Source organism: Calonectris borealis, chromosome Z (assembly GCF_964195595.1).
Source record: "Calonectris borealis chromosome Z, bCalBor7.hap1.2, whole genome shotgun sequence".
In the NCBI taxonomy this organism is placed as follows: Eukaryota; Metazoa; Chordata; class Aves; order Procellariiformes; family Procellariidae; genus Calonectris; species Calonectris borealis.
Genome location: NC_134352.1, coordinates 37,163,779 through 37,235,867, shown reverse-complemented (window position 1 = coordinate 37,235,867; position 72,089 = coordinate 37,163,779). Strand labels below are relative to the sequence as shown.

The 72,089-nt window shown below is 39.0% G+C and overlaps 1 protein-coding gene across 3 annotated transcripts; it reads right to left on the bottom strand.

The window, feature by feature from the left end:
* Positions 1-15,956: 15,956 nt before the first annotated feature.
* On the bottom strand, positions 15,957-55,826 carry SPTLC1 (serine palmitoyltransferase long chain base subunit 1). Of its 3 annotated transcripts, XM_075137899.1 has the most exons (15): positions 55,694-55,826; positions 53,577-53,684; positions 45,551-45,645; positions 41,027-41,120; positions 40,481-40,553; positions 35,762-35,894; positions 33,897-34,026; positions 31,969-32,058; positions 31,117-31,224; positions 29,600-29,695; positions 29,219-29,315; positions 27,880-27,934; positions 21,211-21,328; positions 20,251-20,324; positions 15,957-19,766 (listed from the first exon to the last, which is right to left on the bottom strand). In XM_075137899.1, the coding sequence occupies exons 1-15, from the start codon at positions 55,757-55,759 to the stop codon at positions 19,673-19,675; spliced, it is 1,431 nt and encodes a 476-aa protein (XP_074994000.1). In that variant the 5' UTR covers positions 55,760-55,826; the 3' UTR covers positions 15,957-19,672. The 3 variants fall into 3 exon arrangements, with proteins under 3 accessions (XP_074994000.1, XP_074994001.1, XP_074994002.1); XM_075137900.1 differs by lacking the exon at positions 29,600-29,695 and having other exon boundaries at positions 55,694-55,819; XM_075137901.1 differs by lacking the exons at positions 15,957-19,766; positions 20,251-20,324; positions 21,211-21,328; ... (1 more) ...; positions 29,219-29,315; positions 29,600-29,695 and adding an exon at positions 30,414-30,531 and having other exon boundaries at positions 55,694-55,819.
* Positions 55,827-72,089: the final 16,263 nt, after the last annotated feature.

Sequence of the window (72,089 nt, the reverse complement as noted above, 5' to 3'; positions counted from 1 at the left end):
CATACACACATAAGGGAGCAAGAGCGACCATAGGAAGAACTTCGAAGACAACACACAAATAGTAATAGGAACATGCATACAATTCGGTGCTGCTGTCTTCTGTGGCATGGAGCAGATGAGGGTTGTTGGCTCCCTTTGGCCTACGACGCTGAGGAAGATGGTCTGCGAGATCTTTCCCTTCTCTCACTCACAGTCTGTACTTTAAGCCTTCTGAAGAGAAAATTCAGCATATTGATGAGTATTGAAATATTCAGGATACCACAAGCTAATAACGTATTCTACAGCATTCGCAGACCATTGTGCTTGAAGAATGGGAACCTGAGAGAGCCACATGGACTCGAATAGATGTACAAGCGTGAATAAAACTGCTTAACACACACAGAGAAAACTAGTCAACAGTATAGATAACAGAGACTTCACACTGGAGTACGCTAAAGAAGATGTGATTACATTGGATTCTACTTTTGAAATATTTTAAAGACTGCATAAAACCTTTTCTCCCCAGAGAGATTTGCAAAGCCAATCAGCTGGAAAGAAAACAACAACTGGGTCCCCAACTCTCACATGGATCATTGAAGTTCTCTTCTATTAAAAGCAGCATAGTGCTAGCAAGTAGAACTATTTTAAAACACACTTTTTTGTTATATACAATTACAAGTTTGCGCTGTGGCTGAATCGGCTATCAAATGGTTCTGATCTTGCAATGCTACTGCCTGTTATATAGTATTTTTGCCTTCTTTTTTTCACCTTCTCTTTGTCTGTGCACCAGTCCCATAAATACATACATTACAAAAAATACAAAAAGTGAAATACTTCAGTTAAAGATGCTCTCTACGTCTTCTCATTCCCTTTACTGGAGTTGGGACAATCTGAACAGTTATTCGCTACACAAATACAAAAAGGAGTCTGCGTCTTTTTGCTCCCTCTTCTAGAACTTCTTTGGTTTTATTAAATTGGATTTTAAAATATCTAATTATCCCATTTCTTCTGTGCAGTTATGTTCTTTAAATTCTACAAGCAGAAAAATCTTATCTAAGTATATTTTTCCCTTCAAGATTTTATTATCATCCCTTTTACATTCTATGTCTTTCATTTTCAAAAGAGACACAAGAAGACTGGAGACTAGCAATAATTAGAAAAATGATTCATGTTTTGTCTTAGGTTTAAATTGCAAGCTCAGTCTGATCTGAGATGGAAGATGGATAATTGCCTCAACCTAGGGGCAGATTAGATAACTCTCCTGAATGAAAGGTCTTACCTCCATACACAACACAGGGAGAAGAAAAGGGACTGGAGGCAAGTAAGTTGTTTCACCTTTTATTAGGGAATCAACGTTTTTGCACGTGGTCAGCTACTTTGGTGGAATATACTTCGTGAATATGTCTATGCCATTGAATTTCTGCCTAATCTGAGGCTCTGCTTACAGGGATCAGTACCCCTCGTCAGGCATCAGTCAGCATTCCCCGCTTTGAGCAAACAGGCAAGGATGGATTATCAGGTCAGTCACTACTGTTGTCCCCTGACAGCTGTAATTAGACCAAGATCAAACAGGAGAGAAAACTTACTTTGGTTCCTATGTTGTTCAGAAATGGCTGAGCCACAGGTTTTGATGGAGGTTTATCTCATTTGCGTAACATCAGCTGCTGCGCTATACAAGCGTCTACCTGCCTTAAGTGAAAGGCTTTTAAATGAACACTTCTTGGTATCTTTCTTTCCCAACCGACTATAGCAGCAGCAGCAGTCAACTTCTTACAACAAATCTCTAATTAAATTAAATAGCACAGTTAAATTAGACTCAGATGCTCTGAGCTATTGCATAGATTTGATGATATCTCTGAGACACCAGTGTCATTTCTGTGGAGAATAGTTCATCTAAAAGGCCCCAGCATGTGCCCGTTGCTGCCTTGTGCAACAGCTAACCTTGCGCAATGCTGGCCCCGCAAAACTCCGACCCTGAGCACAACTCTCCTCTGTCAGGTTCTCAGCCACTACCGAGCAGCATGGGAATCGACCCAGCTAAGAAAAATAGGAAGTGGAGAACCGGCACAGCTCGTTTCCAACTCCGAGCTGACCCTCTGGGAACGTCAGGGATAAATGGGGAAAGTCCAAACAGCACTTTTTCTCTTGCCTGTAAGTTGTGGATAATAGGGAAAGCAAAGACAATGGAAGATAATATTCTTTCTCTGTGCGGTTGGTTCTGAAGTACTCAATCTTTAATAGCAGTTAAGTCAAACAAAAAGGCATAGACTGATTTGGCAGAAAAGCTGCTGTTTAGTCTGTAACATAAAACATACGAAGGTGGTCTAGTCAAACTTTGCATTTCTACACTGGCATAGCTTTTAATTTAACAGGAAGGGGGAAAAGACAGCATAGATAATTGTACTTTTGAAAGGGTAGGAAAGGAATCAGGAGACTTTTGTTGTATAGTGACTTACAGTGTGCAGGGCTGCTCGCACTGAAATGCATCTGAATGCAGCAGACTGTTTCTGAGCCACACATGGCACTAGAAATAAAAACAACTAAATAAATACATCTGGGTGGAAGGAACCAGGAGAAATCTTTTTTTCCACTGTAAAATGGAGGGAAAAACTGGAATATTTTTTAGCAGAACTGTTGCCAGTGGGGCTGAATGTGAAACCTACAGCTTGCCAGGCATGCTAACCTCATTGAGGAAGTTTCTCTGTGAACAAGAGCTTCAGTTCATAGAACATGGAGATTGTATACTGGGTATACGCATATTTTATTAATGATGTACCACAGACATGGTTTTATACTGATGTGTGTATATTATTGAAAGAAAGAACCTTACAAGATCTTCTAATGCAACGAACCACCAGTATCCCAAAGCCACAATTTTTTTCCTTTTTGTTTAAATCCTTTGGAAACAATGCCATTAAAGTAAAATGAAGACAACAGAATTAACAGTGCAATAAGGAGAAGATAGCTTAAAACAGAGATCTGCATGTATTCATTCTACTTCCAGTTTCTGTTTACATTTGCAATTTCATAAAATTACCTGTTATTGTATTCTCAGGCAATAAAATTCCAACAAAAATTTAGCCAGAACAGAAATATATTCCTCACATACAACTGAGTTAATGCTAATGCTACTCTGGGAAATTTAACTTTTGCTGTTTATTTTTAGTTTACACCTTCAACCTTTTAAATAGCAGAAAAGAAGCAACTGTTGCTAAGAATTCCAGGCCAAAGCCTAATAAAAAAACATCTTGTCTTTAGCATTGATGATAAAGCTGAACGACTGTGATGTTTAAGAGCTTAAAGTTAGCCTTCCTATTACCTACAATAAACTCCACAGGGTTCATTTTGTTTATTTAGTGGCATATAAGGTTGAGGTGACTTCTAGGACTACTTGAAGCCATAGCTTTTTCAACTTTCATTAGCATTAGTGGGAATCACATACATGCATTCAGTGGCAGGATAAACTCTAAGAGAATCCATTTTTAAATCAAAAAGCAGATTTAAAGACAGATTTCTATCAGTGCATTTTACGTAACTATGCAAGGATTTTGATTTGATCCACACTCAGCAGGGGTGCCTGTTATTCAAACCATGTGGTATCCGCTTGGTATGCGGGGTATAATACTGCTGCTGTCAGCATTTGCTTTAAAATCTGATGCAATATATTACAAAGAAGATTTGAACAATCATAACTAAAATTTGTTGGGAAGACTTGAAACAAAGGATTGAATGAAGTTGAAAACTTATGGAAACAATAAAATCTGAAATGTTATAAAAAGAAACTTAGTATCCACATGGGAACTATTCTACAACCTTCTTGGCAAATTTTAATCAGACATGCTTAACAAAAGTAATATAACTAACTTCTATATAAACAAAAACATGCATACCTTCCAACAAAGGGATTAAACATTACAGTTAACGTTTTTTAGGACTACCATATATAGGAATACTTGGTGCAATCTGATGGCACTGAACTTAGAGAAAAATGCATAGCCAATTAGCAAAATAATTTCCAATACATATCTGTTTATCAGGTCATCTTTCGCTATTTTCCACTGTGAAGAGTATATTTACATGAACATTTATACAAGGTAATTCTACCAAGTTGTATTCCATCTAGCTTTATTTGGTCTTATTAAACCTTAGGAGAGACTTTTCTGTCCAAAACACATACTGATAGCCATAACCTTCACAACCTGCTATATTTAAACTTATTTAAAGTTTTACTATCAATATTGCTATAATTTGTTATTTAGACAGGTCTGTCAGAAGTTATGAAGGAGTTCAGATTGAACAGTTGTTTCCCAAAGAGATTTAAAGCTTTATTGTAAATTACACAGCACAGAGGTGGAAGAGACAAGACTTGAAAATAGAGATTTGCCTCATAGTAAATACTTCGTACTACACAACTTACTGGTTCAAAGCTTTTGAAAGTCTTATGGAAACACGAATATATGCAACCCACAGTTAAAGAAACTGTGTTAACAACTTTTTAGAGGTGAAGAAACTAAAACCATGAGGAGATTCACCAAAATTTTTTAGAAATAGTGACAGTATGAGAAATAAAACCTGTATTTCTGATCAGGATATGAAAACTCACACCACTCTGACTTTCAGTCTGTGCTTCATAAGACTGGCCTTCATCTACACAAAAAAATCCTTCCTTCTTTACTCAAGCAGTGAAGTCTTCTCTGCCAAACTTTACTTGCATTACTTCTAACATCTTGAGGTCTAAAAAGTGACGTGGAAGCATAAAAGCACACCTTAACATACAACATACAATGTTTCCAAACATGGAAAGAACTACAAGAAGGATATTTCAGATAGTAAAATGTATTTTGCATTATTTATAGTGACATGAAGTAAAGGAAATGAGACCAGTACTACAGGATTTGACTATTAAACCTGTGTGGTGTTGTGTCCTTTTGCACGCTTAAGATCATCAAGATCTTAAGAAACAGAAAGAATACTCTTAACTGAGGTAAAGCTGTCTTTCTTACAGGTGTTCTCTAGTCTGCTGTCAACAGCAATCTGATAACAAGTTCCTGGGCAGACAGACCTTGATCCAGTACGGTTAGTCCTTTATTAACTGTGTTCAGTGGAAGTTTTCTAGTATCAGCAAGAATAGACTCTACCACCAGCTATTGGTACGTACTTGATTCTGCTTCAGAACACATTACAGGGTCTTTTGAGATCCTTTACAAGGTAATTTTTTTAAAAACAGCAAGATGGGTATTATTAATACATAAAGTATTAAGAAAAAACCTGTGACCGTAATGAAATGTTAAATTCTACCGCAACAGACAAATATTTTTCACTGATATGAACAAACACTGAAGTATCCAAATTTGTTTATGAAGATGAATACAACAAAGTTGACACTGAACTGAGGACTTCGAAAATACAGACATAATTTTTTGCTGTTGTAAGTTATACTCAGTATTATTTTTCAGAGTATAGATTCTATCACAAATCATGAAAATCACTTTTTTTAAGGAACATGTTAGTATTAACCAAGGATAAAGGTTTTGGTGACAGTATGCTCAATTGTTCTGCCGGCAGAAGAAAAATGTATCTGAATTGTGCTTTTGTTACTTTATCTATCTTACTGATTGGCATGCACTTATTTATTTCTTCTCTTTGGCTTCAACATAGCCACTTGTACTTGCCAAGTCTGTGGTATAACCCTATGGAGATGTACACAAAAGGAATACATCAAAATAAAAAAGTCAAATATTTTCTTCAGTTTAACCAATGACAAAGATTCTACAGAAACTTTTCAATTTCAGTTTTCAACTCTTTCCCTTCCATTTGTATGGATTATTTATTGTTTTTAAGAAAGAAAAAGATGGTTTATTAAAAAGTAATGATGGAGCAACAATAAGAAAACAACAATATATTAACAGTAAACTCAGCTGTGCTTTATTCAATGCTTCCTTTTCAGCTTAGGAAGCCAGCTTCCAAAGCATAAAAGGACGAGCAAGATGTCGGGCTTTTGGACTTTCTCTTAAGAAATATTTCCTCCACCCACTTATATCTAGACCACTTATGTAATATAGCAGACATTCATTTTTGTGTTAGACAGATAAATGGCAATACTAGAGCACAAGGTTTCTTAAAAACCAATGTTGTAGGGACTTTATTGATCACGAAGCACAGAACCAACCATCAGATACAGTACCAGAATGCATCGATCACACGTGTTTCTGGCAGTGGCTTTCTAGTCTTTTTAACTACTGATCGACACACCACCATATGGTAAGAAAGGTGTCCAAACTCTTCTTGCTGTAAGACAGTATGTGCAAAAGCAGTCACTGAATTAAATGAAATTGCCCTCTATAGGCAGCCATTACTATCTAGAACTACAATCCAGTCAAACACTACAGACAAAGAAAATTTTTATTCTATAAAGAGAATATTCCTAAAAGAATGTAAAACTTGTCTCAAGTCAGTTATCCATTCTGCACCGGTACCACACTTTCTCTCATTTCCTTGCTTTGATGGACCTATGCCATCAGTTTTATCCCTAATACACGACACCTCGTATTTCAGTACATCATTCCTTATATCCCAGCCCTCAGTATTCCATTGTCATTTCCCATGACCACAATAAATCACCTAGGCATAACTGTTGTGCCCATAGGAGGACAAAATTTGAGATCCAATTTCAAAGTCTATTAAGTATTTCAGAACACCAGTTTGATGAGCCTGAGCAGGGAGTTCAGACAGGAGAGACCTATATCCAGAAGGATTCTGAGGGTACATGCAGTGGACTGGTTGAATCTCCAGCTTAACAATACTCTACACTCAGATAGGTACTGTACATTCCCAAACACTACCATCAAACACAAATCCCTAAATAAGTGTAAAAGTTAGTATTAGGCACACAATGTCTACTAATGTGATCTATGTATACCTCAACGCTGCCATAATTTCGTTTTTACCATTACAGATCTTCTTTCAATTCAGGACTCTCAGAAGCTGGGGTGGTGGTAGAAGTAGTTCTTTAGGTTTTTTTAAATCATAAGCACTGGGAAAAAACTACAATTGAAGCCATAGTTTGGGTATAAATAATGACTCAGACAACTGTTTTTTATTTTCATTTTTGTTTTCACTGACTGAGAATGTAAATTGAACTTTAGTGCTATTGTGCTTTGTTCTCCCTCTCTGTGAAAATGTGTTCTGCATTAAATTGCATGGATAAACTAGAACAGCTCCAAATATTACCCTTCAGCTTTTGTATAACACAAGAGCCAAGAAAAGATAGAGAATGTGGTTTTATGACCAACAGATGGTGTAATTGGTATCATAGATGTTTTTATGTCAGGGGGTCGTAGGTTCAGCCTCCATCTGGAGTCTTCTCAGATCTGCTGTGTAGCTAAATGATTAAAGAAGCTATATTGGGTCAAAAACACAACCACCTGCCTGAGGGTAAAAGTATTGCTTTCTTGATCTAGCTGTTACACCACAGTTGCCTCCCATATTACAGTTCTCAAGTCAACCAGTGCAGCACTTAATACCAACAGGCTTCAACAAAATATTCAACACAAATTTGCTCATATCCTTCAAGATTCTCAGTAACTTTTGACGAATGTCATAAAAGTAAGTCTAGTTTTGCTTACTTGAGTGAAAAGCTTTCTAACTCAGACTGATAAATAATTGCAACAGGTCAAAACCCAAGGAAAAGGAAACAAGTATGCTGGGTAGACCTTTAGAGATTCAGCATTGGTCAGCTGGCCAAGATGTCTCACATCTCCCAATCAGAATTAGACACATTTGTAGTCTGATGTTAAAAAGCAACGTTAATACTCAACACAATTGGTCTTAGCTACAGTTTCTGGATTAGGATCAGAATATCAACAAAAATGCTCTAACCCTACAGTATTAGGGTTATATATGGTTTACCTGGCTGAAAGGGTGTACAGACAGATCAAAACCAATAATCTATGCATACAAGGACACCAGTTTACTTCCCTCATGGGGCAAGTATTAGCAGTAACAAATGCACAAAGTCAGTGAAACCATGACTTCAGTGGAAGCCAATAGTCTCAATTCCATGAGGTAGGAATGCTACATACTCTTAGTATTATCATTATGTGGTGCACCAAACTTGCCTGAGATACCTCATGATTTAAGTGCTCTTTATAGTACTGATGTCAGAGAGCTTACCTGGCTAACACTGGAAACAAGTAAAATATTTCCGTCTAATAAAAAAAAAACATGCAAATTACCACAGTTTCATGCAGTTCTGCCACAAAGCATCCTATTACTCTTCACAAACTCTGTATAGCAGTACTCCTATGCCAGACAGAAACAGCGGTCCAGAACCTGAATTTTAAAGATAACGACACAGGTATGAGTGAAATGCTTTCCAGTATCGCATTTCATGTGCTCGTACATAGAAGAAGAGCAAAGTCAAACTCTCTTTCAAAATGTCAAAACGCTCCCTTATATTGTGTTTTAAGGATTCTCCCATGCTAATGCAAAACTTGGTATTTATCAGTACTTTAAAATAAGCTTTAACACAAATGAAAAGCTAATGTTAAATAGACTAGTTTATTTTCAAAATTTAAACACAAACCCTACAATTTAAAGTGAACACAAATACGAAGAAAACAACATGTGATCTCATTACTAGCTTTAAAAGTTTCTCTTTCCCTATATGAGTGAACTGACAGCCTGCTAGATCTCTGCAATCACTTGCGGAAGACTTCTCTGGCAAACCTACATACCTGAGGCCGAGCTTCAAAATCAGAAATTTCAGCTGCTGATAACATGCAAGATTATGTACTTCTTTTTGCAGATCCCTAAACAAAATACATGTCTTCAGAAAGCAGTTGCTTATTAATGGCAGGTGAAGTTTTAACTGCACTTTCTTCAACGTTAAACATGTTTTTGCATAGGGGCTCATTCAAATTATATCAACTTTCCGGACGCCTGCTGGAAATACCACACGGCAGAGAGGAAACAGTCGAGGAGGTTCCTGGAGTGTGTGGAGGATAACTTCCTGATGCAGCTGGTAAGCGAGCCCACTAGGGGAGGTGCCTCGCTTGACCTGCTGTTCACAAACAGAGAAGGACTGGTGGGAGATGTGGTGGTCACAGGCCGGCTTGGGCTTAGCGACCATGAAATGATAAAATTCTTGATACTTGGTGAAGTAAGGAGGGGGGCCAGCAAAACTGCTGCCATGGACTTCCAGAGGGCGGACTTTGGCCTGCTCAGGACACTGGTCGAGAGGGTCCCTTGGGAGACAGTCCTGAAGGGCAAAGGGTCCAGGAAGGCTGGACGTTCTTCAAGAAGGAAGTCTTAAAGGTGCAGGAGCGGGCTGTCCCCATGTGCCGTAAGAAGAACGGGCGGGGAAGACGTCCGGCCTGGCTGAACAGGGAGCTCTGGTTGGGTCTCAGGGAAAAAAGGAGAGTTTATCACCTTTGGAAGAAGGGGCAGGCAAATCAAGAAGAGTACAGGGATCTCGTTAGGTCGTGCAGAGAGGAAATTAGAAAGGCAAAAGCCCGGCTAGAACTCAACCTGGCCACTGTCGTGAGAGACAACAAAAAATGCTTTTACAAGTATGTTAATGACAAAAGGAGAGCCAAGGAGAATCTCCATCCTCTATTGGATGCAGGGGGGAACATTGCCACCAAGGACAAGGATAAGGCTGAGGTACTTAACGTCTTCTTTGCCTCAGTCTTTAATAGTCAGAGTGGTTATCCTCAGGGTACTCAGCCCCCTGAGCTGGAAGACAAGGACGGTGAGCAGGATAAACCCCCCATAATCCAAGAGGAAGAAGTTAATCATAGAATCATAGAATCATTAAGGTTGGAAAAGACCTCTAAGATCACCGAGTCCAACCGTCAACCCAACACCACCATACCCGCTACACCATGTCCCTAAGCGCCTCATCTACACGTCTTTTAAATACTTCCAGGGATGGTGACTCCACCACTTCCCTGGGCAGCCTGTTCCAAGGCCTGACCACTCTTTCAGTAAGGAAATTTCTCCTAATGTCCAGCTTAAACCTCCCTTGGCGCAACTTGAGGCCATTTCCTCTCGTCCTATCGCTTGTTACTTGGCAGAAGAGACCAACACCCACCTCACTACAACCTCCTTTCAGGTAGTTGTAGAGCGCGATGAGGTCTCCCCTCAGCCTCCTCTTCTCCACACTAAACAACCCCAGTTCCCTCAGCCGCTCCTCATAAGACTTGTGCTCCAGGCCCTTCACCAGCTTCGTTGCCCTTCTCTGGACACGCTCCAGCACCTCCATGTCCTTCTTGTAGTGAGGGGCCCAAAACTGAACACAGGATTCGAGGTGCGGCCTCACCAGTGCCAAGTACAGGGGCACGATCACCTCCCTACTCCTGCTGGCCACACTATTTCTGATACAGGCCAGGATGCCGTTGGCCTTCTTGGCCACCTGAGCACCCTGCTGGCTCATGTTCAGAGCCGGCTGTCAGTCAGCACCCCCAGGTCCTTTTCCTCTGGGCAGCTTTCCAGCCACTCTTCCCCAAGCCTGTAGCGTTGCCTGGGGTTGTTGTGGCCAAAGTGCAGGACCCGGCACTTGGCCTTGTTGAACCTCACACAGTTGGCCTCAGCCCATCGATCCAGCCTGTCCCAGTCCCTCTGCAGAGCCTTCCTACCCTCCAGCAGATCAACACTCCCACCCAGCTTGGTGTTGTCTGCAAACTTACTGAGGGAGCACTCGATCCCCTCGTCCAGATCGTTGATAAAGATATTGAACAGGACCGGCCCCAGTACTGAGCCCTGGGGAACACCGCTCGTGACCGGCCGCCAACTGGATTTAACTCCATTCACCACAACTCTCTGGGCTCGGCCATCCAGCCATTTTTTTACCCAGCGAAGAGTGCACCTGTCTAGGCCGTGAGCCGCCAGCTTCTCTAGGAGAATGCTGTGGGAGAGAGTGTCAAAGGCTTTACTGAAGTCCAGGTAGACCACATCCACAGCCTTTCCCTCATCCACGAGGCGGGTCACCTGCTCATAGAAGGAGATCAGGTTGGTCAAGCAGGACCTGCCTTCCATGAACCCGTGCTGGCTGGGCCTGATCCCCTGGTTGTCCCGGACATGGCTCGTGAGCGCCCTCAAAAAAAGGTCTTTTCCAACCTTAATGATTCTATGATTCTATGATTCTATATGTGTTTACTGGTATAAGAAAAACCTGAGATACAACTGAGGGAAAAAAAGGCGTATTTTTTCTCTCATATACACAAAAATACACATTTTTATTTATTTTTGCTTACTAGAAGCAGTGAAATATTTTCCTTTAACAAAGGAAACATATTCTCTCTGCTGCAAAGCACTTTTCCTAGTTACCTGTATGATGGGAAGGACAACAAACACCACATCAATGTAATAACATATATTTCCATTCCCGTCATCTCTGAGTAGTTAAGACATTGGAAGCAGAGGCAGGATTTATGAAAATGAGTAATTTTAGCTGACCACACCAAAATATTTATACTAGCTGCTGAGCATATTGCCTAGATATTTCAGTGTTATAAGTGGGAAACGTCATCAACGTAATTATTCAGCAGTCAAGAAAACAAGTTAATTTAAGTACTTCTATGTGAATTCATGTAGCCTGTCTTCATGGGTATATTATGTCCCTTGATTACTGCTCAGGAACATCCCACAGTTTCATGTAGTTCTTGGAAAAAATCCATATGGAAAACACTTTATAAAAATAAATAGGCAGAGAACTGCAAGTAATAAGGAGGTCACACATCCTGAGACTGTTGTGAAACACAGCATGATGCTCCTACGCTATCTCAGAAACCTAGCTTGCTCTTGCATGAACTTCAGGAATTGTTTCATAATGCCGAAGCAGTGGATAATTTCACAGGAAAAGTGATAATGAGAAGACAGGATCCACACCTGGATCTTCCAAGAAAACCTGAAAATTAACCCCCTTTCACCTCTAGGTTTTTTGGATAAACACATGAGCACTTAAAGTTATCCATTGGTCTAGAAGTTGCTGTTCCAGTGTCATCTGTAACACAGATGTTTCAAACCTCTCTCTTTGCCATTAATGCCTGGCAAAAGCAAAAAGTGATGTCTGTAAGAGTAAGAGAGCACGATTAATCAGTGGCCTTTTGGGCTATGTCCTACTGAATAGAGACACAGCAGCTAGAACAGTGTCTGCTTCCACAGCGAGATGCTCTTCCTCTACTTGCCTCCTCAAATCCATCAATACTACCTTAAGGAATGATAAACAAACACACAGAAGTGGGTACTAGCAGCCTAAGACTCTTGCGAGGCTACTCTTGTTTTCTGGAAGTAAAGGGCTGTGTCAGTCCCTTCAGTCACCAATAAGTCACTCAAATGCTAAACATTGGGCATTGTGCAAGTTCCATGCTGCTCATCAAAAATTCCACAGTAAACTACCCCAAAGGGAAACGTTGCTGCCATTTTTCCACCTGTGACAAGAACAACTCCTTCACCCGTGAGTTAGCTTACTACACTTCTCTTCTGCCCTGCTGGCTGCACAAAGAATCACTGTGGCTAAAGCAGTACACATATGCTGCACTGTTTTTTTTTTTTTAATTTTAAGGGTTGAAGTAGCCAAAACTTCTTCAAACCTTGCCATTTGATACCATCTCTTAGCTTTGCTCAAAACTCTTATTTTTTTTCCACCTAGCTGTTTTCAACTCCTTCAACATCTTTCAACTCCTTAACGAATGTATTTATAGAAAGATGTGTGGATACATAATAAATTCCCTTTGTTATCACACATCAAACCCCTCCCCCAGGTTGCAAAAGGTATATATAACTTCATTCATTTGCTAGTTTCTATATGATTTCGCAGTTGCATCTAATTTTGCTGTGACGTGAGTCACTATCACTATTTTTTCTTGCAAACACAGTTTCTCATACGCAACAATTTCCAGTACTCAGAACCAAGCTCACCATTCTCCAATGTGCATTGTTACTCCTTAGACTTGGGTGGACCAACAATGGGTGAGCAACAATTCTGGTGACAATTAACTTCTGTAACCTAGTCTCATTACTAATGATAGGTAGGATCCTGCTGTCCATTTTCTCCATTGCAGCTCCACTGCAGCGCTGTGCATTCTTGTATCTTATTACTCTTAACCAGCACTTACTGAGCACTTTATGTTTCATGTTCAAGCTGAGGGCCCCTCAAATACTACCAAATTCCACCTTTGTAAAGAACACCACGATCTTGCTGTCTTCACCTCATAGCATTCAAAAAATGTTTCCATTTTTGACCTGTAGCTCCAGCATGTCTGATACTGCAGCTGTGATATCTTACCCACACTTCATTCTATGGTTTCAAATAGTAAAAAGTTACTAAAATGGCAAAACTGGCCTTCTGTACTTAGAGGTGATGATTGACACTTGAGTCATTATGCATCTCTACAGGTTTCAATTTACGCTTCAAACCTCAAATATGCGTGTATTGTAGATTGCACAGCATTCACCAGCACTATGCACCAAGGAACAGATGAATGCTGGAACTAGACTGAAACTGAGTCATTACATTTTCACTGGCATCATCACCTAATAAATACAATTCATTTGTACCATCATATTAAACCCCCAATTTAATGCAACTTTCTGCACATCCCTTGCCTCCCACCAGTCAGACAACAGCAACATGCCTCTGCATTTAATGATCACTAAAAAAAGGTCTACTGTATCCCAAACACTTTCACTGCTTAAGTAATTTTTAAGCAACTAACAATGCATTTATTTTTGGTGGCTAGCCTGGAAAATGAAGAAAAAAAAGCAGGAAGATGAGTGGAAAACAAAGGTGCAGGAAATAGCAAAAGCTTCAAGAAACAAGAGAGCAACTTATTTAAAAGTTCTGATTTTTTAAGATCCTTAAACATTTTAAAATTCTTATTCTCCAGATAGCAATTTACATATCAGCAATTAAAGTATTTAAAATTTGCTTATTAATAAAGTTTGAAAATCAGCACATTTCAGTAAAATAATCTGCATACGATCATGCCTATGGCTTAACTTCTTCCATGTAGTTCTTGTATCCATGAAAAAATCAGGAAATATATTATTGCAAATGCTGATTACTGTTTGCTAGCAATTCTTTGTGCATAGCTTGACCATGGGAATCTAAGGATGGATCAAAATTAGATCTATAGTCTTTCACCAATAAAATAGTCTATCTGAACAGTCATAAATAGGAATTTTTTTACCATCAAGTATTCCATAATATCAGCTGCTTTAAAGGCCACTTAAATACTCCCAGATTTTAAACCTAAAGGCTGCATACAAAGGTAAGGGGTATCATAGTCTGTTTACATTCTGTAACTAAAGTTCACATTCACCATTGACACCAAGGCAAAACCTTACTCAGTACAAACATGATAAGCACAACTGAAGCTAGCTTATAAAAAATTATCCTGGACAAAGTTAAAACAAAAAAGTTAGTATTTGCTCTTTCAGCAATTAACTGCAGCCATTTCATTATCCTGTTATGTGAAAGAACAGAAAAAGTCCAAACCATGAAAAATGATGATAGGAGATTCAGATTCATGAAATGCTGGTGTTACATCCCCTTTTTTATCCTCTCTCTTTAGCGTCAGTCGAACGTGTACTTATTGTAATGCACTGAGTTTAAATTCTTTCTCTTGTATTCCCCACAACACCTACTGTGACATTCTTTGGTAATCAACAAAGAGCTTGCTCCAATTTTGAATAGTGCAAGTGTCAAAAATTTTTGCCACTTCCTGTCTCGAGTTATAATAGTACTACAGAATCACAAAACAGCCCATGTTGGAAGGGACCTCGAAAGATCGTCTGGTCCAACCTTTTGTGGGTAAGGGAGCCTAGATGAGATTACCCAGCACCCTGTCCAGTCGCATCTTGAAAACCTCCTGTGATAGAGACTCCACCACATCCATGGGGAGGTTGTTTTCCAATGATTGACTGTTCTTCTCACTGTAAAAAATTTCTTTATGTCAAGAACCTTCCCGGTGCGACTTGTACCTATTGCCCCTTCTCTTCTCCTTGTGCCTCCTTGTGAAGGGAGAGCCTCTGCCCTCTTTGTAGATGCCCCTTAGGTATGGAAAACTGTGATGAGGTCCCACCCAAGCCTTCTTTGCTCTGGGGAGAAGAGACCTGAATCCTTCAGTCTTTCCTCACAGGGCACGTTCTCCAGCCCTTTGGTCATCTTCATGGCCCTCTTTTGGACCTTCTCCAGTCTGTTCTTGTCTTTCTTGAATTGTGAGGACAAGAATCGGACACAGTACTCCAAGCACAGTCTGAAAAGTGCCAAGTAGAGTGGGATAATCACGTCTCTATCTCTGTTAGTAATGCCCCAAAATGTTCTCATTCTTGGCCTGCATCAAATATAAGTTAACCAGTGGATTATACAATTCCAATTCTACTTAAGTTTCTCCTCTGACTCCAATACTTACTGGTTTTTGCCAACACTGGATCCCCTGTTGGAAAACGCAGCTCAGTTATCCAAAGAGCATGCAAAGCCAGGTGGTAACACCTTTAATAGCAGGGGTAAATAGAGAAATCCTATCCATATAACATGGTAGGCAAAACTGCAGTATTTTCTTCTGTAAAGGTCCTTCAAAGCTGGGGCATATTTCATCTGGACTCAACAGTTTGTTGATACATTAGAAATTCTAAGTAGTACTGAGTCACAGCACAACTGTATCTGGCCCAGTGTCTTGTTTCCAACAGCAAGAAACAGACTTATTTCTTTTTCTTGTTTTCCGTAAGTATCTGCTGCCTAAGTATTAGAAATTGGTCATGTAGGGAACTGTCCTTCCCTGATAGATACTCCCAGCAATCTGCAGCTCAGCTGATTTATTAGTTTATGTGACTTTTATTATGCATGTTTTGCAATGACCTAGCACACACTGGACAGGAAACGAAAATCTGAAAAATCCATCAATAGCAAGATAGAGTAAGTCCATTATCTTATTAGCACGAAAACTGCCAAAGAACATAAAAACACAAGAAGATATGTTATCCAGACACTTTGTTTTATTAGGACACTGAAACAGTTTAATGTACAAATGCTTTGTGTTAGTTGTAAATATTTCCTCTGTTTAAGCAGCATTTACAGCTCATGTATATTTCTTGAGTCATCTTAAGATGCAAGACACTTTTGCGGTAGCAACTTCATAGATCAGTGAATGCCAACACTCCACAACCCTGTTTAAAATAATAAAGTCCAGATGGAGTGACAGAAAGGAGACAGTACACCATTCTGTGCACTGACTGGGATCGTATTTCAAAAGTGGGTGGGGAAAAAAAAAATCAAAGTTATTCAGCCATACCTCTCTTTCTTTCTTAATACTCTCCTTATGCATTTCACCTCCTATCCAAAAACCATGATTACTATAATAAACAGAAAAGGCATCTGTAGGTTTTCCTATAAAAACAATGAACCTACACAAATAACAATCAATTATTTTTAAATATTAAAGGAAAACAGATCTCTTCGTTTAAAAAAAGAATATATATATATCATGTAGACATGTTTCTTCAAGCCAAAATACCTTCAAAGTATAAATTCTTTCCAGTCCATCCCAGTCCCCACATATTGAAAATAACTGCTTTCATCAGAACAATTTCAATAAATGGCCACCTTATTACAGTTAAAATGCATTCCTTATCAACTACCAGATACTAATCTTCAGTAAAAAAAAAAAATCAACAGCATTTATTTTTGACCACTATTTATTATCCTGATGCTTCCACCTAGCTGAAACTCTGTTCCAAATACTTGGCAGGGCAAAATACACAAATAAGTTGAATTAAAATTAATAATCCAGATATTTATTTTCAATAGAAACTTTGACGTTCAGGATAAGGCCCTTACATGTTTGATTCACCTCACAGTATCCTGCTGAATAACTTTCCATTTATTTACTAAGAGCTCAGCCTTGCTCCCACATCTGAAGAAATGGATGAAAAAGTCCCGCTTCAAACAAGCATAACCACAAAGCAACTAAACCAGGCTTGTTCATATATTTATCAGCCTAGAGCACTGAGAATTTAAGCACCTTAACAGGCTTCTGATTTTTTAATGTCAAAAGTTTAACCACAGTCACCTGCTGTCTCCCTAACCCCAACCAACTTTTGTCCCCAGAGCCATCCTTCCCTTCATCTGCTTGCCATGTCAGAGACGTTTATTAAAAAAGCCAAAATGAAGAGGGCCAGACATGCTTAAGGAGACCAGGGCTCTCTCCCTCCACCAGCTACATCTCATAAGCATCTTAATTCCTCACAGAGACCACGTATATAACCTGTCAGTAAAACACACATTACAACAGTACTTCAACTGCCATCAACCATAAGGTGTTCACTTCAGTGTGATCTAAATGCTTCTTTTCTCTACACTTGTAAACAACAAAAATGGACAAAGGCAGTTTTACCAGTGTTTTAATGCTGGATATGTTTCTGCCAAATGAATCAGATGATAGTATGTCTTAGCAACATACCTGAACTTTTGTTTCATCAGAACCACTTAGTCACAGCTTTGAAATTGTCAGAAATTCTACTCTGCTTCCTGCCAATTTAGGTGTTACCACTTCATTTTAAAGCAAAAACCAAAACCAAAACCAACAAACCCCCCCATGTATCTAAAGGTTGTTGCTAGTTCTCAAAAGTGCAACAAAAAAATCCCCCCATGTGCAGACAACCTAAAACAAAATGCAAGAAGTGAAAATAGATTCTGCAACCTAGTATTTCAATGCTAATAGGTGATTTGCTTACCTTCACAGGTTTACCTTGAACTCCAAACCCATTTATTATGCTGCGTTGGAATCCAAGTACCTCATTTGTTCCCAGCTTATACATCAAAAACCTGAATATTCAGGTTTAAGTTATCAAACCAAAAATGGCTTACAAGCTTAAAGTATAGTGATAAGTTTTAATTTTCATTTCTCGCAATCTCTGAGGGTCTTAAGAAGGTTGATTGTTCTGCACTTTGGTTCCACTCTATAAAATGGGAATCAGCTTCCTTCCCCACATTTTGCTCTTTTAAATTGTTGGCTTCGCACAGGCTTTTACTCACAGTTAACAGAGGAAAACATAAATGTCAATGAAATAGGAGTACTCTTTCATATCAGATGAAAGTTTCTCTACATTGCACAGATAATGATTTGACTATTTCAAATAGTCAAGCAACAATCACAGAAGTGCCCCAACACAACTTTAGCTGGTTTATCTGAATGTATGCACGTGAAGTTTTGAAAGCCAGTGCAGAGACAGTCACTATGAACTGAAGGAGGCAACAGACTATGCTTATCTGATGCAGAATATTCATCAAAATATGGTTGATGATGCTACAAAATCTAATTACATCATAAGTAAAAATCTGAATCAAACATGATTAGCTTTTTATTTAAACAATGATGTCTCTCAAAAATAGTCCTGTAGTCCTTGTAGCAGCAACCAAAAAGGCACGTAAGTACAAAACAACCCAGAATATAGATCAGGCAGAATATAAAACTTTTAAATCGGCATTCTTAAAGCAAAATCCTGAAATACACAGCTATAGGGTTTTTTTTTTATAAAAAGGTACAGCTTACTGTAATCCTTCCTTACCAGTTTCCTCTGATTGGTGTAATGTGTCCATCCATGCTCCCTGAAAATCCTGACAGCATAACCTCCAAATATTACTATCCAATTATGTGGGGATTTTATGTGCATGTATTGAGTTGTATTTCAGTAGTGTTTGTACCATCTAAACTCTTATTAGCTATCTGTGAGTCTTCCCCTCTGAAGTATACCTGTTTAGAGATACAACTTAGCACACACCATTTTAGTGCTTCAAAGCGGTTTGAATAAGCTAGTATTTAGTTGCTGTTTCAAAACCTTGGTTCATTCTTCATGTTGCTTATGACTCCTCTTCAAGACTGATGCAAAGCCTTCCTGACTGAACATACTATAATGGAATTACACCAGTTTCACAATTAGAGGTTTCAGTTTAGATGTTTTAAAGTTAATAATATGAAAAACCTCACCCATTATACCAAACATGCATATAATTACATATGAAATGCAGGAAGCAAATAGTATTTAATATGAATTTACCATTTAGATAATGGAATTCTCTGGCCAGGCATTTCTTAAAAACTGGTTTCCAAAAATGGTTAAAGATATAACAAAAAAGAATTGGAGTTCCTCCTATAACTCAATAATAAATGACATAATATAGCACAAAATTATCTCTTAATGTGTTATTTTCTTGCTTTTGGCAATATTAGGAACAGCCTATCTTCATCTGGGAGGGGCGGAATAATTCCTTGAAATTTATTTGAAGTTCCTATATTCTGAGAATATGCAGAGAAAATGATACATTTTAAATGTTTCTGGGGAAAACAATGTTTATATACATTTTTGAAAATGTTTAAGGGTTTGAAGAAATAAATTTGAAACTTTTCAAGATGCAACTTATGAAAGAGTCCTATATGCAACAGTGATATCCCATTTTAAGGAGTGCTAGTAAATGGTAGCGTTTGAATTGCAAGTACACTGTGTCATTCACCCGTTCCAAAATTCAGTATTCTTCCCCTCACTGCATTTGTACCATTCTGGAACAATCTTGTTACTCAGTCAGGTTTCAATGCCATCAGTGGAAGAACTTGCATATCTGAAGTGAAGTCACTATACAGTGTGAAACACTTATCCTGATAATTTTGGGGAAAGAGGAATCCAAAACAGCAGTCTAATTCAATACAGACTGTGCAGCTTCCTTAAGAAGTGATGCAGTTTTGTCCAGTTCTTGTTCTGTTTGTTCCACTGTTATCACTACTCGAATGCTAGAAAAAGAAAACCAGAATATACACGGTAAACTTTGCTCCTTGTTTTCAGCTTTAAACTTTTCTTGTACTAATTTTAGCAGACTAAGATCACTATCTCTAGGGAAATTATTATGAATTCAAATTCAGTCAGAAACAAGACATATGACTAAACAGAAATGGTCAGACTACTTTCCACTCCATCCATACACACCACAGAAATTTGACTGTTATCTTTTTTACCTGCAGATGTGCAGATCACAGAAATGTGCCTGGAAACAGGCAACATGCTGATCACTGAGATTCAGGTAGTTTTGATACAGTTATTTCAGGGTATTAACATCCTGTAACAGTCACTGAAAATATACCTCAAAATGGAGCCTTTCCCTTTTTTTACAGGGCCAACTATTCAATCCAGTCTACTGAACAAAACCCCATCATTGTATGAAAAGAGATAGAGAGTCATATCTAATAAAATGAAATAATGTATTGACTTTCTACTAACCTGGGTGGAGGAAGACATTTTTCTTCTTTCTCCAGATAGCGGGCCTGAGTTAATGCAATACCACTATTCATGCACTACAAATAAAGAAAATACAGCAGTCGTCAATCTGGGAATTTCTGATGGCATATCATTTTGATCACCAAATACATATTACTAACTTCTAGGAGTTTGGTGTCAGGACAACTATAAGTTCTTTCCCAAATGGAGGTTTTGAAGGTTGTGCAAAATTATCTCTAATTGTAATACAGCATAAACACATAAAACAGGTTAGGGTGTAGCTTCTTTAGCTTTCATCTCCAAGTAATCAGATAAAAATGCTGTATTAAGTAGGCTACTAAATCATATTTAAGCATATTTTCAAGGAAATCAACTTCAGAGTTTGTTTTTGTTGTGTAGTCTTGTTTACCTGCCACCTGAAATATAAAACTTCCTTATCAACCTTCATCTCCTTCATGCAGGAGAAAGAGAAGCAATGTATACTGAAGATGAAAAAAATACTACATACAAAACATGAGACTCTTCACACAAAAAAGCAAGTTCATGGACTCAAACAAGCAAAATTACAGAAAGCTAGACCTCCAATGGTTAAAATACACCACCAGCACTCTGTTCAATTGATAGCCTTTATTCTTATGAACATCATAAAAGTTTTCTAAGCAACAGTTTTATATGCAAATTTAACTTGAATTTTGAAGTACATAATAGGAAATAATTGTTTTCTGAAGTAAAAGGTCTAATATATATTTTTATCCAGTGCTACAGACCTAAACATCTGCAGCAAGAAATGGTTAGAAGATGGTCTTTAATATAGCCCTATAGTCAGCAAAGAAACTGAGTTTCTTGCAGCATTCCTGCAAGATATTCCAACAAATTACCCAACAAGCCTCCCTACCCATATGCACTTCATCCATTATTCACATTCAAAGGCAGTGATATATTAATTGCTATGGGGACACTTACATAATCCACAACTCTTTTGAGTAACTTCACATCATTTTCTCGAGATCCACAGCTCTCCTCCAACTGTAGGTGCAATGCTGGAGAAAAAGATTCTCCCACTACTTTTAAGCCAGAAATCCTAAAACAAATAAAAAGCCTTTAATGCACATTCTACTTGAACACACATGTTGAAGTCCTAGATAATAAGTGTTTCCCCTTTCTAGGTGGAGAGTGAGAAGAGAGGGATATTTCACTTTACTAATACTAATGCAGACAAAACATAAGTGCATTTCAGCTTGCAACAGGTAAAGATCACAAAACTTATCAAATGAATGTCTTTCCTAAGGAGTTTAATAAATGTAGTTTCAGCAATAAATGCAGTTTCAAATGTAGTTGTGTAAAAACAGTGACTCCTCCTTTTGTAAAAAGGATTAACGATTCAGAAATTTTGAAAGGATCCTTATGAAGATGCAGGAGAAATGTTAGCATTAGGCCCATATGTTGCTGATAAAAACACAGCTAGCTAAGTCAAGTCTTTGGAGTCTTTATTAAGAAAATAAATAATAATAAATCTTTCTACCCACTTATGGGATAAGAAGAAACAAGGTTTATTTTTTTGGCAAGACTTCTGATTTTAAATTATTTCCTGTAGAAAATCTTTACAACATCATCTGTCACTTAGTCAGAAGCTCCTCTAAAACTAGTTATATTACTAGAATTGCTCCCACATCTGTACATAGGGACAGTTGTTAATCGGGTTCCTAGAATTTGATTGAATGATTGATATTTGATTGTCAAAAAATTATTGATGTTTGATTGTCATTGTCCTGACAGATCATATCATCATATTGAGGACTGAGTTATTCCCCTCCAAAAAACTGTATCCAATACCCAGGCAAGACCGCTGGTCTCCAAAATTAACAGGTCCCATAAACGCATGTCCCTCAGCCGTAATTTTGATTTCCTGATTTTGATGAGCTTGCCTCACATGCATTGTAAGTTTATACCCTCATTTTCAAAGAAGTTTTCTATTTTTATAAAGTTCAAGACCCAGTCAGAGCAGAAGAGATGTTAAATCCATAAACACCAGAACTGGAGCCTATAGGAGAGAGAACTGGCACTACAAACACACTGAATCAATTATAACCTTGAAAAAATAAAATTATACCATAGCATGGAAAGCATCTTGCATTATTTCTACAATGCTAATTCAATTCACAGTCCATTCCAGAAAGACAAATCAAATTGATATTCTGCTTCATCCACAAAACCACAAACATTCTGGTGTCATTCACCTATACTTGCAAACTAACCAAACACAGGCAATTTCTTTAATACACAAGCACACACACTGGATTTGTCTCACTACTGCACACATATCTAGCAATCGGGGATACATTTGGTAACATAAAGGACAAGGAAAAGCAGTGCAAGGTCCAGCTACAAGGCAGAAAGACAATATACAGTACAGCCATATAACATATCTCTTCTTAATTATGTTCCCCAGGAGTAACCTGACTTCTACGAAGTAGCATTCTACAAGTAGGGAGATGAGAGTAGAAGTTTCACTGTATTTTAAATCTATTTGCTGGAGAACAGCATTTAAGACAAGCTACTAAAACAATTAGGTTTTGTTTAGAGAGTCTTCAGTATTAGCTTCTAGTTATTAAATAGACATAATTCTTTAATTGATATAAACTGCCTTCCTCCAAAGAGTAAATAAGAAAAGATGAGTAGTAAGCAACTTTATATCACTTCCATTCAAACTAAGTCTTTGCCTGAACAACATGCTGTGCATTTGCTACACACTCACTCATAGCGGCTGCTTACAAGTTTTAAAATTGATTTTAACCTTAAAACTTTTTCTGTCAGTCACAGCTGTAGTAAACTGAACTACGTAATTCATCTTGCCCAACTATTTGAAGAAACCCAGGAGTTTAACATAAGGTCTTCCGATGGCAATATTTTAACTTTCATGTAAAGTTTTAGCTATGTTTTTCTGAGCCTCTGCCAAATTAAGATTCAACAAGTATTTGACAATCCAATGTATGCACACTGTAACTTTCCTGAAATCAGAATTCACTTTCCTAAGAAATGCTGGGAAAGTTTCACTTTCAAACAAAAATGTACAATTTCCACACAAAAAAGAGAGGTCTGAAAGATCTGATTTTGAAGTAACAAAGGAACAAAACTAGCCTCCTGAAGTCCAATACTCCTTTTAACGTTAGTTCTGAATTAGTAAATTAAATATGCCTTGGGCTTTTTTCTGGCCCTGTGGTGAATGGGTATGGAACGACTCACATCCATACTTTTAATCTGAGTCTCCACGCCAGGGTGGCCACATCCAAACTGACTATTGGGAACAGCTCCTGACTCACATCAACTCTTGAACCATATCCAGGAGTCCTTTCGAAGAGCGCTGCTCGGGCTGGACCAAACCCATGCCACAGATCACTCCAACAATTTGACAGAGTAGACAATTGAGATCCAGTGCCCAGGAATGCTTCCTGACGTTAATGTACCGGTATGAATGTAGCCTTGGGGGGCTCCCTCCTCGGAGCCCTCCGCACCCCAGCTACAAGGCTGGGCTAGAGAACTGAGTGGCAGGACCAGGTTCTTGGCGGTAGGGAACCCTACTGGACTGCCCTGAACACCATAAGCATTTCCATCAGTTTTGCTAACAGAAAACTAGAATGAGGTCTCATTGAAAAAACGTCGTTTCTATGGAAGGGAAAACTCTTCAAAAATAAATCTGTTTTTCCCCAATGAAAACTTGCTTTACTGGAAAATTCTCAGCCAGGTGTAGGATATGCAATAAGTAATGAACTATTTAAGGGATACTACCTACTACTGTCACGCTTTTTGAAAAACCACAGAATTGTGTCGCATCCATCCTGTCTCCCTGCAAGAGAGCTTCTGTGTTTCTATATTTCTCTGTATTTCTCTATATTTCTTCTGTATTTCTCTCTCCATCATTTACCAGCAGTCCTGGTTAACTGGGGAGGTCCTGGATGACTGGAGGCTTGCCCATCTACAAGAAGGGCCGGAAAGAGGATCCGGGGAACTACAGGCCGGTCAGCCTGACCTTGGTGCCGGGGAAGATTATGGAGCGGTTCATTTTGAGGGCGCTCACGAGCCATGTCCGGGACAACCAGGGGATCAGGCCCAGCCAGCACGGGTTCATGGAAGGCAGGTCCTCCTTGACCAACTTGATCTCCTTCTATGACCAGGTGACGCCTCGTGGATGAGGGAAAGGCTGTGGATGTGGTTTGCCTGGACTTCAGTAAAACCTTTGACACTGTCTCCCACAGCATTCTCCTAGAGAAGCTGGCGGCTCACGGCCTAGACAGGTGCACTCTTCGCTGGGTAAAAACCTGGCTGGACGGCCGAGCCCAGAGAGTTGTGGTGAACGGAGTTAAATCCAGTTGGCGGCCGGTCACGAGCGGTGTTCCCCAGGGCTCAGTACTGGGGCCGGTCCTGTTCAATATCTTTATCAACGATCTGGACGAGGGGATCGAGTGCTCCCTCAGTAAGTTTGCAGACGACAGCAAGCTGGGTGGGAGTGTTGATCTGCTGGAGGGTAGGAAGGCTCTGCAGGGGGACCTGGACAGGCTGGATTGATGGGCTGAGGCCAACTGTATGAGGTTCAACAAGGCCAAGTGCCGGGTCCTGCACTTTGGCCACAACAACCCCATGCAATGCTACAGGCTTGGGGAAGAGTGGCTGGAAAGCTGCCCAGAGGAAAAGGACCTGGGGGTGCTGGTCGACAGCCGGCTGAACATGAGCCGGCAGTGTGCCCAGGTGGCCAAGAAGGCCAACGGCATCCTGGCTTGTATCAGAAATAGTGTGGCCAGCAGGAGCAGGGAGGTGATCGTGCCCCTGTACTCGGCACTGGTGAGGCCGCACCTCGAATCCTGTGTTCAGTTTTGGGACCCTCAGTACAAGAAGGACATTGAGGTGCTGGAGCGTGTCCAGAGAAGGGCAATGAAGCTGGTGAAGGGTCTTATGAGGAGCGGCTGAGGGAACCGGGACTGTTTAGGCTGGAGAAGAGGGGGCTGAGGGGAGACCTCATCGCGCTCTACAACTACCTGAAAGGAGGTTGTAGTGAGGTGGGTGTTGGTCTCTTCTGCCAAGTAACTAGCGATAGGACGAGAGGAAATGGCTTCAAGTTGCACCAAGGGAGGTTTAGATTGGACATTAGGAAAAATTTCTTTACTGAAAGAGTGGTCAGGCCTTGGAACAGGCTGCCCAGGGAAGTGGTTGAGTCACCATCCCTGGAAGTATTTAAAAGACGTGTAGATGAGGCGCTTAGGGACATGGTGTAGTGGGCATGGTGGTGTTGGGTTGACGGTTGGACTCGATGATCTTAGAGGTCTTTTCCAACCTTAATGATTCTATGATTCTATGATTCTATTTACTAAGATACTAGATATTTTTCAATATAAGACAGAAATCTACTTTATCTAAGATTGTTAAGGAAGTTAAGAATATTCCTGATTTGTGTTAATCATCCCATCTCTTACTGCATTTTCTTATGCTTTATAAACTACCATAGACAGTAAGAAAGTAGTTCTATACAGGATTCAGAAGAATTCTTCCATTTCTTCCACAAACCAGCACTTGGCTTGTACCAGGAACAGGAATAAACACCAGACATTCCACTAGCTTACAACACTATGGTTTCTTCCTCCACCATAGTCCACATAAAGACCAACTTTTTTTTTGGAACACTAATCACACACTGGTCCTTATGTATCAAGTGCTAAATTTCATGGGTTAGTTACACTTTGGCTAAAAGAAAGATCTCCTTTCCTTTTAATTTGTTCCTCTCACTGTATTTGTTCTAGTATGAGAAAGGAGAAAAGCTGTGTATTCTTTCCCACCTTTCTTTGTGTACCGTTCTACCACCATTTTACGCTCCCTTTTAAACCAACAGTTAGTTCCACTCTATCACAGTGAGAGCACCGTAAAGAATTGGAGTCAAGCAGCAGCCATGGTTAGGCAGGGAAGATGAGTGCATTTAACATCACAGCATTAAAAGAAGCTTGTTCTGAAAACTTTGCCTCCTCTTTGAACCATCATACACTTTTTCTAGTGTGGTTCTTGATTAAAAAAAAGAAAAACACATTGGACCCTGCAAATATTAATTCAAATCTTCTCTCTGATATTGCTTTTTGCAATTAGGATAGTTTTCCTGCTACAGGACTGCTAAATTCCATGGTGTTGTTAAGTCTTTCAAGTTCTTTCTCAGTATGACCTAGAAGAAATATTTCTTTTGCAATTTTTTTTGGACCTCTATGTTACCACACTGTTTTCCATAAGGCAAAAATACAGAAGTCCTATTACAGACACTCAGGCATTTTGCCTACTTGTTGATTTGTAACTATACTAATCACTGAATTTAAGTGAAAAAGTAGAATCAGTCACAGGATAGAAAAGTACCAGCCATAGCTTATTTGCTTCTGTTTTGCAGTGAATATTAACAAGTAAAAGATTGATAATTTTTCCTTACATTTTTTCCCCTGTATTTTAAACATATTTATAATTAGCACCTAAAAATGACAGGTAGAGAAGAGTATTACAATTATTCTCCTTTTAGCTCAATCATAACATTCTATTACTAGCAGAGATGCTAACAGTTTTCAAGTTACTCTAAAATTTTAATTTCAAGCTTAGAAGCATCTGTGTGTCTTTGACCTAAAAACCTATGCATTTTAAACCCGCATTGAAACAGAACACAGCCAAAGCAGACAAGGATTATTTGATAACAGGATTATTCCAAAGAAGTTGAATGTAGCTGAAGTTCTAACATAAAACATCAGCTAAGCAGGAAACCACTTATTTGAAATAACAAGCAACTCACACTCAATAACTAACTGACTAGTACTATAAAAAATCAGCACGTGTAATCAATCATGCATTACAGATTTTGTGTGTGTTTAGATGTTATTCATTTCTGTCATATGTAACAGAAAACTGTTGAAGAAAATGAATTGTAAAATACCAGCTAGCGTATCTATTCTGCACATTAAACAGTCATTGAATAGTCACAGTAATTTCTGTATTTTTCAGTATCAAAACCTGTCAGGAAAAAAAGCAATTACTCAGTATAGCCATCTTTTAAAACAGGATAGTGTTAGGAAACTTGAAACAGAACCCTTATTTTTCAGATAAATTCTAGCAATTCCCTGTGTGTCTCCAGAATAATGAATACTTCTATTACTATTTAACATTTAAGTCTCATATGTAAGAACAATTTTGTGTTAAAGGTGGTTGCAAGGTGCATTGAGTTGTCTGAAAGACTATCTGCTAAGCTACACCCGAAATGCTTTTACTTAAACATTTTTTTCAACATGCTTATCAGCACTTTGTACCATTGAAAGCTATCACACTCTCCTAAAGACTTAAATGTGTAAGAGCTTGCAAACATCCTCACTAGCATTAAGGTATAATCTCATTTCAATACCTGTAAAGAGATTTTAAAAACGTGGACTCTTTTTAGTAGCATAACAGAGACAGAAAAAGATTACTTTCTTCCTTTAATATATACGTCATTTAGTGTACATATCCCAGTCTAAGCATCTCTAAAATCAGAAATAGATTTGGGCAAGGAGAGTTCTTTAAAGTTGGCATTATAAAGGCATGGTCAAATCAACAACAGCCAAAAAAAAACCCCAAAAACACACTTACCCCTGTAAAGCTTTGTGAATTCGTTCACATTTAGCCCGGAGAGTCTGAAAAATGTCTACACACAAAAAAAAAAAAAAAGAAAAAGGAGAAGTCTTAGATATCCTGTTTCTACTTTACATTTCTGTAAGTCTAAGATTTCAAAAAAAGCATTTGGAAGGAAAACTAAGATATACACATCTATTGAAGTAGTAAGTCTCTGCACTACTCTTCATGATATTCCTGATTCCCATTTCTGCCAGGAAATGACAGGCTTTTAAGATCTGACAAATGTTTACCTCCCTTTACCTCATTACTCCAGCTGCATTGGTTCATGATCATATGGAAAGGATGACACAAACACTTGGTAATAGGATTGAAACAGAAGGTCCAACTTATTTATATCTATAAAATATCTACAGCCATGCAGTCTCTGCTCCTTGATCCTTTCACCAACTCACTGCAGATTCTTAAACAGCAAACTTGCAAAGGATCTGCAAACCTTGGTTCTTTTCCTCGGTAGAGGTTGACCCTCCACTACAGCTAACAGTCCTATAACTTATTCTTAATTTTTTCTTGCTTTTAACTTCTGAGGACCAGGCGGGGGTACCCAGTAGTTTTTATTTATTTGTGACAAATTAAATACTGCATCTCTCTGCAGATGTCCTCCAATCTGTTAATGCTAATGAAGGTTAAAAACAAATACACACAGATTTGGCCAATTTTGTCCTTCTCATATGCCTCCACCCCCCACAAAAAAGTCTTTCTTAGGCTCTAGCAACAAGGGCAATCCTCTGACTCCTAGAGCAGAAACTCCTGCCTGCCAACTTCATCCAAACGTCCTGTACTTGGTCCTGCCAAAATTGCAGGTGTTTGCACCATGATCATTCCTGAGATTCTTGCCTGGATGCTTACTTGGGGAAGAAAAAAAAAAAATTATATCGTGCAAGTGGAAAGGAAAGGGTTGTTCAGTCCTGAGGAAATATATTTCCATTTGTTTCTCTTTAACCTTCCCTTCCTCCATTTGTCTCAAAGGAATTTGTTTTCAAGGACAAAGCATATCACTAGTCTATAAAACAGAATAGTAATTTCTTATTTGCTTAGTGATAATCATCTCTGTCCCTCCTAGCCTCAACTCACTCTCTCATTTTCACCTGGAGGAAGGAAAGGGGAGGAAACAGTGAAGAAGAAAAGCAGGATGGCGAATTACATGAAGAAAAAATCATGCATATAAAATTAATTAGCTGAAAAAGAGAGAGGACTTACAAGAGTAAAAGCGTGAGGAATCAAAGTAAGGAGAAGTATGAGTTATTAGTTTTGGGTGAAGAAATACTGAAGAATAAGATTTTCCTGAATTAAGTACCTGGATTATCTTCCATAATATTCAGAGCCTCAATAGCAGCAGCAGCTAACAAAGGAGGTAGGGAGGCAGAAAAGCAGTAGCCTTGACCAGACAATCGCTGTGGGGGAAAATCATTTTTTTGTTTATAGCAGTATACACAATGTCTTAAAAGTTAATTCACATAAACAACCTCTCCTCCACACTTACAGGTTCATGGAAGGATTTAAAAGTAGGTCTTCAATTCACCTACAATATTTCATAGAACCAGACAGTTTCTGTATGGAGTCAAATGTTGCATAATAATTTATATCATAACACTCTTTGCAAATGGGTATTAGTAACTAACTCTCATCTCTAACTAACTAATCCTGCCACACCGTATAAAAATGAGACCTGGCTTACCTGATGGTCAATAATAAAAGATCTTCCACAGCAAAATCCTCCAATAGAAGCCAGTGAATTTTCCATGTTTGCACTAATAAGATCTATATCATCAATCTGCCAGTTAAATTAACAAGTTATTAAGAGATGCTTTTGATTACATCAAGACTATTTATAAGATAAATCTATTAAAAATGTATCTTGTTTCATATTATTGTGAATACTAGAGAAGATCCGCTAAACTATCACATATTAAAATGAAGCTACAATTGAAATAACAATTCTAAGCAATGCAAAAGGACTTTAGAAATTGAGATTTATGGATCTGTAGATAATTTACTCTTTTCCAGGCATTGCAATATGAAGAACACAAACAGAAAAAAACAAATTATATAGATACGAGTGACAATTCCTTAAAGCACTCAGTGTGACAGTGTCCTTTAAGAATGTAAGTAGTCCCACTGCAGTACTAGGAGTTAGAATGTGATTAAAATTGAGCGTAGGCATAGTTAGATCAGAGTTTGAACCTTAGAGACACAATTGTCTTATTTCACTTGTTAGTTGCAAACTCATTTTTTTTCAGGCTCTGTAATGCACACTGATGACCACTGCTACAAATTCCCATTCTGCACAGACAAAACTGAAAGATTATGTTTGTAAATGAATTTAACATAGAAGCCAATCAACCAGATGGTAGTACTTGGCAAGCATCACAGTAGCACTGTTTTTTTCCTTTTCTAAAGCTGTTTAACATTCATTTCCGCTCTTCCACATTTGGTATTAAGACACTTAAACTGAAAACAATAGGAGATAGGGGAAGAGAGAATTAATTCTCAGAATTTGATATTTCACTTCCAAACTGAACTCAGACACTGTCAGAATGTAGTGAGAGATGCTCCACACTAAGACACTGGCAACCAAAAGAGCACTTCTTCCTTCCCCAGCTCAGGTAGCTGTGGTAACAAACAACCACAAGGATACAGTTTTGGATTCCCAAAGTACTCCTCAGCTAAATAAACAGCACAAAAAGTAGACTCTTGGAAAAATAGTTTGGCTTAATCTGCCGGTAAAGTAGTAAGACAACATCTTTCAAAGGACCATCAAAAGCTTTATCCTATTTTTCCCCACTGGCGTAAAAGGCAATAGAGCAAAGTAGGTTGGCTATATACTGAGAAGATTTTTCTGACTTACCCCAAGCCCCCAAATATTTCTGTGTAAGCATGACACTTTTAAGTGTATGTGGCTGAAAAATACTGCAATTGCCATCTCACCAAGTGTCCAAAAAAAGGTTAAAATAATGCCCTGAAAAATTCTTTTGTTATCTTTCTCACTAAAGGTAAGTAGAATTATTTCAAGTAAGCATGTGAAAGAAAAGTGCCAAGACCTGAATGCTTTAAGACTGATAAAGAAAAGTATGTTCAAATTTCTATCATACACTACTAAATATTGTTAATGCCACAGGTGTAAGAAATGAATTCCGCAATTTGCTTCTGTACAAGTCTCTTGTTCACAATAAAACTCACAAAAAAGTCACTTACATTTATTCCAAAGTGTTCAGTAATTCCTCTTCCGTGTTCTCCAAGGACTCCGAAGGAAAGGCTCTCCTCCAAAAATATTCTAACTTTGTATTTATACTTCAATTTTATCTAAACCAGAGGAAATTATATAAAATACAAGTCAAGCCCATCAGAATTTGGTAACAAAATGGCTGGGGGAGATAAGGTAAAGACACACAAGTACAGTACCCTGAATACTGCAAAAATGTCAGCTCTAGAGTTGTGTTCTGTCATTAAGACATTTTAAAAGCTTTCAAAATTCTTGCACCATGTAAGACTAGAGTAATTTCATAAATGTTCATGTACCAAGATTTTTTTTTTTTTTAAAAATAGGCTATCAAGTACTTTCAAGATGATGCATTTTCACAGCATTTCTTCCATGATCTACTAGAATATAGCCTGAACAAAAAGCCAATTTATGCCGAATAGCAAATATTTTCCTTGGAATCACTGTTTATGACAGCTGTGTGAGGGTTACTTTGAAACTTCTTTATTTTTTTAGATATAACTTAGTTAAACAATTTAGTATCATACAGTATAGCTGAAAATACAGTATATTTTACGGGTTAAAAACTAAGACCATATCCCAATATTCATTTGCAAGTCTCATTACATATAGTTTCAGAATCCTAATCCTGATCAAAAGTTTCAAAACAATGTAAGGTTTGGGATCGCCATTTCATCAACTTTCTCTAGTTTGGGAAAGCAAGAAGGTAAAGAAAAAAAAAAATGCATGCAGAGCTTTTCTATGTAGGCTTAACTATATGATACTACTATTTCATTAGTCACATGTTTTCATACGCAGAGTTTAAAAGGCAAAGTGAAACCACTTACCAATTCTGGAAGAGGGCAAACATCTCCTGTGTTCATATACAATCCTTCCACTACAATAAACCTTCGAGTTACACGGGCCTTGCGAGGATTCTTCAGAGAAAGATACAGTTTCAGTTCGTATCAATTGTTACTAACAAGCGAAGCTCTGAAGATTTTTTGATAGGGAAGGACAGTAATGGGAAGGGAAGGAACATAATGTCTCTTTTCCAAGTAAGCTTTTACTTTAGTTTAAATTCAGTATTTATCATTTGTAATGCAAGTTGAAATGCCTCCTGGGACTAGTTTTTCTTTATTTTGTAATAATTTTAAAGCTTTCAACTCTTACACAAGATTTAAGATGCCTTGTTTTGCAACAAATCATAACCAATCCATTTGAACTTTATGAATAAAACACAAACAATACAACTACAGAACAAATACTACAAATCTTGGTCTCTATTATATTCATCATTAGTCTGAGCATTTAAAAGGCTTTTCAACAAGTGGTTTATGCACCAGGATTCTCAATACAGCTCAAACCTCTCACAAGTAGTGTCTTCATGAAACACAATCCAAAAGTATTCATAACATTCAAGCTACAATCTCCTTGTCTGATCTCTGGACAATATAGGCCATAAGAATACCCTGCCCTGGTTTCTGTTTAAACTTCAATGGTATGATTTGAGTTTTGTTGTTTTAAAATGCCATTCCCCTGGTATTTACTATAAACCTTATTGATATCTTCCGATCAAGGATATTAAGTCATGCTTCTTGCCTTTTTCAGTTCTTGTTAAAAGATTCAGAGAACATCTATTTGACTTTTCTGAGTGGTAGGCACCAAAACTAGGCACAGTCCAGTCCACAAGTTGGACCAACTCTAGTGGTAAGATCTACCCCTCCCTAGTCAGTATGTCTTAGTTATACATGCAAGGTCTATATTAAGCTCTTGGCCACCAACTTTATGTTCACATTCAGCTAATTACATTAAGAAACTTTAACCATGTAGCTAAATCAAAGCACTCTGCTCTAACAAACCTAATGTGTTACACAAATTGCATCAATAGTCTGTCAACCACATCTAAAAACTCATATAAAGATTATCTGACAAAATGTATTTTCCGTTAAGGTATGTTAACTAGTATGTTGTCTGTAAATTTGCTATTAATCAGATCCATTACTGATTTAGATTGATGTTAAGCAGATTGGCTTATAATTATGCAGTTTATCTACTTTACTTTTTCTATGGGTTAGCACAAAATCAGCTTTCTTCCAATTGTCTGTAACTTTCCAGCACTGTGTGAATGAGACACAGCGAATTCTTTTAAGATTTGTTTAACGAAGTTATCTGTACTTGCAGATCCTGATTTTAGTAGCTGCTTTTGGATACCCTTTTGTAGTACTGTCAGAATGAGAAGCAAGCCATCAAACTGACCCAAATTTTTCAAGAAAGAGAACATCTTAAGAGTTGAGTGCAAGATAGGGGGGAAAAAAAAAAGAATCATATTGATTCTATAAATTAAAGGGTTAGGACTAGCCATGTTGATTTTACAGTGTGGCTTTTGAAGTGATAATTAACTTGCATGATTTATTAGGTAAATGCAGTTATACAAATTTCTAAAAGACCAAAAATAAGTTCTGTAATAGTATTTTAAAAAAATAAAATAATCTCACACTTCAGTCATCTGCCCATAAAGATATTCCCTCATTACCAATGCCTGTGAGCTTGCTTCCAGCAGTTACGCAGACAATGCAGATAAATAAATAAATATGTATTTTTTTAAAAGAAAAATCTATCTTAATTACATAAGCAACATTAACTGCTCAATACAGATTTAGGAAAACCAAATAACTGCCTCTAAGCATTGCATCCATTCAATTACACAACCCAGTAAAAAAATGTGGGGGTGGTGGCACAAAAGAGTACAAATATTTCTTCAAAGGAATGGTACCTTTTGATCTTCAGTCTCTTGTTCTTTCAACAGTCGTTCAAGGTCAGCCATATCATTATGCTTAAATAACTTGATGTTACTTCGAGATGCTTGTAATCCCTTCTGAATAGCAAAGCAGGCAGCTTCATCTCTGTAAATACAGCAAGCCCTTCTAAGTTTGCACTCGGTTTAACAATTATTCAAAGAAAGCTGGCTATTAGGACTGTCCTGTTTTTGAGCAGATATCTGTACTTAGGTGTAGTTAAAACCAGATTTATTAAAGCATCATATATTTTATTTACATTTTGAAAACTCATTTCCAAAGCTTCTCAACTTTCCTATGCTCTATAGCCACTAAAAGCAAGCCAACAGATTTTTTTCTTGAAGTGTACACTGGTCCTTTTGTTTGTATGTGTCAGCAGTTTATTTGAGCACAACATTCCATGGAACAGGTACAATACCATGGTAATCATCCCAGAAACATCTCATGCCATTTGCTCTGGGTCTTAGAAAAAAGGTACAAAGATGTGCCTGTAACATTTATAGTGGTCCTCCAAGTATTCAAAACCTCCTTTTTAATATCCTTCGGGAATTACTGTATCAGTGTTCAAAGAACTATTCGCCATTTTTAAGTGCTGGAAAAGCAAATCTCTGAGCATGATGGGGTATGCAGTTTCACAGCTGCTTAAGTTGAGTAATCTTTTAAAACTGGCAACTAAATCAAACCTTCTGCACATGCTAAATGCAGTAATTTCAATCAAGTTACTCTTAAATATGGTGAGATCTTTTGTCAGTAAGAAACTGAAACAGTACAAGATAGCTAAATACAGGATACACTGGCACCTGAATAGTGTGCACAATCCTGGTCATTCATCTCAAAAAAGCTGATCCGGAAAATGTTCAAAGATGACCAAAAACATGATCAAAGTTATGAAAGAACTGATGTAAAAGAAGTCAAATAGGCTGCAAGCCTTACCCTTAGAAAAGGGAGTACTAAAGAAAGATTTTGGCAGACAAATACAAAAGTGTCAGTGTGTTGTGGCTTAAACCCAGCAGGCAGCTAAGCCCCACATTGCCACTCACTCACTCCCCCCATGGAGAAGATGCATCAGTTCACTGTCTAAAAATCAAATGCATCAATTGAAATTAGTAGGTGTTATATTCAAAACAAGTATTTCTTCATATTTTTTCATAAAATGTTCAAGTTAAACTGTGAAATTACATGTCATAGAAGCATTGTGGATATTAAAGGTTTACAAAGGTACTAAAAGAATAGGAAGGCTTAAGAAAATTCAACTGCTACCAAATCCAAACCCTCCTTTTTGGCTCAGAAAGCTTTGAGTATTTTTACATTGTTTTTCCTGTTTTTTTACTCTTCCCTAGACAAATTATGACTGGCTACTCTCAGGGACCAAATAGTGGGCTTGCTGAATCCTTAGTTTGACCCTGCATAGCTGTTCTTGTGTTATTTTAATATGTGCCAATATTTATCCAACCAATCCATTGCAAATATGCATGAGGGGAACAACTGTCCTGCAAGAAAGGTGAAAAGCCAGCAGTAAACAGGAGAAAAGCAAATATGACTGTACAGTTTCTTAAGAAGAAAACTAGGTATTAGACTTCTGTTAGTTCTTGCATGCACAAGTTGGTTTTTTTTTTCCCCAGCTGAGTGCCCAAGTCTGCTCTTCCATGATAAAAGCAGTGACTGATTTGATTTGGAGTATTTCGCAAAGAAAAGATACTTGAGCTTTATACAACAAAATACTTGATCAAAACCAGCATTATTTTCTAAATGGTTAACTTAATATGATTAACAATAATGAAAAAGAAGAACTGAAAGCAAAACTCTTTAATCTGGAATTTCCCAAGTAGAAAACAATACTTACACAAACACAATGTCCCCTCTTTTCGAATATGCAGGAATAGCACTGGCAATTGTTGCAAATCCATACGAGTATATAATAGCTTCCTCTGTCCTCATGAATTTTGCTAGTCGTTCTTCTAATTCTAAGTGCACATCTATTTGAGAGAAAAATTGAAAAAATGTTACATAGTTTACTTGTTTTTATATCAGAAAGACTATCATTGCTTTTAGCAATGATCTAATTGCAGCAAATAGAATGTTTATTTGTAGGAACAGTGTTACAACAAATAACTTCCCAAAAACCAGCTGCAACCACTCCAGCCTTACTTAAACTGACAAGTAACCCAATATTAATCAGAAGCTTTGATAGATCTGAAAATATTTATGTAATGTGGTTCTCTAATGTTTTTATGCAATGGTAATTAAAATCTACTTGTGATTAAACCACAAGTAAATGATGCAGTGTTCCTGGACTGCAACTAGGGAGCACAGTTTCTACAGTCAGACAACAAATAGGTATGTAATTTATAGCAATTAATGAGGTCCTGTTGGCAGGCTCTCAGTTCTTCCAAGCTGATGGTTCCACTGCATATAGCACAGCTATCATTGTAACAGAAAACTGCTCTTGTCAGGCTGCAATCACATACCATCTCCTGCACGCCAATTGAAAAGGTCACCATCTCCATGCCAGAGATTACTCACCCTTAAGATAAATTGACACAATTACACACACAAGCATTTCCCAAGCCAATTCGGTCAAAGTGACCCACGTTAGAAACAAAACACCACTAAATTAAAAGATTAAGAAGGGTAATACCACATGGTGAGTGGACTGCTGCTGCAAAAACGTGACCACAGCATTAAGTATTCTGCCTAAGCAAAATAACCTGTATCAGACAAACTTTTATTTTAATTGTGTAACTCTCCTGCCGCTACCTGCTTCTGCTAGCAAATGTTAGTCAGAGAATTATGCCTTTTATCAACTGGAAATACACAAGATTAAAGGACAAATAGAGGTAGTTGCTGTGTGACTTGAAAGATCACCATTGGCCAAACGTTACCTTTTTGCAATTATTGAAAGTTCATTGAAACTAAAATCAATGAGGCAACATCAGTGAAAAATACAGATTCTTCAACCGTGCCTATGAGGCACAGTTACGTCAATGTTGCTATTTCTAGCCACATACCAACAGCAAGGGTGTAGGAAGAAAGGGCTTTGTAAAAATCTTAACTTCGCCATAGTAAACAAATATTTAGCATAACCTTTCCCGAAAAGAGCGCATCCACCTGATTCATGTATTTATACATAAAAGCAAAAGGTATGTCTTCAAACAACAGCCTCCCAATCACAGTCAAAAGCAGTTTTATCCATCGACTGCAAACTATAAATTTTCAACAATCCTTTCCTAATGTTTACCTGAGCATCAAAAAATGGAATAGAAAGGAATTCTTTTATTTGTTTTTTTCCACTGTTTTAAAATGGAAACAAAAAGTTTAATCACTTATTATTTGAAAGTTTTCTTTTGCTACCTATCACTTTGATCCAGCTGTATCAGATACACCAAATGTTTGGAGAAACCTAGAACAGCCTTTTTTCTCCAAAGCCTTTGGAAGGAAGGATACCTATTGGAGTTATCTAATCTACTTTCTGATAGAGACTTTAAGTAGTCCTTTTTCAGAATCTTTGTATCTTTTTCTTTATTGTTACATGGACTTCAGGACCAATGAAACAATCTCCAGTCAGGCTTCAAAACAGGATGGATAAACTTTGATTCAATTATTGAACAAAAAGCCTAAGAAAGATCTTTTTCTGGCACCAAGCACCAAAAAAAGAGGCAATATAAACAATATTCAGCCGAAAATGTTCCTTCTTGAAGCCCTACCAGTAGAGAATAACAGATTAGGGGAAATAAGGACTGAACTGCTACTTTGAGTGTCCAGCTATTGATAAGTAATGGGGAAAAATGTTTTGTTTGAGTGTAAAAGACCACCTACATCCTTTAACTAAAGAACTGGAAAAGATGATAAGACTATCACAGTTAAAAATGAAAACTTGCATGCTTCTCACTGAGCTTTACTCAGCAAGATCCAGCACTACACTGAGCAAGGGGTAGGTAAAAACAGTGGGCAAAAGAAATACTGTCAGCAATAATGAGCTAATGAATATAACCAGATTTGTGTTAAGGAAAAAAATTCTACAACCCTCCTGAATTTTGCCAAGGGCGAGAACATTTAAGTTCAGAATGACATACAGCATATACGAATTTGATACATCGTTACATAAGGGAATGAATGCTTTGTATAATTGTGAGGTTGAAAAGCTTAAGACAGTATTAAGGCTTCACTACCATTCCACCATGACAAAAACAGAATACTATCTGACTCTCCTATTCTTTATTGCAATGGTTTGCTTTAGTCTGGTTACATCACCTGGATTAATCTAGCTTAAGTGAAAGCTGCAAACACTACCTAGAGTACATATGCACAGAGGAAGATATGATTGGAACAGCTTTCTACAAAATTATCAAACCTTAATAAAGCTATTATTGTCAACAACTGCTATGAAGGGCCAGTTTAATGCCTAGCACATGCTCACATGCAAATGAAGAGCAGAAGAAGAACCGAGGCCAAATCCCACATCATCTTTTATGTATTTTATCGGGTAGCCAGTCCCGATCTTCACAGTAGTACTGAAATTATCACTGCTAGGCAATCAACAATAGCCTTAAAAAAAAGAAATCCACCACCAAAAGAGTGATACACTCCTCAGCTGCCATTATGGAGAAAATAACCATAAAGATTCAGTTATGTGTGAATATACTAGTATTTCAAGCTTATCATAGGATAAAGGCATGGATGCAGTTTTCAGGGATATAGCACAAAGCAAAAATGTCTTAATAAGGACACTCTAAATCTACAAAATCCCTTCAAACAGGCAGAGATAAGAAGAATCAAGTCTCCATTCAAAATAAATTATAACATGATATCCACATTTCCAAATAAAGAGATCTCTAATATTGGTATGAAATATCAGCCCCTAAGAGGGGCTAATTCTGAGTGACAACAATGACAATCATCAATTAAATCCTATACAGTTAAGAAAGAGGAAACTACATAGTTCCGGACACAACGTGACTCATTTACGAAAGTCACAGCACACAAAAAATTGTGTGAAAAGTTTGAGGCGTTCAACGTTACTGATGTAAGAAGTGTTTCTTATCAGAGATTCATAATCCTGCAATACTCAAATGTTTAAAGTCAAGGGAAAATGGGAAGACATTGGGATCCAACAAGAAAAGCAGGTATTTGCCTCAAATTTTAAACCAATTCTCCGTTACTTTATCTGTAAAAGATATCTCAAATAGGTGAGTATAACATCATTTCTTCACTAGTCATACAGCAATACCACAGACTATATCCCCTGTTTTGTGAAATGGACTATTTACCCAAAAAATTCAGAAGCCAATGAACAGCAACCAAACCAAATGCAAAAGCTATACAGTTTGGATCTTAGGATAAGACCTCCAAAGAGGGCAGGAGACAACCCAAAGAATCTCTCTTACCAGAGAACATAAACTTTTAACCAGTCGGTTTCAAATAATTACCAGAAAGAAGCAAAGTGAAAGATTTCACAAAACTAAAATCAGCTTGGACTCAAAAGGCACGAGGCATTAGTACAGAAGTTTCTTTAAGCTTTTCAGTGTTTTTGAAAAAAAAAAAAAAAGCCCGTTTGAATTCCAACAGATCACTGCTGAGCTGTGATCGCTGAGGGAATCTAGCTTCCTAAAACCTCTCTACTAATCAATTGGCTACAATCACCTTCTTTAGAAACGAATTACGGTTCTAGGCTAATGAACAATCTATAAGATTGATATCAAAGACTCAACTTCATTCTGATATATAGACTTCTAACAAATCAAAATAGGTACAGCACCTGGTTGATCATTTAAAGAACTAGTTTGATTAACTGAGAAAAGTTCAAGTTAGTCTTGAATTCAAGGCTATAGGAAGCTAATTCTATGAAATCATTTGAGTACAAACATGCTGTGAATTCCACCACCTCTGGGAAGAGACTGGAAAGTTCACAAGACAGTAAGTCGATGGTTTTAGCCTGCAACTGTGCAGCTTTTCATGTATTACTCTTTGGTTTCCACGCAGTATTTCAAAATACCAATGCCTGCAAAGAACTATTTCCAGAGGCTGATATTTAACAACTTACTACTTCTTCAAAAGAATAAAAAAACCCTTAGTAACACATGCTCGCATAATAAAATCTAATTACAACATTAAAGTTATCAGTAAAGGAAAACTTCATTCTGACTACAGCATTAGATAAACTTAACTAATAATCTTTATCATAGAAATCAGACTGCCCTCTTGTGGTCTACTTAGAAACTTATTATTAATTTACACTTAAATTCACCATGCATGATTAAATTCCAATATGTTTGTTTTCTCTTTCTACTATGGTGCCCAGAAGTAAAACAGATTATATTTAACTTCACAACTCTCCTCCAAGACCAGCATTAGAAAGAATAAGAAAATACATAAAATGAACAAGAAACAAAGCTACGAACAATAAACGCTACCAATCCATAACAATTACAGCAAAAAGTGTGTTAGAGGGTAACTGTTCTTCACAGTGATAGAAATAATTTGCTGCTTATATATAGGACTATTTTGGCTGACTTACCAAACCAGTCTGAACACCTTTAAAGGCAGATCAAAGAAAGTTACTCACCAAAAGTACCATAGAATCCTCTAGGTCCACAAGTGCCAACACCATATTTCTTCAGGGATGCCTGGGCCGCACTCTTTAACGGAAAAGAATTACATGAAATATTTACTCTTACGCTAGATCTCTAACTCTTCTATACACTTCACATTGACAATTTTATACCAATGTACACAGGTCAGTTCTTGCATCATGTAACATGACCTGCTTTACAGAAAATATAATAATGTACTAAATTCTACGCATTAATTTCACATCAAAACTATTTTAGACAAGTGTTCAAGCATCATTCATTGTATTCTAATGATTAAGGACATTAGATACTAATGTAACTTGATAATCAGCTAGTATGCAGTAAGTATACCAGATTAAACTTTAGCAAAAAGACAAACTTAAATAGCACAAAATTACAAGGTTTATAATCTTCCTTGCTGCTTTAGAAGTATACTTCCTTGACAAAGTTTGTGCTTTCTGAAGTCATTCTTAATTTCAAAATAAAATACAAAGTAAAAGAGGAGTAATCACACAAATACAATAACTGGAAGAACTCACCTTAACCTTTTCATTATCCAAAAGTCCAAGAAAGTTAAACGATGCAAAGTTTATACATTCCTTGCCATTAACAGTGATTATATGGGTGGGAGGACTGAAAAAAAATTACAGACCTATTGTTATAAATGAGCAGTTGCCATTTTAATAAACAGTCAAACAGTACAGGAGCTTTATTTTTCAACAGTGAGAGGCACACAGCTTTTTCAAGATTCCCTCCTTCCACTGCCTCCTTTGCAGCTGCCAATCAATATTTAAGTGCAGTGTCAAGTCACAAATATACTACCATACTCAGCAAAAACTGTGTTCCTGTAGTTTAATACAGAAACTCTAAATACCTTCCTGAGATATTTAGTTTAATGATTCCTTGCTGAAAACTTAATTCATACAAAGATGACTCCTGAAGAGATAAATCAAGCTTCTCCTTCAAAAGCAAAGTGGTATCTGTTTGAAAGAAGGAATACTACAAACAAAAAGGAAATTTCATTACTACTTACTTCCATGATAAAAATGAATTTAAAACCAATGTTTTTGTCATAAAGCAAACCCACAACACCAATCTTGTACTCAGTAGGGCTCCTGAAATATAGGTATTAGCTGTAAGCAGACAAAAGTATTGTTTTATCTGTATTATCATCTCAAGTTTCCCGTTCTGTTTAATCTGTAACAGTTTGAATAACTCATGTAATCAGGAAACACAGAGAGTGTGAAAACACCCAACATTGACAAAAGAATGAGAGCACAATATATATGAAGCAAAGGGCAGAGAAATTTTCTGCCCTAAAAAATTATGATTTAGATAAACAGTTATTAAAAAATTGAAGATAAAAATAGCTATTACCCCTTTAAACGCAAGCATCATATCTGTGTGCTGTATTCTAAAAGCAATCCTGTTTTGGCAATTACACACTTCAATACTACAAAATCAAAAGTTTCAATTAATCACTCAGAGTGTTGAGAAGTCTCAAAGTTAAGCCGAATACAAAACCTTATGTCTGCCCATTTCTGTATGCGTTGTCAAATGTTACAGTTGAGATCCTATACTATTCCTCAAACACAATAGTTTCAACAAGCTTTTCCCATGTGGAAACTAGCACTGAGCAATTTTCACAATCAAAATTAAACAGGGCTGCTCAAATGTCAAATGCCTGTGCACAGCTGCTCCAAATCTGGTTGCTGACAATATTTCAATGGGTACATTTAGCGTGCAAACCAAATAAATTTTAAGCCCAAGCTGTTCACTACAAGTTAAGAAAAACACTGAACTGTCTGAACTTCACTTTAAAAAACTCCATGATTTTGTTTTGTATCTGTTCATTTTAAAAATTAAGCACATGTTGCTTCAACCAAGCAATTGCAAAGCTTACAAAACAGCTTTGGAAAGCTTTTGACTAACACAGTGCATATGCCGTGCCATCTTCACCACTGTCATTCCATGACATTAAACTGACACAAGCTGAACCTGACCCCACAAAGAAGCAGTCCTGCATTACTGCAGTGCACCTTCTGCACAGTAGTAGCATTATACAAATGTGCAGTGAACTGTCTTGGGGAACAGACTGCCATTAAAAATATACCTGGATCTGCTCCTCTGTCTTGCTCATCAACGAGCTGTACCAAATGTTGGAAGTCCTATTAAGTGAAGTCACTACTTAGGTTCGCAGATACTGACAAAAGCAGATCTATACTTATGCATTTTGGCACTAACATGAGGTTCAGGATATTCCCAGTATACTATTAAACTTGGTAAATTTACAACAGTTTGCCCCCACAGCTCCATGTCTCAAGCCTAGAAAATACACTAATGTTCACCAACAACTCGCCCCTAACAAAGCTGTAGCCCTCATGAAAACATAGCCATCAGATAGCATTCTGACAGCAAACTTTGCTACCAGAATTTTACCCAACCTTCTAAAGGAACACTCATAGTTAGGCAGAATCACTCATGGAAAAGCTTATTCCAGTGAATAATTATATCCAAAACATGGATGCTAACAATATCATAAAACCTTCCTTGCAGCATCAAAAACAAGTATTTGCAAAAGGAAAACAGTGAAACACTTAATTTCTTCATAGTTTCATGTATCTCCCTTCTCCTAGTATAACACAGCTCATTAGGTATCATGGTTGGGGACAACAGTTATGAGATACTGAGTGATCCAGCTGAAACCATAAATAAAAACATAATGTCAAGCTATATTCAAAGAACTTGCAAGCAAGTCCTTCAGAAATTGTGTCTTTTAAGGACCGAAAGCACTCCATCTGTACTTGGATCTCTCACTTATCTCTTAAGTGTTGCATGTATTGAAAAATCAGTCGCAGAAGATTATAAAGTTAAAAGCCAGATCATTAGTGCCTTTTTATTCTATAGCAAAACAAGAATCAGCATGAGAATTTTGTAGACATACTGTTTTAGGAAATAGGTTTACATTTTCTGAATGAGATCCTGTACAACTAAGCTATCTTGCATAGATTAGTTCATAGAAAGGTTACCACAAGAAGTAACTAATTTCTGGACTGTGACCAAGCCATCATGGGTAACTTCTTAGAATCATAAAGGTTGGAAAAGACCTCTAAGATCATCGAGTCCAACCGTCAACCCAACACTAGCATGCCCACTACACCATGTCTCCAAGCGCCTCATCTACACGTCTTTTAAATACTTCCAGGGATGGTGACTCAACCACTTCCCTGGGCAGCCTGTTCCAAGGCCTGACCACTCTTTCAGTAAAGAAATTTCTCCTAATGTCCAGTCTTCTTCAGAAGAAGACTACCTCATTAGCATCAATAGGGTCCCCCTAAGATACTAATTAAAAAGGGGATAGGAATGCTTTTGAGCTGGAATTAGGATGCAGACACTTTCATTTCTGTATTAATTCTGGAACATGGGTTAAATTTATAGCCCAAGCTACAATCTCATAGCTGTTGAGCAACTTACGGGAAGGTAGTTAGTTTGCAGTTTAAATATTGCAAGACAAATGCGAAGTTTTCCCCACATCCACTATTAAGTTTAACAGCTACAACACATTAACATTCTGTCACAATACATTCCCTAGCTGTAAGAACTGGAAAGTTCTAAATAATTTAAACACTTTGTGATTCAATGTAAAAAATATATTTGTTCACATTTTTTCTAAACATCCACACTTCCTCTAACTCCAAAGTACTGCTTGTTTCAAAATTCTGAACAATAACAGAAGGATCATTCACATCATAGTTGATTAAAATAGGCATCACTTTTCTAAGGCAGACTTTTCCGTGGTGGCAGAACCATCAAAATGGAGCTCCCTATGACAACAAATAATTGTGCTCTGTCACTAAATTATTTTAAATTATTAGTATCCCTAGAAGGATATTAAGAATGCTTGTATTGTAAGTTACTAACATAAAAAATCTGAAGCTTGTGAAAGAAATTTCAAAGCAATTTCTGAAATACCGTGACTCTTCCCTAAGTCAGCACACATTGGAAAAGCCTCGTAACACACAAGAAAGTAATGCTAAGCCATAATTTCTTCGCAAAACAACTTCGCCATCAAGCAACTCCACTTCTGATTGTCCAAAGAGGAACAACTTTTCACGAAGTGCCAAGCGGCTAGCGACAAAATCAGTTTCTTCTGAAGAGATTTATGATGACACAGTTTCCCCCCAACTCCTACACAGAAGGCAGTAACCACTTTTGGAGGTCTAAGTGTACATATTAAAAAAAAAAAGAAACAAATTACTACCAAACAACATACATCCACAATGAAGGCAAAGATAAAGTGTCCCTCCCCTCACCGCCAATATTAAAAAAAAAAATTTACGAGATTTAAAGTAAGAAAGATTTTCTTAGTAAGTGTCGTGGTTTTACCCAGCAGGCAGCCACTCGCTCACTCCCCCGCCCAGGGGGACGGGGAGAGAAAAGGAAGGGTAAGAGTGAGAAAAACTCGTGGGTTGAGATAAAGACAGTTTAATGGAACAGAAAAGGAAGGGAAGGAAGAAAAAAAAATGCTAGAATATACAGAATGAGAGATACACAATGCAATTGCTCACCACCCGCACTGACCGATAACCGAGTAGCGATCGCTACTTCCTGGAACACACCTACCATTCATACACTGAGCATGACATCACATGGTATGGAATACCTCGTTGGCCAGCTGGGCCAGCTGTCCCGGCTATGCTCCCTCCCAGCCTCCCGTGCGCTTGGTAGAGCATCGAAGCTGTCCTTGACTAGCAGGGTACTTAGCAACAACTGAAAACGTCAGTGCGTTATCAACATTCTTCTCATATTAAATCCAAAACACAACACTAGGAAGAAATTTAACTCTATCACAGCCGAAACCAGGACAATAAGATAGTCTTGATAATGTTGCAAAACCAAAACCATCTCTTCAGTGGCAAATTCAGTCCTGCTGTCTAAAAATGCAATTAATTTATGAAAGGTTTTAAGGATACAGAAACGCTTAATAAGAAATCTGCTTTAAAATATGGACATCAAGTATTTGAGTTGAAATAAAAACCAGAATTTATTTTGGTTACATTTACCCTGAAACAATGTTATAGTTGAGAGCTGGGTGATCTTTTGGTACAGGAGGTACAAGAGGCTCTGGCTGCCATTCTTCAATCAACTCTTCTTTTTCCTGAAGAGGAGAAAAGAAATACTGCTCAAAAAGGATTGCCATTAGAAAAGACATTATGCACCAATAAACAGTTAGTAATAGTTGTATGAGAAATTATATATGCTAATATGCGTCACCTTTCTGAGACACTTAGAATTGATATTGTCTCAGCATATTCAACTGAGGGGCTCCGAGTTCTTCAAAGGGAAGGAGATGTAAAGAAAGATAACCTAGTTGTGCCTGTGTATTAAAGATCTCATGATATGATAATCAAGAGAAGAGATACTAACTTGGCGTCCCTGCCAAATTTTAATCAATACCGTTTCATTCAATCTATTAATTATGAAAATCCTCCTCTACAGTTTATGTAATTGAATACAAATTACATAATAATTGAATACAAATTGCCTCACTTTACATTCTCAAGCCTTCAACAGTGCTGTTTAAACAACTGTGGCGTTAAAATACTTAGCAAAGTAACACATACGTGAGCAGACACAATGGAGAAAAACTGCCAAATGCTCAAGAAATGGTAACAACAACTACTAAACCACATATGCCCCACCTAACCATAGAGGAATACTGAATCCACATTCACTTTCAAAGTGCTTTAAACTACTTGGAAAACCTCAGTTAGATGATTTTCCAAAGGACATGCAGTGGACCAGCATAACAGGTGCATTAGACTAGTTCCACATAAATTGGCAACCACTCAGGCAAATCACCAAAATCATCCTTCACACATGAAAGCAGAACTTTTACTAGTACAGCAAGACACACCTGGTGACGTATTTGTTAACACACTAGCTTTGAGTTGTATGACTACAATGGTTTTATAATTCTCTATTACTTCAAAAAGCAGTAGACTATTTAAGGCTACTGATCTCAATACCAAAATATAAATTCTGCAATCGATTTTTGAAAACACCACAGCAATATCTTTTTCCATTTTTATTTTTTCCAAATACACTTTTCAAAGCCTTCGAAGTACAAAAACAAATTAAGATATAAAAAAATCAAAAGGAAACTACATGCAACAATACAATTTGTATCCTGCATATTCTTCACTTTCTTTTTACTAAGCTAATGAATAACTCTGTTTGTAGGTATGACCAGAGTATTAATTAATATCCGAGGAACTCCACAAAGGTCTATTTCAAAACACAAATGGAAATTTCAATAGCCCTGTATTTCAGAAAAGATCCTTTTTATGTGAACATAGTCACTTGTGTTTCTAATATTTTGCATGTACTTTACATGCCTTTTTATTTAACTTTCTCATGTTAGATTTCTTACTGAAATTTAACCCATGAGGCATATATTTTAAAGGAGATAAAATGCCATTAATATGTGCAACAGAAGTAATATATTCAACATTTTGAAGTGGCCACACTTATGTTAGAAAAAAAGCGTAGTTTCTTCAGCCACCATAGGACAGATCCAGCTGGAGCCTTGCATGCAGTCGTGTATGCACCGAAATGCTGTTCCACATACTAAGGAAAGCATTAAAGTAGGGAGACTTATTAATTTACCTTGTACTAGTGCCATTCATAGCATGTCAAATAGCAGATTTTAATGCTTCAATTAAAAAAATCCAAACAGATAACTGAGCACCAGAGAACAGAACAAAAATAAATTAAGCTGTGTATAAATACTATTGACTACTATTCATTACTGCATTCAATTATCAAACCTCATGTTTGACATCACTCAGCAAATACCTATGGGAGAAGATTACCAGATGATACAACCTATAAAGATTAACACACAACACGGTACCAAAATGGTGGAAAAGTAGTACCCAAAGGTACTTTCAAGTTAATCTCAAAGTGGAACTGCAACCATAACCCTGTATGCTAAACTCCATTAATCCAAGACAGAGAACGGCAATTCCATCCTCATCTCAGAACAGGTACTAGTGTGCACCTCTGTACCATATCTCTATTTGAAAAAAAAAATCAAAGACGGAATTTAACACTAAGTGTGCTGACCCACAGCACTGTAACCCAGCAGCTGCTACAATACAGTCCTCTCCCAGCCACAAATACATTCCTGTTCCTAGTATAGGCACAGGCAGTTACAAAACCAGACAATAACCTTGTTCAGAAAAATGATCCAGATGAAAACTAACTCAGCAGAAGCAGGATGGATATATAGCTAAACTAGATCCCACAACAAAGTAGTCCCAACCTAGACTGGCTGATGCTACCAGGTATCCTGAGTTACAGTTGCCCAGTAGTATTTTTACACCTTTTCACAAGAGTTCTAAAAGACTTCTGAAAATCAGAAAGCAGGATGTATGCTCATGCAGCCTTCACTCTGCTCCTACAACAGTTGGTATCGAAAGGCCCCAAATCCCTTGACATACCGTGTAGCTTGCATCAACAGTTTTGTGTTCATTTTAGAGCACAGGATCAGGGGTTTTTTTTGTTTTGGTTGTTGTTGGGTTTTGTTTTAATTAAGAAGCAGAACAAATCAGGTGAGAAGTTGGTGCAGCCTGTCAGTTATGGAAGGATAAATAAGAAAAGCGTTAGATGACATCAAATGCCTAAAGTAGGAAGCACGGTGTTTCTTCTGTTTAAGACCTGACTGCAAAGAACAGCTTTTGTACAACATAGTTCAAAGGCAGAGTAGGCAACATAACATACCTTTTCTTCAAAGAGGGCAGAACTAAAGCTGTGCAAGCATGTACTTAGTTTTTTCATTTAAGTCTAATTTTTTGAACTAAGGGTACAAAATATCACCAAGCACCTTAGAAACTGATACACAAATTCAGTTAAAATCTTTTTGCTGTAGAGTCTAGCAGAAAGAAAAATAGTGTTTATAGAAGGACACTGTAACTACAATAAATTAGCACAGTACAATTGCAGTTGAGATCTATGAACATAAAGATAATGAGCAATTCCTAATTAGTACTTCTCTCCCCCATTCATACTAAGTTGTTAAAAGTTTCCATTCTTTCCTCTGAAATGTTTACAACACACTAACGGCATAGGTGAGCCACAGATGAGATGAGCCACAGATGAGATCTGGCAATATCCTGATTTTTTCCTTAACACAAAATAACATATACAGGAGAAGACTAATCCTCATTTCAAACAACACCTTTTCACTAATTCTAGCTTACATTCATTCTCCTCATCCGTTACATGGCATTTTGCTTTTTGATGGACATAGGAACATAAATGACAAACAATTGCATCTTCATATCTTATGTCTTCAGTTTCCACATGTACTTAGCACAGGCAGTAGTTTACCAAAGGCTTCTGTGATAGAAGTTCATTTATTATGATGGGGGATTGGATATATTGGTGATTAAAATGAGTACCAATCTCAATCTAAAACGGCCATCCACACTGCGGATGGGACAGCCCATACCCCTTCCTCCTTCCATTCACCAAATATCTCAGTACACTGGCTTGTCCTGTTGACTTTTCAGGGTAAACATGACCATCTCCCTCTGACCAAAAAGACAGAGCAGAAGCAGAGCTTTCATACAGTGACCCCACATTCAGAACAGCACTTTTATCTTCTACATCCTCAATACGCACCAAATTTCAGACCAATATCAAGAATAAAAATGTTAATTTTCAAACATATAGAGAAAACAGATTTTAATTCACAATGTAACATCCTCATTATATAGTTGATTCTCTTACTTCTCAGTTCACTGCACTGAAAATATCCACTTGATGAAAAGAATGAACACAAAACTTTCAATTTCCACTCTCTCAGGCTGTAATGCAAGTGAACTCATCTCTCAGCTCCTCCTCTTTCCCTTTTTTAATTCTTTTAAATTTACATAAACATAAATGTTAAATAAAATATAAATATCAATATATATATTATTACTAATATACAATATACACAAAAATATAAAATATAAAATGTTTGTAAGTATATTTTATAAATTATAATATACACACATATTTATATATTTGTGCGTATATAAAAAAAATTTAAATATATTTATCTAAATACACACACACATATATAAAAAAATAAAATGGGGTGATTGTATTTTGTTGGTTGTGGTTTTTACTTTTTAAATGCCAGATACCTTACGTAAGAGAAATACTTGGCTATAAACAATCCCAAACTATCAGGAACTTACAGTCACAGAGAAGTACTCCACATTTTAGTTAATGATTTGGGAGATTTCATTATTTTGGAATAGAATCAATAGGAATACCTACAAACACTGTTATTAAAGGATGACAGTCAGCTGAAAGCTGATTCCTGCACTGGATACTCTTGCTACACATTTGACTAAACCCAGAAGCCACCTTTGGGGTAGATTTCTTCACCGTTTTAGAAGTGTGACTCCTAAGTGCACTAGGTTGCACAATATATCATCTACCTCTGGTTGCCCAGGACAGACTAGTCCTGACAGATCACATTAAGATGGTTGTGCAACAGTGGTATTCTTCAGTAATATTTATTACATGGAGCCAGCTCTGCTCTGGCAGCATCTGCAACAGTAATTCACAGAGAAACTCCAAGTATTATTATATGAGTGGCTGACATAAAGGTAGCCTGAGCTCCACCGCCTGAGCTGGCTTACCTCCAGCGCCTATACCTGAGCAACCTAGTATTCCTCTCTGGTGTGGTAAAGACTGGACACCACAGCATGAATCAAACTAGAACAAATCAGAAGGCAAATCAGCAGTCTCCTCGCTGAACAGCTGGCATGTTACTACACGCAGCTCAATACACACACAGAAGCCTGGCTGTGTGGGATCCCATACTGTATGAAACAGACTGTACTGGGTCTGGCTGGGATGGTGTTAATTTTCTTCACAGCAGCTCATATAGCACTGTGTTTTAGATCTGTGACCAAAACAATGCTGGTAACACACTAATGTTGTAGCTTTTGCTGAACAGTGTTTGCACAGTGCCAAGGTCTTCTGTTTCTCACTCTGCCCCCACGGTGAATAGATTGTGGAGTGCACAAGAGGTTGAGAGGGGACACAACCAGGCAGATGACCTGAACTAACCAAACAGATATTCCATACCATATAATGTCACACTCAGCAATAAAAGGGAAAAGAGGGGGTTTAGGGAAGTTAGCCATCTTTTTGCTTGGGAACTGGCTGGATATTGGTCCACCCATGGGAGGTGGTAAGTGATTGCCTTCGCATCACTTGTCTTGTTTCTTTCTTCTTCCACTTCTCCTTTGCTTATTAAATAATTTTATCTTCACTCACAAGCTTTCTTGCTTTTACTTTTCCTTTCTTCTTCCCATGTCCCACTGGGGGTAGGGGAGAAAGCGAGTGAGCACCTGTGCAGTGCTTAGCTGCCTGCTGGGGTTAACCCACAACACAGACCAGTGTCAACTATCTAGATTTTTAGTGAAAATTAAGGTGTTTTGTTTTTTTTATTTCCCCACAGCTATTCCCCTACACAAAATAAATGAGCTCTTTTCACAGCAATTACCTACATTGCAGAAAAAGAGATGGAATCACTCCATACGTCTGATGTATCAGTCTGCTTAAGTCCTCCAACTGTAGAAGACTTATTCATACTTCCACTTCACTGTTGTATTTATGCTTACTTTCAATAAACTATCTGTAGACAAGACATTCCCTTCCAAATACAGTTCTTCCTATGGAAAACACTGCTTCCATCTTCAGAGATCAGTGGGAAAGCCAACTAGACTAACTTAAATCTCCTTCATCGTCAGCCAACCTGAACATACCATCAGACCAAAGAGCATTCCCCCATACTATTCTTTTTGCCATCAAGATACTGATAACAAAAAGCTAGAGGTGTTGATGTCCTTAACATCTCAAGTCAAACCCTTTGCTGTAATACAGCTCTTAGCACTCTGCAAATTTTTTTCTTCCATGACTTAACTGTGAATCAATGTATCCAGTATCTATACAATGCAATTCTTGATCACTTTGTATTTTTGCTAGTATTCACATTCCTTTCCACCCCTCACGCTTAGTAAAGTTCATATAAATCTCATCAGAAGTATCACAGCAATTACGTATTTGCATGCTTCTATTCTTCAGAAAGGCTGCTACTGCTGTCCTGCCAGTGAACTTTACTACTGTCATCCTGCAAAAGTAGGATTGTTATTAAGCACGAACCATTTCCAAATGTTTTACCCCTTTTGACCCCCTTCTAAACCCCTGCTTCCACTGAGCTGCAGCAGACCAGCTACACGTGCAAACTCCCAATTGCTCATTGCCCCCAGTTAAGAAGATGCAGAACAATTTTCTTCCCTGCATACCACTGTTTCAGATTTGTCTGAGCACTTTCTTAAACACCTCAGCTTCAGCAAAATGGTCTGTCCGTGAATGAAGGAGAGGACCTGCAACTGGATGATAACATTCAAGATGCACATAGCAATATCTAAGTGTAATCATTACTCTGCAAGGAAGAGATATGTTTCAGCTTTTTCAGGTACCAGTTATGCAAGAGTAGCAAAGAGCCTTTTCCCGCCATCTACTGCAGAGAGAATGAATCCTTCCAAAGAAAAAAGGTTATCCTCCAAAATACCAGATCAAAATGGTCTGATGCAGGAAAACTCTACTAAATGAACTATCACAGTTTCTGAATAGACAATCAGGGGCTACTTTAAAGCTGCAGCATGTCTTCCTAGATGATCTGAACATTCAGCGCTTCACCACACTGGATTTCCCTTTGCATTCACTCCTCCTCTGTATTCTTATCAAACGCAGCAAACTTCAAGAATTCCAAGATCAATTCAAAGCCTTCCAAGCACAAAACTGAACTGGCCTTTCTTGATTCTTGCTCAGCTCACTTCTTGCCTCCAATATTAAATGCCTCCAATAAATACATGCTAAAGGGTACAATACTCTAAGCTCATTTAGTAAGTACTCCCCAAAAGAGGACACTGCCTGCAGATTTGCTCACATTTATAGCCTTGTGCATATAGTTCCCTATGTTCACCGATGCATTACACCGAGCCCACATGGTTAACATGTATCCTTAGCCAGAATACAATCAAAAAGCATGCAAGTGCATGATATAGATGGGAATGACAAGGTAAAACACCCATAAATCTGTTTCACAAACCTTCCTCAGTACCATGAAGAAATTCCAGTGTTTCATCTCATTCATAAAGGTTACCATTCCTCTGAAGTTCTAGCAAATTAAGCTTGTTTATTGTATGGGACTTCAGATCAACCCCTCACATACACAAGCTGGTTGTCACATTGCAATACATCGCTATAGTTCACCTTTGACTGACAAAAATGAGTGCATCCTTGTTCACCTCACTATTTTCACATTCAGAGAGTGCATCCAACCATGCTTTGAATATATCCAACTGCATCCTCTGACATTATGCAGCAAGCCCAATTACAGACCATGTATCAGACATGATAGCCCAAGGACATCTCCAAAACAAACTCCACTCATTCCTGACAGTCTCCAGCCAGAAGGCAGGGAGAAATTCCAGTCTTCACAAACAATTACAGCTTTGGGGTTTTTTTTGAGACAACTACATTGCAAAAGAAGAAAATTGCCACTGAACTACAAAGTTTTCTGGAACGCACTTAACACTGTAAACTGATCGCAAAGCTATTACTCACAGATACCACATGTACAGACTGATCATTTTCCTGCTCTCTACGTACTTATAGTTCATTTTGTTTAATGGGTTTTTTTTACTATGGCTTCCATTTTTAAAACAAAGCCACCCATTGAATAGAGCTAATACCAGCTTTTTATAGCTTAGCAGTCACAGTCACATCAGTTCTTCTATATTTTTCAGACTCTCAAACACAGTGCTACTTTAAAAGCATGAACCGAAGCGTTTAAGCAATAAGCAGTTTCTCAGTCCAAAGTAAGCTCCAAAGTCCAAAGCTTTGAAATCCTAAGAAAAAACAGCACAATTTGTGATGCAGCAATGGTTCAACAGCCAAATATATCAATAGCTATAAACTGTTTCTCTGAAGAAAAATATTTTTCCACCATACCTTAGGTGTTAGATCGGATCGCTCTTGAAGCTTGTATGTCTTGGAGAAAAGAAGTCTGATTATCCATAGAATTAGAATTCCTTCCAAAATCAGATGATAAGCAGGAGCCTGAAAATAAAAGCACAAAAATAAGTCTACACATAATTCTGTTTGAATCAGTGTGACACTATGTAACTGTTTTGTCTCTACTAGTACACCCAGAAAAAAAACCAAAGCTGATCATCAGCTGACATGTATTTCTAAATCAGTAAAAATTGTAATTATATGAAAGTGCATTGCTTTGCAACCACTACTTGCAGCTGTTAACTTGAGTTTGAATGGATTTATTCTGTTGGTAATAAACAAGGCACACTCTAAATTTATACGCGGTTTCAGTTCCATACGTGCACATGAACTGAATATTGAGACTAAAGGCAGATAAGCCGTATGGGTTGCACCAGTATCTGTGAAGGCTGAAAGCTTCCACAACAAGCAGAAGTCTCCTGAGAGCTTGAAGGTCTGTGTCATCTATACACACTTCAACCCTACATTCTTACAACTTATAGTCCACCAGCAGTGACAGCTTCTATTATTTACAAAGAAACCTAATCCTGTCCTCATAGCCCATTTTTGTTAGTTTCTCAGGCACTTTGAGCAGGTATAACCCAACACAGTCACCAGAAGCAGTTTTGCCCCTGTGTCATTTACTCTCTTGTGTGGACACAATATTTAGGAATACATACAGCAAACCAGAACAGACAGTTGATCCAGGTTAAAGTTAGCCTCTTTGGGTGCTTGGAATGAGGAAAGTCAGTTTCCTTTGGCAGCACAGCTAGTTTAAAGTAGATGTGTAGTTACGGCATCAGCATTTGACACCCAGTTTTAACGATGGATTTAGTTACTCCATTTCAGAAAGGCTCCTGTCTACACTGTGGATGTCCACTATTTTTTAAAAGACTCAAAGTGCACACACACTAGTGCACTCCCTCTTCAACTCAGTGGAAGAGCTCCCACACATCAACGTTTTCTGGTGGGATCTGACCTGCCACCAAAGGAAGTGGAATGCACCACACATCCAGAAACTAAAGGAAACTGAACGCAAGTTTTTAAAACCAGTAAGGAGTCCTATGGCACACCAAACTGCAAATGACGAGTTTACCACTTGCAGACTACTTTTCAGTTCACCAAACATATTAAGAATATGTATGTACACCATGACATCTGAAGAACACAGAGTACAGCAGCAGTAGAGGTGCACACAAACTACTTCCCCGTGCCTTTCAGTGCCTACAATTATCTTGAATTCAGTGTACTGGATTGTGCTACCAGCTTCAGTAGCTAAGCACTCCTATATTTGTACCGCAAACCCTAGTATAAACTCTTAAAAAGGTACCAAGCTTTGCCAAAGGAAGGGAGGGAAACAGACTGTTGATACAAGAACACCGCCTATCATCAGGACATCCTTTTTAATATCATGAAACAAAGCCTGGATACAAACATGCCACCCTGATCTCTTCCAGGAGAGAACTCACGCATAAACATTTAAAAGTTGTTTCCTCCTTTGTAAATAACACTTGTAAGTTACAAACTCTGATCTTATACTCAAAAACACTGTGAATCTAACTCAGGTTTAACGCTACCTTAAATGTAGCTTTACAAAATAGAGAAAAACGTAAGTGCGTGCACCTGTTTTTCCAACATAAAAATACGGCGCACATACATATATTCACAGTTTTGCGAGTGCAGTCTGACGCAGGCGACACAGATCCGCAGCCAGCTCCCGATTCTGTGCAGGTAAGACAGCACCGCCCTGCCAGCCACCACCCTGCCCCGCCACCGAGCGAGGCTCACCGGTTACCAGCCCCGCGGCAGGCCCGCCTCTACCTTCCCGCTCCCTCCACCCGACACCAGCGGCCCGGGGACAGGGCGCCCTCACACCCGCCACCCAAGCTCCGACAGCCACGGGGCGCCCGGGCCCCCCTCCCCGCCTTGACGCGGCCCGGCGGCGGGATCCCTGCGGCACACCCACCCCCCCAGTCCCGGCGGCGGATGCCAGCCGCCCGGGCCTTCCCCAGCCGCCCCGCGCCGGCGGCCGGGCAGCGGCCGGGCAGCAGCCGGGCCCGCGCCCCAGACCGCACCTCATAGAAGGCCTGCACCATCTCCACCAACACCCACTGCTGTCCCACGCCCGCCGCCGCCGCCATCGCCGCGCCTGCCCGCTTCCGCCTCTGCGCCGCCCGGGCGCCGCCGCCGCCGCCGTACGCCGGCGTCAGGGGCGGAGAGGCGGGCCTACGGCCGCGAGACAGCGCCCCCTCCGGCCCGGTGGGGGCAGGGCAGGCGGCGGCGGGGCCTGGCGGCGGGCGGCCCGTCGAGGGGCGGGGCGGGCCGTGCCGTGCGGCCCCGCGGCCCTAGGAGCGGCTCGGGGTGGTGGGTGGCGGCTTGGCACCGCCAAGGAGGGCGCGGGAGCGAGCGCCGGCTCGGGGCCGGTTTTCTTAAATTCTGGAATGGTGGTTTATGAAGAGACGCCTTTTCTGGCGGCGCGCGTAGCCGCCCCGTGCTCCTGCGCGGATCACTTGACAGTTAACGGCCCCCTGCCGCCGTCCCACACCGCTGTCTCCTCTGGCGGCCCGGATCAGGGGGCGAGGCCGCACCGGGAAGGCGCGCCCTTCAACCTTAAGTAAATGAAATTAGCTGTAAGTTGAACTTGCATGAGAAGAGAGACCTGGATGCCTTGGTGCGTACTTCCTCGCTACATTTCAAACCCGGTCCTCGTTGCGGAACGTGCTGGCGTAACCTGGGTGTCGCTTTCTCCGCAGCCATCGGCTTTTTCGGCCGCACGCCGTCCCAGGCTGGAACAGGCCAAGGGCAGAGCCAGTGCTTTAGTACCTCACCAACACACGTTACACTTGCTGACTCTGTACCGGTAACCGGTGACTTCATTGCTGTAAGAAACTTGTTGTTCAGATACTTGGCTGATGAACGGCAAAAGCAAAACCAGAGTATAGTGGAAATAATGAGTAAATTCAAATAAGAAGAGAAATGACAGCTTTAAGAGTCTTGCCAAAGTGAGCAGCTATAAAAGCTGAACATTGCTGGGGAGAGAGAAACCCCAGGAAGGAGAAGAGTAATGGTGAAGACCTTGCACGGATGCACTTGAGTGCGGGGAGATGACTGAGGCCCTGTGCACAGCTGCACAGGACTTGAGTGACAGCCTAAAAGGCAGTGGAGGGGAGGGAGGGCTGGAAAGAAGTTTGCTTAGGAAGTGAGGTAGCACTTGATGGAAAGGGAACAAAGGACATTGCTGCTAAAGGAGGTGTTTGGGAGCTGCTTCACTGAAGCTGAACAGCTGTGGAGGGTTTCTGATGGTCTTCTGGGAGAGCACCGTGGAACTGCACTCCTTGAGGCTTTACTCATTAGTCTTCACCATGGTTAGAGGAGAGGAGCCTGGGGCAGCAGTTGGTTAAAGAGATGATAGTGAAAACCTTGGATGCTGTGGCTAACTACAAGCAAACAGTAAGTTACAGTTTTACAGTAGCGGATGGTTAAAATCAGTGAACTTCACTTTCACGCTGACTGAAATGTGTAATAGTTAATCTTCTCCCCAAGTTTCTGAACTTAATGATACACTTGTCAAATTCCAGGCTTTACACAGCAAAGAGAAAAAATGTGGTTTGAGGCTATCTGAAAAGTCAAGACAGAGACAACAAATGTCCCTTTTGTTTTTTAGCTGCATGAAGATTATTCTGTTCACTGTTAAGTACTTCTGTGGCCATTGCATCATGCTGGAGAGGAGTCTTGGGCTCTTGGGAGATGGCTACTACTACCAGCCTCAAAGAATGTGTCTGGTATGCATCCCAGTCCCAAATTGCCCCCAGAAGAGTGGGCCACATTAGTTGTCTTGGTGGGCTGCAGATTAAGTTACACCCCTGCTCTCAACATCAGATTCTGACTTTCAATATTTGACATACATGTGTGTGATTGGGAGACCCAGAAATTGATTTTGTGAAACACTGTGTGAATTGTTTCCAGCTTGAAATGCAGTAAAGTTAATAACGTACTAACCAGTAATTCTTCTGGCAGTGAATTCGGAGTTCCTGGTCTGGATTATCATAGGGCTGGGTCTCTCATAATAATGAGCCTATCCCTATTGTTCAGCAGTTTCATTGTTCCAACACAAGGCAACAGCTGCTAATTGCTTAAGGCTGCTATACTTCTGACAGCAAAAAAGAGGGGGAGGTGAAAGGAGTCCTTTGCAATGGCAGTTTACAGCTGGGAAGAAAGAGGAGAGGAAAAACATCTTGAGTCTATCTCTGAACTTAAAGTCCTGGCAAAAGCTATTGAGATAGTGCCCTATGGAAATTCCTGCTCTGGAATTTTGTCTTCCCCCCCATATCCTCCAGTTGCACAGTATTCCTAAACTGCTCTTCTGGCCCTTCCTCACCAATCCACTCGTTTCCCCCACCCTGCTTTGAATTCCCAGCTCAATTCCCCTGAGTCAGCCCTGGCATGCCAGTTATCTGCAGTTGTGCTCTGGTCACTCCAGAAGCAGAAAAATGGGACTTGGTATGGCTATCAGGAATTTTATTTTTCCTAAATATCACAAAGGTAGCCAGTGCCAGTTATCTTCGGTCCTCTTTGCTGTGTTAGCTCTTCCACTGGCTTCTTCATTCTTACTCTGTCAAGTATGAGACAGATGGTAGGAGCTGGAAGTGGAAGTGAGGGAATGATGTCCACCCTCTTGGGTCTTACCCCCGGCTCCTTTCGACCTGGTACTTTATCAACTAGGAGGCGGGGAGAATGGCAGTAGGAAGCGAAGCGTAACTGTGAGGGGATGGCAGTGGTTGCTGCCATCCTACTTGTATTACTGTGCTGGAGATAGGCACATGGAGGGGATAGTGGGAAGATGTCCTGGTTTTGGCTGGGATGGAGTTGATTTTCTTCCTATTAACTGGTATAGTGCTGTGTTTTTTGGATGTAGTGTGAGAATAATGTTGATGACACGCTGATGTTTTGGTTGTTGCTAGGTAATGTTTACGCTAGTCAAGGACTTTTCATCTTCCCATGCCCTGCCAGGTGTGCAGGGGGCTGGGAGGGAGCGTGGCCAGGACGGCTGGCCCAGCTGGCCAATAGGCTATTCCATACCATATGACGTCATGCTCAGCATATAAGGCTGGGTTAAGAAGAAGGAGGGGGGGCGTTCGGAGTGATGGCATTTGTCTTCCCAAGTAACCGCTACGCGTGATGGAGCCCTGCTTTCCTGGAGATGGCTGAACACCTGCCTGCCGATGGGAAGTGGTGAATGAATTCCTTGTTTTGCTTTGCTTGTGTGCGCGGCTTTTGCTTTCCCTATTAAACTGTCTTTATCTCAACCCACGAGTTTTTCTCACTTTTACCCTTCTGATTCTCTCCCCCATCCCACCCGGCGGGGGGGTGAGCGAGCGGCTGCGTGGTGCTCAGTGGCCAGCTGGGGTTAAACCACGACAGAAGAGAAATGTGGGAACTGGTGGGAATAGGTCCTGAGAGTCATTCACTTCCCCCTACCTCCTCCAACCACACATGCAGAAGGGGGATGATGGCCGAGGAGATTAGGGACATAAGGGAGTCTTTGCAGCCATTCTCACACGTTCTGGGTGGTGAAAGCTTAGCTTGTGTTACTGTGTTTTTAGTGCGTAGTTATAACTTGTAGGCTCTGTGGCTACCCTCAAAAAATAATCAAACAAATAAATAAAGCGTTAGGAAAGCAATCCTGTACTGGCAAGGAGAATAGCAGGATAGTACTAGTTAGTCTTTTTTAGTTTTTATTGTCTTAAAAACCTGATGCTCTACCAAGATGTTGCTGGCACCAAGCACAGAAAATGTCCAAAGTCAGTTGGAAGCTTAGTTTTAAGCCCAAAAATTGTGTCCCAACTCCTAGTGGAAAGCAGAAAGATGTTGCAAGAGTACTGTGCAAGTGCCAAGAAGAACCTGAATATCAAGTTCTGTAATTTACCTGATACGCAGAGGAGTAATTGTTCACAAGGCAAGCAGAGCACATGATAAATGTATTGTTATCTCAAGCCATGCACCACTGCATCTTAATGTGCTTAATCCTAGTTCTATAGTGAATTAGCTCTGGATTAACTTCACCAGCAGAAACCTGTCTTAGATCTGCCTGGGAAGCATCTGGAGATCGCAACCTTTAACACAAGCTTTGTGTAGGAGTAAGGGTACCTACTGGTCAGAGCAGTGGTGCATTCTAGCTATCCCAAACTGTACCATGGCACCCTGAATAACTGTAGTGACAAAGTGGCATAAAGTGGAAATGCAGTGATACAGTGGGGACCAAATTTTACCTCAGCTGTTTGGAGTTAATGACTATTGTAACTGTGTAAGAGTGGCCAGAGTCCTCTTTTTAAAGCATATTCAGCCAAAGGTGGACCTTTGGAACAAAAAGCTAACATCACAGAGATGGATGTAAGCACAGCACTCTGTCTCCTGCTTACACTTCTTTTCAAGTGCCTGTTGCCTGGGTGGGGTTGGCAACACTAGGCTAAGCACCTAAGTTTCCAATACATGGCAGAACTAAGTGTCTTAAAACGGAATTGACAACAGAGAGGCCCAGTTCTGTGATGACTGAAGAAAACTTGTATTAGAAACTTGTAAGGGCTGCTCAGCCAGGCTTCTGGGACCACTAACAGAACAGACACTCTTTAAATGGGAATGTTTGCCTTGTAGAGAACCAGTTACCCATATGCGGTGTCGCAATATATATTGCTGTTGCAGAGCTGGATTTTGTATCCTGTGTGGTTAAATCCCACATATCTCTGATTCAAGACTTCAGACATATTCAGGCTGGGGGTTTGCAGCCCAGAACTTTCTGCTGGGCTGCCTGCCTGTACTGCAGACGGAAATAGATGGGTGGCTCACCTGTTTCTCTCCCCCGCCTCAATATGCAGCTGAACTGATGTCCACCTTTTACTTCAAGACCTTAGTCCAAGCGATTTACTCCAAATTGTGTCAGTTTAAATCTCATTTCTTATAGAAACACAAGCACTGTATTAAATAGGACAGCTTGGAATTTGCATTCTTCACTTCTTGTCCCACTTTTTGCTCACACCGAATTGACTAACTGCTGTTTCCCACAGCGGTTTTGGATTAGAAACGTGGCAGACATGATGGGCAGACTTGTAGCCAAAGTCATTCTGATGAAGTTAAAGCAGGTTGACCACAGTGAAGTCTGGATCACTTCAGGAAGAGAGTAATTCAGTCAAAATAAATAATGCAGTATATTGTGAAATACTATCCACTCTTCACAGGCAAATTGTCCAAACTGACTAGATTCAAATGTGTGTGCAGAGTGACATGTCATAAAGGTATGTGTCTGCATCACACTGATTTTTTCTAGGCTGAAAAGTAAGTTTCATGTGCTATTTTTGAAAAGTGGTCTAATGGGCTAATCTGACACGAATTTTAGCTTACACAGATAACATGCACTATATACAAGGTAGAGCTCGTGACCTGTAAGATGAGAAAGAAAAACACAATTGGCATAAATTCTAGCCATTGGTAAAGTGGCCAACAGCAGCTCATGAGGTTTGGCTCCGAAGGTTAACACGGGGAAAAGCAGAGCTCAGTGAGGTACCTGTAGAGGCACTGCATGTACACTATAACCTGCGTACAAGGAGCTCATAAGCGTGCGAGAGCCTGCGGCAGCTGTCCTCTCTCTTGCTTCGGTTCTTCGAGTCAGATGGCATGACTCGGCGTCGGCTCAGAGCACACGGCAGGTACTCAGTGCTCTCACCCACTCATCTGGTGCTTAAGAAAAGAAACCTGGACTCTCCTGCAGGAGAGAGATTCCACACCTCCTTTAACTACCACCATGCAGGCCTCCTCTCTTGAGAATGAAACTAGGAGAGAAGCAAAGGGATATTAACTCTCACTCAATTCAGCTTATTTACCTGAAGATTTGGACTCCGGTCTAAAACAAAATGTCTAAGAAGCTTTCTTGTCAGCAGTGTTTTCCATACTTACTATTTTGTCGTAGAAGTTTTAAAGGAGGACTTCATCTTCCGATGCTCGGACTAGCTAAAAGGCTGTCTCCCAATGCAGCCCAAATAGCCCTTTAACCTCTGTGTGGTTACATAAAGGTCACACTGGTTTGTACAAACCCCTCTACTTTTACAGTACTGTTATCCACTGGCTGTCTTAACTAAACATGGGGTCTCTAATGGGTGCTTTTACAACAACAAACAGAGGAACTATCATTTGCAGGTTATTCTGATTCACAGAGCCTTAGACATTGCAGTTCTGAGGAGCACGAAAGTGTGATGTATGCAGCCTTCACTTCACATGGTCGCAACTAGATGCCTCAAAAAAGGATCCATTATAAAAAGTAAATGAGCATGAAGCTGCCTATTTAAAGTTGTAAGGGTACCGGTATGCTTTGAGTCCTAGATGGAGGTGAGGATTTGGCTGTTCTACTCAGATATTGGAATCTTTTAAAGTAAGATAATTCAGTCCATTTTTTTTAAATGGAGCAGTGTGTACTGTAGATTTCATTTGCCTGCAAAGAATAGGAGGATGAATAGCCAATTACACAGTCATGATGTTTAGGTGTCTACCTCCTACTTCAGTTTCAAAAGAGATCTTACTCAGAGCCTGTGAAAGATTGTGTCCGTATCAGAGATAAGCTCTTTTCTGCACTGGACTGTGACTGTAAGCGTTCCCCAAAATTTCAGGTTGAGAGTTGGTCCAGATGCAGTGAACCTTATGGGAACAGTGTGTACTAGATTTAAAGTTGCATTTTTAATATTAAAATGGCAATTTTGTCCTCTTGATACAAAGAAATGCAATAGATACCTATCTTCCAGCACCAGCTGTAATGAATTGGCTTTGGATCAAGTACCACAAACCCAGTTCCTAGTCTTAAATTTGAATACAAGTTAAATCCATTCAGGTAGCACATCATATTTAAAGATTAACAACAGATTTATCCTCCTCATTCTTCCACAGTTAATTGCCAACAAATCTTTCTGACAAAAAGTAGAAAAGAACTATTGAACTTTTTCAGGTCTGCAATATTGCAGAACTCAGATCAAAACTGGGATGAAGTTGTGCTCTATGCAGTCGCTATTTTTGTTGGCCTTAGGAAGAATGGACCGATGGCAAATAGTTGCAGATTTTGGAGAAAGCAAAAGCATCTCTTGATCCTACCTTCATTGTAGTGCACAAGGCTCAATTTCTGGTAGCTTCTTATATCCATGTAACATCGCGGGGCATTAAAGTGTTTTAGTATCCCAATGCTGTCGTAACATCCTCAGGCTGCATACTTATTTCAAGTATTAAGCAAGCTGTAAATCTTCACAAACCCTTTCCAGGAGTTTTGAGAGGTTGAGCTGTCTATGAGAACATAATCTTTGTTCTTCTCCTTAATGACTGGGTTTCTTCACTAAGGTCTGCAGAATATTCAGTGCTCGCAGTAACCCCATTGTGCTCACTACAGCAAGCATTGATTACTCATGCATTCATTGACTCTGTGACACCTTCTACAGATGTTGATGGGGCTTTTTCTGTTTGTTTGTTTTTTCTTCAGTTCAGCTCCTTTGCTGTTTAGGTGGTTCTGCATTTTAATGGTAACAGTGTAGTCTGCAGCGTGTGATTGTAAAACTCTTACTAGCATACCTGAGTTTAGAAACGAGACTTCAGATGGAGTTATCAGACTAGAGAGAAGTTTGAAAAGTTATGGTAGCTTCAGCATTTTAATGCATGGTTTTCACCGTGGAGTTTGCTCCCTTGAAGATATATTTGTAAAATTGCATGTAAAAGAAGCAGCTAAATTTCAGCCAGAAAAACACAAAGTAGTCCTCTGCCAACTCATCGTTCTTGCCAATCTACTGAAGCAGTGAAAGGCACTGTATTGTTTACAGATCCACGAAACGTATACCAGAACACAAGCTGAAATTCCTTGTGGTTATAGGTAAAACGTGTGTGCATGTGTTGGCAGAGCTAGTCAAGTCTGACAGGCGACACCTTGCATATGTTTGCTACCCAGCGAGTTGCAACATAACTGCTCCGAATTCAGAACAGATGTGGCTGAAAACATTTTTGAATTGATAGAGCAATGCTCTTTCAAGCTCTGAAATTCTTACTTGGCTTTTAAACTGTATGATTTTACCTGAGTAGGGCCTGAGTAAAAACATAGTTCCCTACTCAACTGCTGTTTCATAGCCCATTAGTGGAATACAAACTGTGTTCTCCATTATTAAGCATCGATAGTCCCCCCACATGTTTCACAAAACCAAGTAATTGTAAGCAGTTGACATTTAAAAGATAAAATAAACTGGATAAAATGATAATGCCAGGAAATAAAGGGACTGAGAACCCCTCCACCCACTTTTCCCACACAAAGTAATTGTTGAAATATATCTTCCAGAAGGACCTGAACAGTAGGGTTGAACAGGGAATTGAGATGACAACACAGTTCCTTGTTAATGGGTGAATGTTGGTGGCTTTATGAGACAGATCTGATCTTTCTGACACCTCTGAAAATCCAAAAGAAAGTCTGCTGGAATCAAAGAAAAGAGTAACTTGTTTTTTGAAGCTTTTCAGAATTTCCCAGTGCACTCTTCAGCATCGTGAAACACTTACTGGTTTTGTAGCTTCGCTTCTGTAAGATGTTTGCACTGGAAGACAAGTCTGCTGCACGCAATTGTTTACGTCAGCTGGTGAAGCTAGTGCGTAGTTTCAAGTGAAAAAACTGGTGCAACTTAGCTTGTGCTCCATCTGAATATTCTCCTAATTATTTCTGATTATCCTAATTGTTTTTTGCCTTCTCTGGAAGGAAATGGCTGCAATTTTGCGGCTATAATGGTAGGATATTTTAAATATAAATTCCCATTTATACCATTGTTTCACTTTAGAACTCATATTAAAAATAGGACAGCCAATGTCTTAGAACAATCTTCTGAGAAATGCAGAGGACTGGAGCTTGCCTAGCTTGTGCCTTTTTGGTTTGGAAAACAAGCAAGCCAGTTTGCAGTTGCTATTTCTTCTTTGTGACTTTTATTTCTGTACTCCTGGGTTATATTCTGACTGATTATTTTAAAAGATGCACTAGTCTTAATTAACATGTAAGATGATAAAGCAGCTTAAAATCAGTTGGTCTTTGCTTAAAAATAGTAACGAAATGGAACAACTCACCAAAAATTATGCTTCATTTTTCCAGGAGACAGGAAAGGACAAACGTGTTCACTATCTGGACAGATATCAAGTAGAGAAGAATGTGAGATGAGAGCTTACTTTCTCCGACTAGTATCAATAACAGAGACCACTGATTGATGCAAATGCAAATACTTGATTCTTTGGGGGAGGGGAAGAAATCTGGAGAAAAGTCTGATAAATACTTCATTCTTGAAAAAGATACTTTTTGCTAAATTTCTGTGCAAACAAGCTAATCAACTTTATCAGCTCTAATGGTTGCCATCAAAACCAGGAAGTAAAGTAATCCAATCACTTTCTATCCTGGTAGGTTTGCTGTGTTTTTCAGTTACAACACGTCTACTTTTCGTCAAAAAGACAAAACCACTGAGAACATTTAGAGGTACTTTTAAGCAAATCTTATTTCCTTCTGTACCTGGGAGGTAAAGTCTTAGTCTGATTCTTTGGATCATGTCTGTAGTTCTGTAGAAAGAAAAGGAAACCATTGGGTAGATTCTGCGGCATTTTTCCTTCAGTAGTTCCTTGGATTTCTGTGTTCAGTTTTGTGATGCTGTAACATTACCTGTGTTTCTTTCTGCTCCAAGCACAGCTGGTGAAATGAGAATCATACATTGTTAAATTGCCCAACAGTCTTATCGTGAAACGGGTGGCTTGTGCAACAGGAGTTTTTACAGTCAATTCATATTTCAAGGCTTTTTGTGTATGGATCTCATCAGGAAGTGAGCGAGACAATAAGAATTTGGACTTGTGGTACCAGCATTCCCAGACGCATTTCTTTATTCCATATGGAGAAACAAATGTGTAAAAACCATTTGCAAAATTACAGTACATTTTCCAAGTGATTTTTCTGTTAAATATTTTAACCAAAATTGGACATGTGTGGCTAGCTACAGAAACAAGGCCTTTTTTCCCCCTTAACCACACTTGTATTGCCTCATAGAGAAACTTGTGCAAAACTGCTGTACCAAATTGTTGTCCTAAGACTGCAAAAGTACATTTCAGGGTTTGAAAGAACATCAGTATTGGCTAGATTCTGAGACCCCGCCACCAAAGCAATTCGTGGTGAGTGGTGTGAATTTCTATAACTGCACTGAAGTAGCTCTGAAAGCTAACAGTGGCTGGCTGCTGTAACTACTCAAGAGGATTACTCCCGCTAACTTAGAAGAGTTGTAGTGTTCTAGTACCCAAAGCTGTGAACTTATGCTTACTTAACATAATGCACGCTCAGAAATGAATTCTGCTACCCTCAGAAATGCAGGGTCAAGTACAAGACATCAAATCCAAAATTTTCCAATTATTTTACTCGCTTTCTGATTTAGATCTCTAACCTGCCAAAACCAGGATCTGAGAATGGATATTTAGGTGCCCAATTACAAAAAACAAGTTCTGTATTAGAGAGGAAATGTATTTAAATCCCAGCAAAGAAATCCCAGTGGAGTGTCTTTTATGGATTGACTTATGGTGTTTGTGGTAAATTGGCAAAGTTAACTAAGAATAATCATCCTACTTTTCTTTGTTTGAAAGTGTAAAGTAAAAACTGAATTGAGATTCACAGAATTTTGCTATTTTCTCTTGATCCTTCAGTCTTGCATTTACGAAAACATAGAAGCAACATCTATTCCCAGACCTTTGTGGAAATAAGTGAAGTCAAAAAATTATGCTGTTCAACAGATGAAAACTGTTTGTGTAATTTTGCAACTGCTAGCCTTTTTTACAAATGCAAAGTGATGGGCACAAGGGGACATCTGCTGCCAGCGAGAGGCAATGCACTGAAGCCACTTGACGGTAGAGTTCATGCAATAGTGTTGCAGGAAAGTAAAAATAACAGAGGTCATTATGCTTCCCTTACACATTTATGCCAGACTCCAGGAAAGATCTGAGGATTTGTGTGTGTGTGTACTTGTTTTTGTGTGTGTGTTAGGAAAGGGCAGCAAGAAGGCAAGATGGGGTAGCTGGAAACCAGATCTTATTTCTTGATTCATTCACCTCAGAGCTGTGAGAAGGGCTTGCTCACTCAGATGCTTCAGCAACTGTTTGAAGTGATGGTTATGTTCTTTGGTATAGCTGTTGCATCCCAAAAAATCCTGAAAGCCCTTTCATTCAGCCAAGCAAGGTGCTAGCCTAACCCTAGAAGGCTCCTACGTGGAACAGTTGTGTGCTGCAAGTGAACCACAGGACCAGGAAGTTATCAGTTGGGGTCTGACCTGGCGGTGGTCCCATCGCAACTAAATTACTTTTAAAGGATATGCGACTTGCATAGGATTGGTTAGCAGTCTTGAGCCAGTCCTTAGCAAATATATCAATGGGTAAAAGGCAACAGTAATACTGACAAACTTTTCTTAAATCTATTCTGTGTGGAAAGCGCATTGTCAGAGCGATTGTCAGAGGGATTTTAGATTGGGGCACACTGATGCTTCACTGGGAAAATGATGTGCTATTTATTCCTGGCACCTCGTCTATTTGTAGTCATGTAACTTTCAGATGACACATTTATGTTAGTTTTCCATTTGGAAAATCTGTACCACAGTGTTTATCATTAGACAGCTGCTGAAACTTCTTTCACACATACTCTGTCTTTTTTTTATGGTGTTTACCCTTTGGGGTGGCTAAGAAAGTGCATCTCCTATCAGTAAGAGTATTCCTATTAATAAGGGCATTTAACCTAAAAGTCAAGAGGCAAACAAGTTACTGTAAAGACAAAAAGACAAAACTAACGTAAAGACGTTAATAAGAATTGTGTTACTTACATCTGCCACAGGGATTTCTCAAATATCTTTTGACTTCCCAGTGTAACACATTGTCAGTGTATTCATTATCACAATTGTAACAGCATTTCATGTGCTTTACCGATGAAAATATCGTGGCAGTCAGGAACTGTTTAAGCTTAGCTAGCTAAAGCAATTTCAGAGAAGGCTAAACAAAATAATCACAGTGATCAGAAAAAATGTGAAAATGATACCAATGCTCTGAACTATATGGGCTGTCTCTGTTTTTAAAAAAAAAACACAACAACAACAACAACAACAAACCCCCAAAAATACAAAACAGTGTAGGAGAAGGTTCAGGACACCACACACCCCCTCTTTGCTCGATGTTGATGTTGTTAGATGGCAGCTGTGATTTAAGTGTATTTCCTGTGCAAGAAAGATGAGTCATTACTGACAGAAAGACGTTGCATAAACTGCAAAATTAGGCTACCGTAAACACTATACATAGATCTTAACACTGCTCAGAAATTGAACATGTCACTGCTTGGTGCCTTGCACCAAGTACCTATAATACTGAGGTAATTGTGTGTCTCTGGATTTCCATATGAAACTCAGGGTATTGGGGTTTGATCTCTGACACTCCTATGGGTGGGGATAAGACCATCTCCCACCCACAAGGTAATACTGCAGTTGCACTCAGGAGGCTCGAGGTGTGCTCTGCCACCCACAAAGGGAACATTGCTGACTTGGCAATGTTTGTCAGGCTGAGTCCGAATGGATTTCCCTTGGTTTGGGTCAAAGCTCTGTTAAATTAATTTTCCACATGTGCTACAAAAAAACCCCAACAACAAAAGCAAATCCTCTTGAAAACAGAAATCTTTACGGCACGTTTCCTCCCTGGGGGAAGGATGAGAGTACAAACAACATATGGCAGATGTTAGCCATGCTGTTTTAAGCCCTAGCAGGAGCTTAGACACCGTAGGGATAGGTGCTGAGTGACAATACACAAGGAATAGAAAGGTGGTGTTCTCCAGGTTTCTGTGGGGGGTTGCAAGGTGCTGAAATGGAAAGACGTGCCGATGTTACAGAAAGCTTTTATGCTGGGGTTATAGGGAAATAGACTGTTGAAGGGGGAGCTTAACATGTGAAGAATAATTCATTCATTACCAGTTTTTTATTATTCAAGTCATAGCAGTTGGCTCACAAACACTTATTGGCTGTTTAATGCATTTAAATTTAATATAAACTAAATGTTTTTCTTGTTTTTCATTACTGTTGGTTTTTTTGGGGGGGAGGTAGTTTGTTAGGGTTTTTTTTTTCGGGAGCAGGGGAGTTGGGACATTTTTCTTTTTAGCACTATTGATCCACATTCTGGTCAAGGAATTAGTAAAAATTTTATCTGGGTGAGGAAAAGTGTGGGGAAAAAAATCGCAGTTGCCAAATTTCAGTTTTGGTAATGAGTGGGGACCAGAATGAAAACCAAACTATTATCTAATTCCAGGCCCAGTTTTCAGAGTTAGACGGTCAAGACAATTTTCCATTCTTATGAAACATGCTTTATATTTTCTTATAAGACAGTAAACGTGAGTGTCCTGAAGCAATGAATGCCGTAAAACCATCATCTTTTATCCTTGATCAAACTGCCAATTATATTATATTGTTGAGCAATTTTTTGATAATAGTTTAAAAATTAAAAGAACTAATTGAGGGAAAAAGATCAAACCAGAAAGATAAATGCTGACACCATTTCACTGGAAAAATATAATTCCTGTGTCTGACATACTGCCCTACATTCTTCCTGTGGCTAGTAATTCATTCCTGACTGTCCTGGTGTGAGGCATGTTATCTTAACCACAAAGCCCTCCCTCCCTTCTCCAGTATTCGGTGTTTCTGCTTTTTGGTGATCACCCCTCACTCTCCCAAGTTATGTCTTATGACAGCTTGCTCCCCAGATAAAAGCTTGGTTTGCATTTTCTCTTTGACCTCCTGCAAAACAGTTGCCAAGGATGTTTTGAGCAATTTCTGCAGTTAGTCGTGCTGTGAGCAACACTGCTTTTCCTCTATTTTCTCAAGTCTTTTAGAAGTGGTGCAAGTATGTCTGACCCAATGCTTCCTAAAAGCATCAGGTTGTGTCAGTACTAATCTCATAATTATTGGAAACTACAACTGTGAAGCAGTGACTTAAAAATGTGTTAACTTTGGCGTGGTTTAGCTAGGAATAGTCTTTTATGGTTATACAAATCTTCTACAGTTATGCAAGTGCTTTTAAACAGCATTGTGCAAAAGGAACAATGTAAAGTAGTATATCCCATTATCAGAGGGTGTGAGTAGAAGTGGCATTCCTTGCTTAAAAAAAAGGCGATGTTGTATAATTTGGAATTGAGCTAGATTATCATCTTGTGAGGGCAAAGTATGAGATTTCCTTGTACATTTACCACATGTATGTACGCAGATCAGCCGGCAACAGCAAGGAGCATCTGTTTCCTTACCAACTTAACTGTCCTGGGTAGTCCAATTGGAAAATTCAGGTAAGTTATCTGAACTGTTTGTTTTGTAGTACTGACTCCATAGGAAATAATCTTCAGTTTTTCTTAAGAACCTCTCAAATTTTCTTAAAAACTTGTGCCTTTGAATTTAACATCAGTCCTGATGCAAAGATTTCTGGATTTAAGTTGAATTAAGTTGAATTGGTATCCCTTGACTTTGTAGCATAATCTTGAGCCAAGCTAGGTTTGAATTTAGTACTGCAGATACTTTTTTCATGCGGTAGAATAATACTGGGGGTAGAAATATCAACAGAAGCTTGTAAAGTGCCCATCTAAGGTATGTCTGGGACAGAACAACAAGGTGTCCTCTTCTTACAGAATTGAACAGCTTGCTTCCCCAGGCTCTAATTTCCCGTAACTACTTTTTTTCTATACACAAAACAAAATACATGTGTCTACTTTGCACAGAACTTTGATTGACTTTGTACAGCAACCTGGTCTGCAGGAATCTGCAAGTACTGCAGAATGCAAGGAACAAGGAGCTTCGTACAAACACAAAACAACCTTGTTATCGCCTCTAAATCCCCCAGCAGGTCATCCTCTGCACCGTGCCAGCATAGAGCATTTTTGCTAGTTAGGCAGCTGCTGCACTGTGACAGCTTCTGTTATGCAGAGCAGCCTGTCTTCCTCCCACACTCTGTTAGTTATATTCAGCTGTTGTCACATTGGTCCCTTAGATTGCTAGCTGTTTGGGGCAAGGATCAGCTGGTTTTTAGATAGAGCTGTTGCCTAGTTACAGTATAAAAAGAGCCAATGCACAATGAGGAACTATTGTGTGCTACTTCAGTGCAAAAACACAGCAGGGAGAAAGAGCTAAAGGATTAGCTATTTATAGGTGTTCTTGACCAGCAGGTGCACAGGTTATGCAGCTGTGTGCATTTGTACATCTGAATGAGTTTCTGTCTTGAAAATCCAGAGTTGGGACTTCAACTGATATAAACCTTTCACTGCAGTGCCTAAAAAGAGAGTTTCCGAAAGCTGTTGCTCTGCCTTATCTTCCCAGGTTTGAGGGCTGGCAATTAAGAAAGTCAGTGTACTCTAAGAAGGCTTTGTTTTTCGCTTTGTTTGAAGTGCAACCTCATTTTGTGTGTTAACCCACTCATCTTAATCTTTCTTTTACTGAACATCTGAGAAATCCACCAAATATCATACAAATACATTGGTATAAGGAGAACTCCAAATATTTCTTATGTCATTTAAATCCTCTTAAGTCCTCATAAAACTCAATTTTATCCTGCCAGTATGCTCTCAAGTATCAGATATGTTGGAGGCTATAGCAGAACTGGTCATGACCCTTCTCTCTGTGCCCTCAGTTGAAAATGCACACCTAGCTGCTGCTGAACTTCTGCATATTAAAATGGCCGGTTTTGGATAGCCTTTACTTCCTGGACTGGAAACTGGCAGTTCAATTCCTCAACCCATGTATGCATTTCAGCCAAGTACTGACAGGTGGGAGTCATGGCCAATTTAGCTATTGTACTGTAGTTTAGTCTACCAGTATTCATAAGTGAACACCCATTTATGTGTGAATTACTAAAATGAAGAATGAAGTAGCTGAAAAGCTAGAAAGGGTTGTGCTACTCAGCCTAATCTAAACACAATCATGATTTCAGGAGCTAATAAAAAGGTTTACAAGTCTCCAAAGGGAAATGAGTAGACTCTGTAAATTCAGTTGTGCAATATTTCTTCCCAGTCTTTCTTGAAGTCTCTCGTGAAAACTTATGCAAGGAAAGATGTAACTGTAAAATGATCTAATGACATTGCTATCTCTTATTTCTATGGTTACTTCCTAGCTTAAGGGGAGAGAAATGTTACTGACGAGTAATGACGTGCATGTCCATTGAGAGTTGACTTTCCAGTCTTACAAGCTTTCAAGCTTGCTGATTCAAACCTGATAATACCCTGCACAGTTCACACCAGCAGTAATTTAGCTCTTTTTTGTTAAATTTCTTCTTACGATTGCCCAGCCTACCTCAAATATATTTTAAGTCTATATTACAAAAGATTGATCCGGTACTGCCAGAGAAATGAACTAGAATTATCAGATCTAAACAAAGTTACATACTCTTAGTTTCAGTCGTTCA

What these genes read in the sequence shown, in the direction of transcription:
- SPTLC1 (XM_075137899.1), bottom strand. Translation starts at nt 55,759, where the DNA reads ATGGCGGCGGCGGCGGGCGTGGGACAGCAGTGGGTGTTGGTGGAGATG. An exon ending in GATCCGATCTAACACCTAAG is followed by an intron (nt 45,646 to 53,576) that starts GTATGGTGGAAA and finishes TCTCCTCTTCAG; the next exon opens with GAAAAAGAAGAGTTGATTGA. An exon ending in TATTATGGAAGATAATCCAG is followed by an intron (nt 27,935 to 29,218) that starts GTACTTAATTCA and finishes TTTTGTGTGTAG; the next exon opens with ACATTTTTCAGACTCTCCGG.